The sequence below is a fragment of the Bactrocera tryoni genome, unplaced genomic scaffold, assembly GCF_016617805.1.
Source record: "Bactrocera tryoni isolate S06 unplaced genomic scaffold, CSIRO_BtryS06_freeze2 scaffold_11, whole genome shotgun sequence".
Classification (NCBI taxonomy): Eukaryota; Metazoa; Arthropoda; class Insecta; order Diptera; family Tephritidae; genus Bactrocera; species Bactrocera tryoni.
The window spans coordinates 7628110-7700198 of NW_024395824.1; the positions used below are offsets into that span (position 1 = coordinate 7628110).

Consider the following 72089-nt stretch of genomic DNA (forward strand, 5'->3'; position numbering starts at 1 on the left):
CATTCCTTATTATCAGATATTGATTTCTAAATATATTTAAGGCTAGCTCTGTCATATTGATAATTTTTACTTTAACACAAATTTTGAAGAGTCAACCTGTAAATGTTAACGGGACATCTCGCCAGGCGAAAGTTTATGGTATACTAACTATTGCCTATGGAGACTCCATATTGCATACGGAATGCAATATATGGCATACACCCTGGAAAACGGAGGTAACAGATTGCACAAACACATTGAAACATTTTCAGCTGTTCACTAACACTGTTACATTTTCTGGAATTTTCAATTGAATGGGAAAATACGTAAGTAAGATAGAGAAAAACTATCGACATTCTAAACATATTGTAATATTAACTTGCTAGAGTAAGGTTGGTATGCAGCTCGCAAGTAATTGCTCGAAAAAAAATACATTATTTCTCAAGTAATGTGACAGCTGGTTACGCATTGTGAATGATCTACATTATAAGAGCAAGAGAGAATAAACAAAGAAAACAAACTTTGTGACTTTGTGCGTAATATGTATGTGTGTATGTGTATGGTAACATAAATATTTTCATTGAGATTTAAGAAATGTTGTTGATGATTGGTAGGTTTTATACAACATTTCAAAATGGAATATACTTCATAATAATGATTTCAACTAATTTAGGATGAATTTGACGATTACTTCGATTTTCCTTCAAGAAACAATTGTTGATTTGATGTTTCTTCTCAAAACCATGTTTGCCATATTCACATTTTACTGAAAAAAAGTATTAAAAATTAGTACTAGATTTCTTGAGAGCTGCGTACTAGCACAAGTAAATTTATCGCAGGAAAGCTTCTTGACCGTTTCTTAAGCGTTTTTTTATATGAAGTTTTTACGTTTCTTGAGAGCTCCGTACTAAGCTGTAGGAGAGACGAATGCCAAATTTTTCAAGAAGAAGAAAACGAAAAGCGCAGTTTATTTTGGTTTTTAAAGAGGTAAGTTCGTTATTTCATTATTTGATATTTTATAATTAATTTCTTATATACATTTATACTATATATGTTATTAATTTCTTTTATATAGAGTAAACGAAAAAGATTAACAACGAGAAAAAGGTAAGCATTGTGAATTGAATGTTGTGTGTATAATTAAAACTTTTAATATTACAGAAATCATTTGGAGCGTTTGGATGCGTATAACAAAGACGCACCATTCAATTAGCCGCATCACCGGTGACTTGGAGGACGAGCATTACGTGGAGCTCGGTATTAGTTTAAGTAAATATTTGATTATTGTGATGTTATTATTAAATAAAGCGAAATAATAAAAAAAACTGAATTTTATTTAAAAGAATTGAATTTGATAGAAGTAACAAATGGGTAACAGATAATCTTGTTTCTGCTTGTTCTTGCTAACATGCTTCTATGTTATAGGTAACAAACTGATGACGAAAATAATAACACTAACAGATATTCGGGTAACAAATACTTTTTGTTATCCATAACACATAGGTAAGCAATGCGCTAACAAAAGAATTTGTTACCCGTAACATACTGTGAAGAGATTTGCTAACAAATGCATGTATTCTGTTAGAACAAGGCAGCATGCGATATTTGACATTGGTTAGAGCGAGATAACCATTGAACATCAAATAGCTATTTGTTACTTTTTTCCCACTCTCTGAACAAAAGTAACAAATATTTTAACGAATGCAAAAGTGAACAATAACAAGCCGCTTACACGTTTGCTAACAACTACCCGTCTTGCAGGGCAAATTTGCATGCTTACTATTGCATGGAATGAATTCTCATTTTAGCAGTGTGACAGATCAGTTTTCATTTCTATGAAAATTCCGAAGTAGCAACAGAGTTCAATCAGAGAACGTGTATCATGGATAGTGGGATGCCCAACTTATTCCAGCGTGAGAGAGCCTCAAAATAAGCGTTTTTTTATTACATTTTCCATAATGGCCAGATCGAACAAAATAAGAATATTTGGCATTTAAATTAAAACACTCAACATTTATTACTGTTGAATTGTAATTCTTTTGTTCACCCTGATGTCGGTGATATACTCACTTGCACTTGCCCTTGCACCTGGAATGTTAAATGGGTCGGCTTTATTATACCATCCCACGATTTCAGGGTTAAAAGTGGTATGGTTGGATAGGGCTGATGCTCCAGATTAAGAAAATATGTAATTATAGCCGCCGCAAAGTTATAGTTTTCGAGATATATGCATTTAAAGTTGAAAATTTCGCAAATTTATTTTTGCAATTTCTCGATTTATAGTAACTTTTTTTTTATATTATGCTCTTCCTATACACTTACACTTCACTACAATATTTCTACATATTTATTTTTTATTAATATTTTAGATATTTGCTTAAAATAAGCATTTTATATTTTACATAAATATTATTACATGCACAATAACAATAAGTGTTCCTTCTTGTCAAATAATAAGTATTGCCATATCAACACATTTATCAAAGTAATAAAAAATTGGTTTATACCCCAAATAAATAAATCATTATCCCTTTTCTTGCTATATCATGAATAAAAAGCAAAAAAAAGTTTTACTCGAAAAAATCTTGACACTCCCTGGTGTTGGCACACCCCGGTGTTGGATCGGCCAGGGTTATTTTTTTGAAGCGCGGCCGAAGGCCGCCAACGCAAAAAGGAGTTTTACTCGAAGAAAAATCTGACACACCCTGGTGTTGGCACACCCCGGTGTGGGATCGGGAAGGGTTATTTTTTTGAAGCGCGTCCGAAGGGTTTCAATCGTAAAAACCTGACGAATACAGGTGGTGGATCGCCCAGGATAATTTTGAGTTTATTTTATTTATTTTTATTGTTTTCAATCATTTGGGACATGGTAACACTTATTATTTGACAACACGGAACACTTATTGTTATTGTGCGTGTAATAATATTTATGTAAAATATAAAATGCTTATTTTAAGCAAATATATAAAATATTAATAAGAAATAAATATGTAGAAATATTGTTGTGAAGTGTAAGTGTATAAAAAGTGCATAATATGAAAGAAAAACTTACCATAATTCGAGAAATTGCAAAATTAAATTAGCGAAATTTTTAACTTTAAATGCAAATATCTCGAAAACTAGAAGTTTACGGCGGCTATAATTATATATTTTCTTAATCTGGAGCATCAGCCCTATCCAACCATACCAGTTTTAGCCCTGAAATCGTGGGTTGGTTTACTAAAGTTTCCCCTGTTAAATTCCCAAATTTTTGAAATACAGGAAATGAGTATTTAATTTCAAATTAATAACTTTCTTTTTTTTCCCCTTTTTTTATATTCACACAATTCACTTAATTTGTTTACAAAATGTTATATGATTTCACTTAACAACTTTTTTAACTTTTGTATAGCGGTGCGTTGACGAAAGTATCGATGGCGAAAACCTTAGAGATCACGGGTAAAACGAAAAAAGGCGCGCATACCGATCTGAGCAATCCTTTTGTATCGGTTGTGGGTGGTGAAAAAAGCGAAGTGTTGGTATGTAGTGTGGTTGGTATGATGTGTAGCTGTGGTTGTGTGGATGACATGTTGTGTTGCATTGGGTTGTGTGACCTTTTGGTATGTTGTGTGTGGGTTTTGTGCGATGAGTGCTGCGAGGATGATATGTGCGGCGCAGCACATTATCGCACGACCAGATGTCGCATAAACAATTCTTCTTCTTAATTGGCGTAGAAACCGCTTACGCGATTATAGCCGAGTTAACAACAGCGCGCCCGTCGTTTCTTCTTTTCGCTACGCGGCGCCCATTGGATATTCCAAGCGAAGCCAGGTCCTTCTCCACTTGGTTCTTCCAACGGAGTGGAGGTCTTCCCCTTCCTCTGCTTCCCCCGGCGGGTACTGTGTCGAATACTTTCAGAGCTGAAGTGTTTTCATCCATCCGGACAACATGACCTAGCCAGCGTAGCCGCTGTCTTTTAATTCGCTGAAATATGTCAAGGTCGTCGTATATCTCGTACAGCTCATCGTTGCATCGAATGCGATATTCGCCGTGGCTAATGCGCAAAGGACCATAAATCTTTCGCAAAATTTTACTCTCGAAAACTCGTAACGTCGACTCATCGGTTGCTGTCATCGCCCAAGCCTCTGCACCATAAAGCAGGACGGGAATTATGAGCGACTTATAGAGTTTAGCTTTTGTTCGTCGAGAGAGGACTTTACTTTTCAATTGCCTACTCAGTCCGAAGTAGCACCTGTTCGCAAGAGCAATCCTGCGTTGGATTTCCAGGCTGACATTGTTGGTGGTGTTAACACTGGTGATATCAATATCATCGGCATACGCCAGCAGCTGTACACTCTTACAGAAGATGGTACCTTCTCTATTTAGTTCTGCAGCTCGAACTATTTTCTCCACAAGCAGGTTGAAAAAGTCGCCCGATAGGGAATCGCCTTGTCTGAAACCTCGTTTGGTATCGAACGGCTCGGAGAGGTCCTTCCCGATCCTGACGGAGCTTTTCGTGTTGCTCAACATCAATTTACACAGCCGTATTAGTTTTGCGGGGATACCAAATTCAGACATCGCGGCATAAAGGCAGCTCCTTTTCGTGCTGTCGAAAGCAGCTTTGAAATCGACGAAAAGGTGGTGTGTGTCGATTCTACTTTCACGGGTCTTTTCCAAGATTTGGCGCATGGTGAATATCTGGTCGGTTGTTGATTTTCCAGGTCTGAAGCCACACTGATAAGGTCCAATCAGTTTGTTGACGCTGGGCTTTAATCTTTCACACAATACGCTCGATAGAACCTTATATGCGATGTTGAGGAGGCTAATCCCACAGTAGTTGGCGCAGATTGTGGGGTCTCCTTTTTTATGGATTGGGCATAGCACACTTAAATTCCAATCGTTGGGCATGCTTTCGTCCGACCATATTTTACAAAGAAGCTGATGCATGCTCCCTATCAATTCTTCGCCGCCGTGTTTGAATAGCTCGGCAGGCAATCCGTCGGCCCCTGCCACTTTGTTGTTCTTCAGGCGGGCGATTGCTATTCGAACTTCTTCACGGTCGGGCAATGGAACGTCTGCTCCAGTTATTCGAGTCGATGTTAGGACCTCGGAGCACACGCACATCTAAAACACTGGAGACGTGTCTTCCGTCTATCACAACATGATCGATCTGGTTGGCAGTTTTTCGATCCGGAGACAGCCAGGTAGCTTGATGAATTTGTTTATGCTGGAATATAGTACTACAGATAACCATATTTCGGGCCCCGGCGAGGTCGATCAGCCTCAACCTGATGATGATGTCCTCACGAAAATAAAGGCTGACATCACCGCCGTCCAAGAAATGCAATGGACGGGACAAGGACTGAGACGAGTAGGTCCTTGGGGAATTTACTACAGTGATCATATAAAGGAGCGCAAGTTTGGTGTGGGATTCGTGGTGGGAGAGAGACTATATCGCCGAGTACTATCATTCACTCCGGTGAATGAACGTCTAGCCACAATCCGCATCAAAGCGAGGTTCTTCAACATATCGCTGATTTGCGCCCACGCCCTGACGGAAGAAAACGGCGATGTGACCAAAGGTGCCTTCTATGACGCTTGAAGCACACCTATGAGCGCTGCCCCCACCACGATGTCAAAATCGTGCTTGGCGGCTTTAACGCCAAGGTGGTCAAAGAAGGTATATTTGGCACGACGGTTGGTAAGTTCGGCCTCCACGAGGAAACATTTCCAAATGGGTTGAGGCTGATCGACTTCGCCGCGGCCCGAAATATGGTTACCTGTAGTACTAGATTCCAGCATAGGAAGATTCATCAAGCCACCTGGCTGTCCCCGGATCAAAAAACCACCAACCAGATCGATCATGTTGTGATACACGGAAGACACGTCTCCAGTGTTTTAGATGTGCGTGTGCTCCGAGGTCCTAACATCGATTCGGTCCACTATCTTGTTGCAGCCAAGATTCGCACCCGACTCTGTACAGCAAAAAACGCATGTCAACAAACACAAGGAAGATTCGACGTCGAGAAGCTGCTATCACAAGGGACAGCCGAACGATTTTCTACTCGACTTGCACTAGTGCTCTCTGAGAGCACTCGCCAACAATTCGGTATAAGGGAACTGTGGGACGGGTTTTCAAACTTCTTACGTACAGCTGCAACCGCAACCATTGGTTTTCGGAAAGTGCAAAAGAAAAGTTGGTACGATGAGGAGTGCCGTGCTGCAGCGGAGAGAAAGCTGAGTGCCTACCTCGCAACGTTATGATCGACAACAACACGTGCGGGATGTGATAGTTGAAGAGGGAAACAAGACGCAGACCATCCAGATAAGAAGGTTAGCTGCGAATTACCAATATGCAGTCCCCGACCAAAACAGCAGGGATGGAGGGTATAGCTTAAAAGGCTATATCTACCCGACGAAGTTTCTGTGATGGTGTGAACCGACACCGCCCAAAACTGCGTGTCAAACAAAGAAAAATCCCGGGAGCGTCGGTCTCAGGTTGAGCGGCTCACTGTGCAGCGTCTGTCTCCATGTCAGAAGCGGCTGAACCAACCACCAACAAACGGAAATTGGAATAACTCTTACAAAACGGATACCAGATTCTAAGCCCAGTAAGACTCTAGTGAAAATCTACTGGAAACAGTTCTCAAAATTTTTACATTGGAGCTGACAGACGTACCATTCGGCGACAGCAGAGTGAAATCTTGCCGAAATGACTTGCCGGCTAATGTTACGACTGCCTTCCGTCCCCACTAAAATCCCGGCAAGGCCTCAAGGTACGTTCGATGCTTGCCGTCATGCAGCGTTGCAATTTCGGTAGAGCCTTGCTCCCGATTAACGCTGATCTGGCACTGAACGTAGGTACCCATAAGAACCTAGGTCAACTCTTGCGTGACCTCCCGGCATTGCAACGATAACCACGGGATCATCACAGCGATTGCACATAGCGAGCAGAAATAGCGGCATCGAGGGAGGACCCAATTAAATGAACACCACAAACAATACTATCAATATCAATGGAGCTGAATTCGAAAATGTAAACGAGCACATGGTCTTTAAGCGAAGCTCATATGTAATGCGAACACCGCCATTACGCACCAACCACGAAAGCGGCACAGCAGCGAGTGCTGAACTAGACAAGCAGCAAAATGTAACTCCTATGGCAAGGAAACCCATTACTGGAGGAAATATGCCAGCCTTCTATCAACTCGGCGAACCGATTGGCAATCTGGTTACTATGCTTGAGGATGGAAAGAGACGGTCTATCCAACAGGCCATGAGGGACACCATTGGACGGATAACCTCACTACATGAGCTAGCTGCCTATGAGCAAGCTACCAATTCAAACCAATACGAACGGAGGGAAAACATGTCCCAAACTTCGCCGTGGTTTGTGATTGCGATGCAAGCGAAGAGGAAGCTTGAAAACGAGAAGGAAACGTCAAAGAGTAAGAGACGAAATGACTGTGGTAAAAGGCAACAAACGCAAATACCAGACAGTGTAGCCCCTCCTCCAGAAGATCAGGCACCTGGATGGCAATTGGTGAAAAACAAGCGTTATAAACCGGAATTGAAAACAGCAGAATCAAAGATCCCAAAACGGAAACTGAAGCGCACAGAAGCCGTGGTGATTTCGAAGATCAGTGAGATGTCTTACGCAGAAATGCTAAAAAAACCCCAGACTTCAAGACGTCGGTGACAGCTTGAGCAAAGCAAGGAGAACAGCGAAAGGCGAACTTCTGCTAAAACTCATAGCAAAAACGAAGGATCCCTCTAAAATACTCAAGGAACGCGCAATAGAGGTCCTAAAAGATATTGCAGAAGCTAAAATTCTAGGACAAGCAGTTACGCTTGAAATTAGAGACTTAAACGAGGCAACGACAGTCGAGGAAATATGTATGTCCATTGACGACAAGTTCCCTGACGAAGAGAATGTAGAACGTAGTGCTATCAAATCTATGCGACGGCTTAAAGATGAAACGCAAATTGCCATCATAAGCGTCCCTTTGGCAATATCAAAAAAAACTCCTATACGCAAATAATATATAAATAGGCTGGGTTAATTGTAGGGTTCGGGAAGTTACAAAATCCGTCCGATGCTTCAAATGCTTTGAATTTGGCCATGTATCGCGCAGCTGTAAAAGCAGCACAGATCTCACCGGCTCTTACTATATAGGTGGAGAAAAGGGGCATGCCTCAAAAGGATGCAGTAAGAAACCATTATGTCTCCTATGCCCACAAGGGGCGAATAAGCATCCGACTGGTAGCTTTAGCTGCCTAGCTTATAAAAAGGCCTCTGGAAAACCCCATTGATGAGGTGTCTTCACTTAAATTTAAACCATTGTTCGGCGGCCCGAGCACTGCTGACAAAAACTGCCTCGGACCTTAACACAGACGTACTATTATTTAGTGAACCGTACAAGACCCCAAAAACTGACAATAACTGGATCGATGACAAGGACTCTAAATCTGCGATATGGACCTTTAACAATATTCCTTTTAAAAATACGCAAACCATTAAAAAAAGGGCTTCGTGTGCGCAAAAATAAAGGGCATACATTTTTACAGTTACTACGCCGCTTCTATCCTATCCCTTATAGAATTTCAGGACATGCTCTTTAGGCTCACATCGCGCGTAAGAGGAAAGAGAAATATGCGGAAGGAGACGCCGGGTTAAATCCAATGCAATTCGGTTTCAGGAAAGGACGAAGCATAGTGGATGCGATAAATGCGGTTACCAAAATAACGGGAAAAGCATTGGAAGGGAGTAGATGGCGCTGTAGGTGGAAACAATTGAGATATGTATTGATGGGCATACAATAAAGTCAAGGCCACATCTAAAATATCTTGGAGTAATCCTGGATCATAGACTTTCGTTTAAGCAGCACCTAATAGCCACATACACCAAAGCGGCGAGGTCCGTGTCGGCAATAGCAAGAATAATGCCCAATATGCGAGGCCCCAGACAACTAGTCAGAAAGCTGCTGACAAGTGTCAGTAGCTCCATCATTTGCGGCACCAATTTGGATATTTGGATATACAAACTGGCGTCATTGAGAACTTGCTGTGCATTCAGAACAGTGTCGGATCATGCAATCCATGTTATATCGGGAAGACGCCCCATAGACATAGCAGCAGAACGTTGCCGATCAGTCCGAGACATGAGGGCTAACATGTCACCTAGCCAATATAAACAATAACTGGCAAAAATCGACAAAAAATTCCTACGAAAATGGCAGGAGAAATGGAATATCTCAATGAAAGGAAGGTGGACCAACTCTCTGACACCCAATATTAGAGAATGGGTTACGCGGGATCATGGGGAGGTGAAATACTACCTCACCCAGTTTCTATCTGGCCACGGCTGCTTCAGAAGCTATTTGTACAAATTCAAGCATGTGGAATCTCCTCTGTGCATGCACTGCGAAAATTATATTGAAACAGCAGATCACGTACTAGTGGAATGTGTCCGCTTCCAAAAGGAAAAGCAAATACTTTCCGATAAAGTAGGAAAGCCTTTACCCATACGTTCAAGGGACGTAGTAAATTTTATGCTAACTTCCCACCTAGCATGGGATGCAAAGGCTGCGAGAAGATGAAATCGCTGTAAGACCGAGAGGGCAGTCCCGAGAAGCTCCAAACCTATGACAAAGCACGAACTTATATATAAAAGAGCTGTTACATAATTAAACAATACCTGCCCTGCAAAGGAAAGCCTATAGGTAGTACCGCAGGGAAACACAGGTCTTTGGGCAAGGGGGTGCTTTAGCACGTATACGCCTTATGCGAATCGGGCATAATTGTTGGTAGGGGCCAACAATATCTTTGCAGATTTACACCTACCTTGGGCGTATCCATAAAAAAAATGTATGCACATATAGAACAGTGCGCGCACATTATATCACTGATAAAGGATAATACAATGATTTGTATTTGAATTGTACTTACATACATATGTACATACATATGTGCTGATGTGTTGATGCGTATGAAAATTAAAATGAAATATTGTTGTAATATATTAAGTTTTTTAGGATATTATGATAGTATGTCATATACATACATATATGTACTAGAGGACCCGTCCACGCTTCACTATGGCTGAAAATACTACAACTACCATCTATGTATATGATTTCTATTAGTTGGATTATAACTATTAGTTAAGGAGATTTTGAATTTTTGTGAAGCAGCTTGTGTTAGTTTACAAAAAATGGATCATAATACATTTCGTGTGTCAATGAAGCATTGCTTTTTTTGTGAAAATACTGTTGTATTTTGGCTCATGGAAATCCCCCCTTGAAAAGATATTTGCTAAGCTTAAAGAGGCGAAAGCTCTGGGCAAAGTGTGTGCCTCGCAAGTTCATAATCCAACAAACACAGCGAATAACTGATTCTGAGAAGTGTTTGAGTACTCTTTAATCGTAATAAAACCGAATTTTTGCGTCGGTGTTTGACAATAGAAACATAGCTCCATCATTTCCCACTGAAGTCTAATCGACAGTTATTCTAGTGGACTGCACATGATGAACCGGTTCTCAGGCGTGGAAAGACGAAAAAGTCCGTTGGAAAGGTTATGACATCAGTTTTACTGAGCCAGTTATAATCTATTTCACTGCGTATTTGGTTGCAGTTCTTTTCTACTATTCCAAATACTTAGCAATTGTATTATTTTTGAGGAAGAATATGTTTAAAATTGTACGCATATATTCAAATGATTCCTACAAACATGAATTTTGAACAAATGCTTATGATTTGAAATATAAATTTTGTATTTATGAGTTTTATTAAATTTTGGTATAAAGAGGTAAAAGGTATCCTATGTCCTTACGCCGGTTCTAGGCTACCTCTCCACCAATTTTCAACCAAATCGGTTCAGCTGTTCTTGAGTTATAAATGATGTAACTAACACAACTTTCTTTTATTTAATATATAATAAAACAGGAAAATAGTGTTTTACAGTTCATACTTAGGTTATGCTTAGGCACTGAAAATGGGAGTGTTTGAATTATAAAATCAAACTGTTTGATTTGTAAGATCAAACTTTTGAACTCAAAAAATATTATTTATTCCTTACCTCTGGTGGGGGGAAATAAAATGACCTTCATTGAGTGAGAAATCTTTCATTCTGATTTTATTTAGAATTTTCACTTATTTATATACAATTTTAAGAACTATCTTAACTATCTTAATATATGTATATGTGTGTATGTTCATATGTACTATATGTAGCATATTGTTTATGCTACATGGTATGGTATTGTTTTCAAGTGCACATGTTGTGTGACCTTGGATTTGTTTTAATGTGAGTACATTTACAGACAGTTGCTACAATGTATTCTAAGAACCCATGGGTTATCATATGTAAACATCTTATCCTTTGTAATGTTTGTGTTATTGTCTGTTGAATGCTATTGTTTTGCATGACAATGCATTTTTAGTATGTGTTTATGTTTATGTGCATATATGTTCAATATATTTGAACATAGATATCTAATAATAGTAGACTGTATCAATAGTAAGATTTAATAATATATAAACGTTTTTAAATATAATGTTGTTGTCCGTCCTTTGGCAGCAACGAACATGTTCAATTTTGAACATTCTCCCGGGCGGCAAAAGTAACATTCAGTTTGTGATCGTGTCATGTTCGCCAACTAAGTGACGTTCACGATGACTATGCTCCTTTCTATGTTGAATTAATTTGCTCATCACTATTTCTGCAACTTCGTTACAACAGTATCCTGCTGACTTTTCTTTATCGCGTTGCTTATCCTTCTCCACTTCAGGTTTCTTTGATGCATTGTCTTTTGTATCAATAGTTTTACATTTGTCGTCTCTCGTCTTAGAAGTTGTGTATCGTATCTTCTTGTCTTCATATTTTTTTGTTGTATCCACATGTCTTCTGGCGACACTTCGACTGGCATCCGATGATGATGACATTGTTACGTAGCTATAACAACGTGTACCCGGAGTTCGGGTGTTGGTGACCACCTTGGCTCCGATAATTTTTCCATATTTAAAAAATATACCTTTCAGATCACTGGCTCTCGTTAATGAAGATAACCCGGATACCCAAAGATTACGTGAAGACGTTGTCAGCTTTCCAGTGGACGACGATTTACCTTTAATGTGTCGCTTCTTTTTTTGTACCTTGGTATTCTCCTCTTCACTGCATTTCTCTTTCGGTAATTGTTCTATGTGTTTGATTGGTAGACATGCCATCGGTTTCTTCTTCTTGGCCTTTGGATTTAGTACTGCATCTTCCACTGTCATACTTCTATCGTCAGCGTCTTTAATTGCCATTTCTACATTTTGCCTTTCATCAGGCGGTTCCAGATTCATTGTTGCATCTGTAACAAAACAACCATCTACCCTACTTCCTCCGAAGTGAGGACTCTCCCGGGGAATAAAGTACCTCTTAAAGTCTTCTCTTCCCGTGGTTGTTATAATCGCTTGTTCAAAATCATTATCCAAACCCTCAATTGCTTCTTTACTGATTGTACCCTCGTTCATTGAGGAGGTGCCCGCTTTAACCTCCTCTTTAGCTCTCTTCGTTTCTTCCAGGATCCATGGTCCTTGATTAGCTGTCGACCTGTTGCCAGCCACCACCAAGTCATGCTCCTCCGTTGTGTCAACAATTTCAACATCTCTTTCTTCTTTCGATATGTTATCAACGCAATAGTTCTCGAAGCGGATATCTTCTACGCACATCTTGCCAAAGGTAATGTCTTCTACGCGTAGCCTCTCATATGCAATTTCTTCGCGCAGTTTGCGAATGTCATCAACGCATTGCTTTTCGAAACGTATGTCTTCCGATATGTCATCAAGGAAATGAGTTTGAAAACGTATATCTTCTACGCGTAGCTCATATTTACTATTTTCCAAATTATCTTTTTGTGTCTTTAATTTTTTCAAAATGTAAGTGACACAAAAGAAAGATCTTCTATTTCAACAATAATATCAGGATTGTAGTAATAGGGTTGCAATTCGTGGAAATTTCGTTCCATATTGCTCCATAAATTCTTGAGACGTTTTTCGAAATGTTCGATGTCATGTACGACTCTAGAATTTATATTTATTTTTGCCTCTGCAATTGTAGATCGAATTCTTTCCGATCTTTTTTCAATTATACGCTCTATGAGGTCTATCATTTTATCCTCCTGGACTCGATTTGTATAATCTTCAGCTCTCCTTTGTAACATGTCCGCAGTGTTCGACATTTCAACTATTTTTTTAATGAACGGTTTTTATTCTTTAAAAAAATCGTTGGAGGTAATTGTTTTGGTCGCCTGGTTGACCTTGCTGTGCCTCGATTCACAGCCGCAGAATATTTTTTTAAATAACAGTTTATACACAGCGTTTAGTTTCGTACTAAAACGGCTTATGTGATTTTATAAATACGCGGGAATATGGACCCGTCTTACAATTTCTTTATTTATTTGCCTGTTTAAATAACAGGGCTTTTATATTGCCTATACATACATATATAATAGGACTTTTACATATAATATATTGCCTGTATTTTATTTATACAGGTCTTACAATTTTGGCTCGAGCTACAATCCGGCTCGAAGGACCAAATATTTAAATCTCAACAAAGCCTTTTTGTAAACCTTACCTCTGGTGGGGGGAATTCAAAACAATGTTTTGTTGAGTGAGAAATCTTTCATTCTGATTTTATTTAGAATTTTCACTTATTTATATACAATTTTAAGAACTATCTTAACTATCTTAATATATGTGTATGTGTGTATGTTCATATGTACTATATGTAGCATATTGTTTATGCTACATACATGGTATGGTATTGTTTTCAAGTGCACATGTTGTGTGACCTTGGATTTGTTTTAATGTGAGTACATTTACAGACAGTTGCTACAATGTATTCTAAGAACCCATGGGTTATCATATGTAAACATCTTATCCTTTGTAATGTTTGTGTTATTGTCTGTTGAATGCTATTGTTTTGCATGACAATGCATTTTTAGTATGTGTTTATGTTTATGTGCATGTATGTTCAATATATTTGAACATAGATATCTAATAATAGTGGACTGTATCAATAGTAAGATTTAATAATATATAAACGTTTTTAAATATAATGTTGTTGTCCGTCCTTTGGCAGCAACGAACATGTTCAATTTTGAACAGGGAGGCTTAAGCAATGCTTAAATAACAGCTGATTTTTGTTTTGAATTTGCTTTGAATTTTATTTATTTATTTATTTATTTAGTAAAGTTTATGAACAATGATTCTTACAGACTAATGAAAAACTAGGATGCATATTAGAATTCTAAAATAATTAAATTACAATAACATGAGTAGATAACTTAAACTAAAAAACAGAATTGAGGGTGTTAATGAAGGATACCCTAGAGTGAGAAAAATCAAGTAGAACTTTCTCGGAAATCGAGTTAAACTCCCGCATAGCCCTCTTGAGGGGAGCATATTCAGCAAAATGAGTACTTTCCTTTTTGTAATAAAATGGCAAACTGGATCTGAGACAACGCTGGGGAGTATTGAAGTTAAGTTTCCCTAATAAGTAGGGACAGTCAATTTCTCCGTAAATTATATTGTAGACAAATGAAAGGGAGAGAACGGACCTTCGATTTTCCAGTGATTTAAGATGTATAAGCAATAAACGCGATGTATACGATGGTGTTGGATCAACAAACTTTAAGGAGCGGAGAGCATATTTAAGAAAGATCTTTTGAACACGCTCGATCCTGTTAATTGACGATATGCAATATGGTCTCCAAATAAACACTGCATACTCCAAAATGGACCGCACAAAACATGTGTACAGTAATTTTAACGTGTAGGGGTCGGAAAAATTTGTAGAATTTCGACGGACAAAGCCAAGTACAGAAAAAGATTTTGAAGTTATATAGTTGATGTGATTACTGAAAGAAAATCTGTGGTCAAAGATTACCCCAAGATCTTTGATTTCAGTAACGCATTTTAGGACGCAATTAGAAATACTGTAGCTAGAAGATAAGATGTTGCGTCCCCTACCATAGGAGATCTGTGAGCATTTATCTACATTCAGAAAAAGTTTCGATTTCAGGCACCAATTATGAAAAGTATCAATATCACATTGAAGTTTGAGTACATCTTGTGTGTTATTGATTAATGCAAAAATTTTTAAGTCATCTGCATATAACAGAAAGTTGGCGAAAGAGAAGCAACAGGAGATGTCATTGATAAACAGCACAAAGAGAAGTGGACCCAAGACGCTTCCTTGTGGGACTCCCGAAGACGCAATGAATGAATCAGATGACACTCCATCGACAGTGACTACGCATCGTCTGTTTTGCAGATATGATCTAATCCACTTCAAGAAGGCCGAGTGAAATCCTAGAGATGATAATTTTTAATTAGAATATTGTGTGATACTTTATCAAAGGCTTTAGAGAAATCTGTGTAGACACAATCTACCTGAAATCCAGCGGAGAATGCAGACATACAATAATCGCTAAAAACTGCTAAGTTTGACACAGTGGAGCGCCCAGGGACAAACCCATGCTGATTGACATTAATTATTGATTTTACTGCAAAAAATAATTTATTTTTAACAGAACACTCAAAAATTTTCGAAATAGTAGAAAGTTTAGAAATAGGCCTGTAATTGGAGACATCATCCTTTCTACCACCTTTATGAATAGGGGTAATGCGTGTCAATTTCCAGTCAGAAATAAAATCCCCGGTGGCGAGAGACTTATTGAAGATAAGCATGAGAGGATATAATAAGGCAGTACAATTTTTATAAATACGGGCGGAAGCCCGTCCAAATCCATTTGGACGAAGACTTAATGTCACAAATAGCCTTGGCAATATCGTCCTGTGAAAGACACAGTGAGCCAAAATTTATGGATGGGAAGTTATCAGCTGAAAAAGTGGAACTAGTACCAGGATCATCTTGAACATAGTTCGATTTGAAAAATTCAGCGAACAAATTGGAGATTTCGACCGGAGTGCATGCCGACTTATCACCCCAGCGTAAAGCAGAGGGAATGGCCGAACACGCTCTTTTAGATTTTACAAAGTTCCAAAAGAACTTAAGGTTCGACTTAATTGTAGTCTCCGTATTATTAATAAACCTTTTATAGAGGAACTTATCCAATTCTTTAAACAGTTTTGTGTAGTGCTGATATTGAACAAAGGAAACATGAGATTTAGTTGAAGAGAATTTTCTATAATATTTATTTCTAAGATTTTTTAGACGTTTAAGGTCCTTAGTGTACCAAGGCAACTTATATGGTTGTAAACGTTTGAGCGGGATATTATAATGACAAAATTCCTGGATAGATTTCTTAAAAATGGAGAAACTATTAGCTGTATCAAGTCCCGATAGTAAATCGTCCCATTTTATTTCAAAGAGCTGATTGTTGAGTCGTTCAAAGTCACAAAATGCAAAATTAAAACCAAGCCCATCAATTGGTTTAACAGGAGCGAAAAGATAAGTATCCACTTCAAACGCTAGCGGTGAATGATGGATGGTGGCTGGAGTAATTGAAGAGAATCCATCAAGAAACCTAAATTTTAAATTATCACTGAGAAAGACTAAGTCAAGAAACCGATCTAGACTATTTGAATATGAATTGATTTGAATCAGATTGAGACCAAGCAAGCTATCAATGAGAAATAACTCTTGTGAAGACGAAAAATTTGAAGGAATAAGAGCAGGACTATAGGAACAACCAGACCAGACGATATTGCTTAGATTGAAGTCACCCAAAACACAAATATTATTAGCTTTCACCTTGTTTAATACCAGCGAGGAAATATTATTTGCGTAGGACTTGTACAACTCTAGCGGACTATTAGGAGGGATGTATGAGACTGCAATGAACAGAGCATCATTGACACAGATACATAGTTGGTCCAGGATAGAATCTTCTCAAGCATAACTAAGCGAGGACGAAATTTGCGATGAACTGCTAAGAGAACTCCACCCCCCCTTAGACAGCCAGTTTTTTCGTGATCTCTGTCCTTGCGGAAGACATAATAGAGATTTGAGTCAAAGTATTCGCTATAAAAATAACTAGAATTCAGCAAAGTCTCAACAATAACGAGAATATCGAAATCCAACCGTGAAGAAAAATTGCGAATGATATTTGATGTACACCTAATACCCGATAAATTTTGGTAGTAGATCTTAAGACAGGAACCAGTTGAGGAGGGTGCAGAAAACGAATGAGTAGAATTGCGATTAACAGGCGCATCAACTAATCTGCAGCTCTGTTTTCCCCTCCCTTTGGAAAAAACTTAAAGGGACGCAGTTTAATGCCAGAAGGCCAGACTAAAGAGGAGAAAACAGCATTAAAAAAAGATGGGAACACACCTAGCTTAAAGATTATCCTCTTAAGATTATTAACATCGGTATCCTTCTTAATTAATTTATAACATAGAAGATGCTCTCTATCATTTCTTAGGTATGACGACATCGAGATCAACATTGGCATTAACACCAACAACAGTTGAAGTGGCTGGGGATTTTTTGTTCCTGGTACTCACTTTTAACTTCAAGTTTCTGTTAGCACTAATTGAAGTAGAAGCGTTGTTAACAGAATCATCAACGGCGACAGAGTGAGCAGCATTGACAGCGACAGGTTGGCGAACTGGTTTAGCAGCAACTGTTGGATTGTTATTGGTTTACGAGTGAGTGTTGATGTTCCTACCAACAGCGTCAGCATATGTATTGGCATTATTATTAACAGCAGCAATAGAGCGAGTGGAGCAAGCAGCGGACGGAGCAGCCGAGAGTGCTTTCGAAGTAGCGGTAGCAAGATGATCCATACCCACACTATCGGTGGGAGCAGAAACAACAACTTTCGGCGACGGAGCATTTGTACCCGCAATAGTCGTAGAAGTAGAGATAGAGTTAGCAGTAGTTGAAGCTTCAGTGTAGCGAGAGCGAGATAATTCTCACACACGTTATCAGCGGGAGCAGCGGTGTTAGACGGAGCAGCGATTGTAGAGTCACTTGTAAGAACAGCAGTTGCAGCAGTGAGAGTGGGGTTGGCAGCAGAGAAATTGCCATTATCCGACAATTTCTTATGCACAGTGCAGATCTCTGATTTGAGTTCGTTAAGCATAGCGATTAACGAATTACGATCATCACATAATTGCTGTATTAACGCGAGCGCCTTCGTTTGTTCACTTCTCAGTGAACTCACTTCTAATAAAAGAGAATTAAGCACTACATTTTCTTTATTATGCTTGTTATGCTCCAACAAAGCTGCAGCTATTTCACTGTTCGATTGTTCCGCATTTTGTTGTTGGGAACTTAAATTATAAGTGCACTGAGCATTGCGCACTGATGGCGACGCAGGCGGCGAGCGAATGGAATTTCTCCGAATTACCGCGCACACTTTGCAGTAAAAAGCGTTTTTAGATTTCACCAAGAAATCTACATCAGCCTGTGATAAGTTCACGCACGATAAGTGAAAAATTTGATTGCATTTATGGCAACTAATCTTGGGCTGAGCACGGTCAACTCTATGCCCGCAAACACACGGCATTAATAAAAATAAAATAAAAGAACACGGAGCAGAAAAAAATACGTCAGTACACGGCGACGACTCACTCTCAATGTCCATACTTAAGTTGTAGTTTTCAGCGACATCTTTCGTAGCGTAGGGCAAGTGTCCGTTCGTTTGCACTCAATAACAGCTTATACTTTTCCTTCAGTTCCCATAGGTGCTCCGACTCGCTAGTGATGAAATTTGGGGTTCTTTTGTTGTTTTCATCAATTTTTGATATAATTTTCCTCGCAAATTTATGTATTTTCTGTTATAATTTAAATATTTCAAACATATTTTTATGAATGACATTTAAAAACATATGTTGCACATAACGTTGCCATATATCAAAATAAAATTTTATAAAAATTAAGCATTGACTGTGAAACGCAAACGACTACTCAGTTTGCAACAATACTTAGCTAAGATTTTATTTAAGCACAACTTAAGTATGGACTGTGAAACCGGGCATTAGCCATACAAAATTCTATACCTAAATGCAACTAAATGAAATTTTTATTTGCATTTCGGAAATACATGCAGAAATCAACTCTGCGATTTCCTAAATTCCTCTGAAATCTCCCAAATTCGAGGAAGATTTACTGGAAAAGAGTGGCCGCATTGCTTATTTGTCTGACCATACACATGTACATAACTTTATTTATTTCACGGATTGTATGTGATTTTTTCTTAAATTTAGAATATTGGAAGTCATAGATTCGTATAGCTTTACCACAAATAATATAAACTTCAAACAACGCATTTTCATTTAATGTTTTTAGCAAGTGGCAGCTTTTGTTATGACAGCCTAAATCCATGAAAATTTAGAAAGAAATGTAGCGCCATCTACTGTAACATACCGCACTTACTCAATACCGCTGTTAGCGCCACCAACTGGTGGATAGCTCTTTGCTAATAATAAACAAATAATTTGCAATAAATAAATAATGCGACTATAAGGAGAGTTATAAACTATCCTATCTTTCAAGTTGGACCAAACTGCACACAGTGTCAAAGATTTCATTAAAATCGGTGCAGTAGTTTAGGAGTCCATCGAAAACAAACAACGTGACACGTGATTTTTATATATTAAGATATATAGCATATCTACATAAATATTTGTGAATTTATAATATACTAGCTGACCCCGCAGCTGCTGTCCTGCGTAAAATTATGTGTTTTGAAATGAAAAGAAAGTTAAATTTATCATCTAATTTTTTTTCTATGTAACGCAGCTTGATAAAAAACATATTTTGGTTTCTCTTCCGGTGTACAGAAAATATGGTTTTCCAACTCGTGAGCACGCCACGTATATCTGACCGTGTGAAAAACATAGCATTTCCAAATTTATGCCACACACTATGCGACTATCCTTGTGTCCTGTTGATTGTCATCTCTAATGCAATTTTCAAAGGAAACGGAATACGTTTGAACTGAAATGGCAAATCGTTAGAACTCAAAGAAATTCTTAGAATCAAGCATTCTGCGCCCATGTATTCTATAGTGCAGATTGCGGAACATAATAACGACAGATCCAACTTTGAGACACAAATGATGTGGTGGCATACCAAGCCTGTCCAAAGAATTTAGAAATTCCACTGGATAATTCACGGCGTCGTCTTCCATGTCAAGACAATCGTTCGATTTGTATGAGCGCATCGGTATTTTTGGCAGCTAATATTGCGCGGGCACTTAAGGAATCGTAGTTACGATAATTTGGCCAATGTCCAACCATTCGTGATGAGTTCATCTTTCGTGAATTGATAAAAGGAAGATGGAATTGATATCAAACCACCAGAAGTATCAACCGGAATTGTTCCATTTCCAATTTTTAGCGAAGACGATGTAAATTCACTATTATAAATTGAATGCTGAATGTTCTGCCATTGTCGTCTGGTGAGCGACGCCGATAGAATGGATATCCATCATTTCTAGTTTGTGTTACCGAAAGAAAAGCACGTGGATAGTGTTTGGTGCATTTGTTGTCAGACATACAAACCAAAGTGGGATTGTGGTGTCCGCAAGGCCCATGAACCATATTGGTTTTCATCACTTCGTATAATACTGGATCTTTCTCTGCATCAGGAATTTCAGCAGAAATGATTTCATTAATTTGATGTGGTGTAACCACCATCCAAAAAGGAATGTTTGCGTGCGGCAAACCTCTCTTTTGCCACTCAACAGAGTACATCAAGCATCTAACAGCACCACATATACGTTGCTTGAAGGTAAAGTCCATCTAACATCGTAACTGCTGTTTGAAAAGTCGTGCTGCGACATCGTGACGATCGCTTGGTGATTGACCGCGATCCATAATTCAGCACGTATGTCATCGCATCGTGGGAGTTCTTCTTGCTTTGCCTTGCCTTGGGCTACCATACGTTGATGGCAAAAAGAACGCCGACCGATGTATAACACACGTAAAGTTTTCAGTGAATAATTTTCAATAATTTTTCTTTTGAATAGCCGGAATAAAAAAGCAAGCGACCGAAATTGAACGGTTCAAATAATTTACAAATCAAAATATTGAAATACCAAACAAACAATAATTGAAAAAAACAGTTAATATTTGGAATTATCCAATTTTCCGACTTTTCCTCATGAAAAGTATAACGTATTTTTATTTCTAAACCTTCCCCGATCCACAACGAACCACCTCTGAAAATTTCATCAAGATTGGTGCAGCCATTCACTTAGCGTTACTAACAAACAAACATTCATTCGTTTGTATGAGAAAAATAAAAGGGCTGTTTTTAGGGGTTTTCCGGCATTATTCGAATTTTCGACACCCCCCCATCTATGAACGAGTCGGCATTTTCGGCCGTTTTAATATCATAACTAAAAATTTGAAAGTTCATTTCGGCAATTCCAGTAAGAGTTGCCAAGTACCCGGAAATTTGTTGTCAAAACTTATTGAATATTTTTAAGATTTTCATCAAAATATATTATTTCACATTAATTTTTACGTCATATCCATTGCGAATTCATTAGCCGGCATTTATGAAAATTCTAACTTCAGTAAAACGCAATAAATAGTTCTATAATTGCGGAAGCAAGCTTAAAAAGACACCTTTTCGTAATTTCCACGAGGATTATTAAAACACTACAATGTTCGAATAACAGTGGTTGAATATATTTTTTTTTTAAGTTCGAAGAATGAATTTACTATCGATCGTCATTCTTTCAAAAGTCGGTTATTTCCTAATTTACTTTTATATGTGCAATATTTATATTCACAAGAAACTTGTTCTGTTTAAATTGACGAAGGAGATTATGATTAGTTTATCATATCGTATCATATAGGTATACAGCAATGTTAAAAATTCAAATCAGCGACTGAATCGGCGTTCAAATGAACGAGTGTTCGAATAAACAAATGTTCTAATCAACGACTTTCTAGTGTAATAATCTGAAGTCGATAAAATATTCCTATATCTAGATAATGTTGAATTCATTATGAATATAATGCAAGTGTTTTGATTAAAGGATTCTTTAACGTTTTAGAAACACTGTACGTTTTTTTTTCTGGAAGTACGAAACGTTTTCTTAGTTTGCGAAAAGAATTAAATGATATTGAGAATGCATTGCAACTGAAAAACCTGTCAATAATACGATGGACTGCTCGGGCTGAAACGGTAAAAACTGTGTGGATTTCTTTCGAAGGTATTGTTAACGCTTTGGAAGTCATTCAAAAAGATTCAGAAAATTTTGATAACAATACGCGTACATTAGCTTCTGGTCTACTTAAAAAAATTCTGGATTTTGATTTTATTAGCTCGTTATTTTTTTGTAAAAATGTAATGTTTAAAGTAAAAAATTTGACAGAAAGTTTGGAAGCCGAGAAATTGAACGTCATTGACGCATTATTGCTGATTGAAAGTACATCAGCGTCATTCCAACAAATGAATGACGATTAACAAATTAACGCATTGCTAGCGAGTTCAGTTGCATTTGCTGAAAAGTCTCAGATCAACCCTGAAAATGACTTTTCGAAACACCACAGAACACGCCGTGCTCCGAAGAAATATGACGATAATCCAGCAACTGCTTGTAATTTTGATTTCCAGACATTTTATAGAAAAGAATTCAAAATTGTCCTCGAAAATTTCACAAATTGTATTCAAGATAATTTGCAAGAAACTTTGTCAACCTTCAAACCCATTCAAGAGATGGTCAATAGAATCTATACAATTTGTTGTGCAATTGGAACCTAAGTTCTTCAGTGAAGATCTAGATTGTAGTTTTGCTGAAACACAAATTCTTTTTGATTCATGTAAAGAGTGTAAATCTTTCGATGACATTTCTATAGTAGCGTACAAATTGAGAAAGTTCATTCCTTCTGCATACAAAATGCATGGACTGCTCCTGTCACGTCAGCTTCATGTGAACGTTCTTTTAGTAAATTGAAATTTGTTTTCAACGATTTGCGTACAACAATGGGGGATGAACGTTTGAATTATTTGATGCTGCTTTCTTCTTCAAAGGATAAAGTAGACGAAATCGAACTGCGCGATGTTGTTGGAAAATGGTCAATGTTGAAACATCGCAGAGTGAAAATATAACTCAGAAATTTATATTTTTTGCAATTCAATTTCTTAAGAAAATCTTGTTTTTTGCCGCGTAACACGTCGCTGAATAATATATGTATGTATTTTATATTAAGAGAAACATATTAAATGATGATTATACTAATATGTACAATACTTATTTGAGAATAAAATAATGAATTATGCTATTATGTTGTCAAACTTCTCCGTAATACCTTATCAGAAATGAAGATATCCTTATTTTTATATATATTTATAAACATATACATTAAATCGGCAAATTCTTGAAATGAGTCGGCATTTCAAAGGGACTCACCCCCCCATGATCTGGATCCTCGCGACGCCCCTGGACCTTCTCTATAATTTACGTTCTCTGGTTCAGTTACATATATACCGATGGCAGTTTTATTTCGGTTATTTTACTAGTGGTATTCTGTAATCAGTCTCTAATCACTATTTGAGACATTTTGAGATAAAGTCTCAAGTGGTGACTGGTTGCTATTCACTAAACAGTCTCTATCGTTAGTCTCAAAATATTAACTCAAATTTGAGACCTAATAGTTAACAGGTCACAAAACTAAAAAGAACTCTTGTTTGCCTTTTTGAATATACTGAATAGAGATCATCATAGATATTAATCGATTGTCGTTTTTTTTATATTTTGTAAGCAACTCATACACGAAAAGGTTAAAAATAAATCAATTTTACATGAATTTCGTAAATATTATGAAACAAAGTCAACATATATTTTTATTGGTAATCATGTTTTCTGACTATGTTACAGAAAATTGAAATAACGAAATGTAATAGATTTTGTGACTGTCGCAGAATAGCAAAATCGTCTCCAGTCACAAAAATTTTCTCTAACTTTAAATCTCAAATTTAGAGGCTTGGGACAGTATCACATTACAGAATCGCACGGTAAAGCTAGTGGCGCGAGTATTAAAACGGTTGTATTTAATAAAAAAATAAAATACCAAATAATAAGTAAGTACATTTTCAAAATTCAAAAAATTTATATTCAGTTTCCTTGTGTTATTTTGCAGACAATTTAAACCAAAAAACTTAAAAATTAAATAACGTCATCAAATTGGTCATTCTGCAAAATATGTTAAAATCCTGTCTTTCCATTTATAAATTTTAATTCGTAAAGCCTTTTAAAATTTTTAAGCGCTTCTATAGTTCGTACTTGTTGAACGTCATTTCGCATATAAACATGTTATGATAACAAATGCCCACATACAGATTGGCAACGGCTTTGGCAATAGATTTGACAGTTAGTATAATACCATGTTCAGACCAAAAATTTATAAGATTAGATTACATTTAAGCATTTTATAACCCAACAGTGTTCTTACTGCCGTTGAAAAGATTAAAAACAGCTGTTTTTGCCATTCAAGAATTTACATCGCTCAATATTTATCAAAAGAAAATATTTTCATTAAATATTTTGCAATAAAAGCCGTATTCTCTTAAATATTTTCCATATAATGGAAACAATGGTCGCATTTTTTCTTTTGAAAGGTCGATTTTCGGCAGAAATTAGATTCATTGCTCTAATAAAAATTTGCTCGTTTACATTTTTCCCCTTCGTAGTGTCTAAATCAGCTGTGATAATGTAATAGATTTGCAATGCTGACAAGTAGATGGCGCAAAATCAGAGTCGCACAGAAAGATTTAGCGTGGATCAGTTTCAAATAACTCCGATGAAGTGATTTTGAACTGTAATTTTTGTATGGCGAAATCTTGATAAATTTATAAGATAAGTGGGATAAACCACTCAACAACCGAAATCATTGATTAAGTGTCGGTCTGAACATGGTATAACATAAAATTTAGTCTCTATGAAAACTGGGTAACTCTGAATCTCCACAAGCAAAAGTTTATGGCATACTAAATGTCAAATCTATTGCCACTGCAGTTGCCCAATCTGTATGTGGGCATTTGTTATCATAATATAATAGGGGGATTCTCTTGCTCTTGCAAAATTGCAGATTGCAAAACTCCTATACCGAAATATACAAGGGCACGAGAGCACCCATTGCAGAATCTAGTGATATATGAACGGCTGATTCGGTCAATTTATTGTAAATGACTATTCTGCATGGCTATTGTGAATCTTCCGCATTCATTCTTAACAAAAAAATATGGAACAAATCTTCATAATTTAAATATAAATTATAAAATCTATTTAAAATTTACCTTCCTCAACAATTTAACGTCAAGATATGTAAGTAAAAGGACAGTTAGCACAGGGTTGCCATTATTTTTTTACGTGTCATTGCAAGAGAATAAACGTGGGTTTTGGTCTGACATATTTCACAGCCATTGCAAATAATTTTTTGCGTGTGTTTGTTGTTGTGCCGGTGCACCAAGAAGAAATATCTGCAATTCGTGCACCGTGCAAGGGTTTTGCAAGAGCAAAAGAATACACCTAATAATTTGCGAAATGGCGTCAGGTGAGTATGTTCGAGCTAATATAGCGCATGTTTGAGCTCTTTACCCGTTTAAATTTTGTAAGGATCAACACATTTATGTGGAAAATAGTAGAAATATACTTTTTTCTACAAATATATTTCTTGAAAAAAAAATTTCATATTTTAAAACTTAAATAATTTTAGCATAATTTTTATATACCATTTAAGTTAATAAATTTAATTTGAGCAATGATATTTTGATTTTATTAAATTTAAGACTTCGCTCATTCGCCAATCCGTTTGGTAGAATTATTCTGCAAATTAAAAATATTAAATAACATATACATTTTTTGGAAAAATGTGTTAAATTATTTTAAAAATATACTCATTATTTCAGACTTTATTTTTATAATTTAACACAGCCGTCTTAATACTCGCTACTTCATTTAAAAAAACTGTGAGTATATATGTAAATGAACTTTGTTGCCTCTTTGAAGTTTTCATAGAAATCAAAACAGAACTGTCACACTGCTGAAGTGACAGTTCATTGCATGCAATAGTTAACATACAAATTTGTTTGCCATAAGTGCCCTGGAGACGATCAAATAATTGCGTCAAACGCTTTAACTGTATTGGTGTCATCGGCTATACGTGCGCTACACCGATATGTTGACGGCTCTGTATTTTACGTTTTATTGAAAACTTCTGTAACTCAAAGTCTATCTAACTCGAAGTTTTTTTGGGGATTAGGTAAAATAAATTGTGTATTAACAGTAGAAATAATAACTATTCAGAAGCAAAAAAATTTTAATTTGAGCATTGGAAAGATCAATTTATAAAATTTGATGACTAACAAAAAGGGGGAGTTGATTATGCATGGCTCGTATAGAGCTAGAAATCATTTCAGTGTAGCACATCCCGAAAACCAACATTGCGGACTTATTGTTATCTGCGTAAATAAAAATATTTCATGCTGTCGACACAATCGACCAACCCACGTACAGTTTTCCTGGGGAGAAGCAAGGGGTGCCCAGGTGAATGCAGCCTACCCTTAGAGTTTTCTCTTGACTTTTATTTATTGTGATAGAGAAAACCACTTTTAAAGGAAATTGTAGGCGTTTGTACTTGAAAGGTGAGAGTGTAGGTATTATTACGATTCAGGGTATTAATACCGTCTCTGCTTTGGTCCCTTTAGTAAAAACGGTGACTTGACGATGTACCGTCTCAGCTCTTTGATACGTATCCTAGCGCCGTTGCACAGTCTGTGCGCGTCTAGGTCACGCATCAGTATGGCAGACGCACCAATTTTTCTTTAACTTATGTGAGGATACCACAAACAGGTCGAGAGAATTTAAGAACTCTACATTGTATATAGTTACGTCATCAGTTCACACAGCGATTGTCAGATTGTCTTCATAAACAGATTTTAGGTTGAGAGGTGGACCGGACGTAGGAAATTAAAAAAAAATATATATAGAATTCCCTTTGGTTTTCCTCAGAAATTCTTTTTAATAAAATTCATAATTTTTTTTTTTTATTTCAAAAAATTTATGTTCAAAGAAATTATTTACACGAAATTCTTATCATTTTTCTTAATAGTTCTGTAAAAATGTAAGAAAAAAGAGAATTCTCCTTATTTTTAGAAGATATCTTTTTACAAATATTAATAAGAAATATCTTATTAATCACATTTTTAAAACGCAATTATGCAAATCGCGCAACAAATAAAATAAATCGTTAAGAAATCATATTATTATATAAAGACATCTCTTTCCTAAAATATTTTTTTGTAACTTTCATATTGATGGACGGTCACTTTCGTTTTTTTTTTTCTTTAGGCGAGGGACTTGAACAGACTTGATAGTACATACGAATCTATCGTTTTCTTCTTTTCTCTCTCTTACATATGCAATTATAATTGAATTTAATATTTCAGTAGTCGCCAATTATAGCGGTATTTTGCTTTTCTTACTCCTATTCGAGCAGAAAATTAGAAGCTGGTTATTTTTTCAATTCATATAGTTCTAGATTCAATTCAACAAGCAGCGAGTGTGGTTGAAAGTGAAAATTATTTGTATTTATTATTTGATCGATATTTAGTGGTTTTAAACAATAATGGGCCAGACAAATATGGATATGGTTCTTCCAGAAACATTATCTTTATTTAAAAAGTGAGAATTATGTGACGATGGTGCACTCTATAAAAAATGCATGGAATCACCACATTCCAGATATTAAAAAAAATGGTATTTGAAGATGTGTTTACGCTCTTCAATAGATTTGAAAATAAGTTCTTTGGTGAAATAATAAAATTCAAGGCAGGACTCCGAAAATGGCGAAATATTATGGTAAGTTAATACTCATATTAATAATATAGTATTTTATTTTGATATAAGTAACATAAACTATTACATATGTGTTACGCGTTGTAGTTTTACGTAAGGGCAGAATATGCCATTGCTCGCTGACATTTCATCAAACTTGAGTGTTTCCAGAGAATCTACACCCTCTGCTCAGTTGCCACCTGTCGCTTCAATACACAAAAATAGACTTATTAACCTATTAAAAAGCACATTAAAAAGGCAGATGGTGTTAACGTCCAGCGAAAAATATGGTTATTTGGACGAAAAGAAGCAAAGTACATTAACTGATTGTATTGTGGACAGTTATGCTGCTAATGCTGTGAAAACGACATACTCCGAAATGCAGAAATGGGCTAATAATGGGCGGTAAATGTAATAAATTTATAATGCTTTTTATAATTATAGACATCGACATAGTTTTGACATTTCATTATTAATTTTTAGTTCTCTTTAATTTGACAAAATCATCTATGTAAGTTGAAGTTTGAAACTTTGAACAAAAGTTTTAATATTTTAATTATTTTTTTCAAAGTTTCAAAATTGAAATAGTTTTGTAAGGAATGAACTCTGTTCTACTTCTATGTTATATAAATAAAATAAAATAAAATAATAAAACTTGTGATTAGAGAGAGATCTAAAAATGTAATAATCACTATATTTTGTCAAAACGATATCCTACAGGCAAATTATTTTCACGATGGACAAACGCAAATACAGCTGGTTTCACATCAAAACCTGTTTTGGAAGAGTTGGAGCCCATTTCAGAGAATGTAAAGTATAGAGAAGGTGCAAATCGAAATCTGTATGACGGTTCGATTGCGCGGCTAACAGAGCTGATAGAATCAGATGAAGGAATTCGCCGAGCTCTGGCTATTTAGCAGAATTGAGCACGTGCAGTGGCAGAAATATATGTAAAACGACTGAATTCATGTGAGAATGAATAAAGAGAAATGCTTTGAAGAAAAATATGCAAAGTCACACAAAGAATGTAAAGAAGCATTCTCTGAGGCACATCCATATGCGTGATCTTGTATCATATGAACCATTTTTTTCAGAAAAATTGTAAAAATTTTAGTTTTTTACAAAATCGTAAAAAATTAGATAAAAAATAATTAATTTTATTTTTTAATTTTTTAATTATTTCAAAAAAGTTACATATATGTATTTATTTCGTCTATTACAAGGCGAAGATGTGTCAAATGAACTTCATTTCTTAAAAAAAATTAATGACCTTCATGAAATATGCATATTCGTATTATTTCGTTATCATTTCCATATTTGTACCAATAGAATTTCTATGACACATGCATATGTGCATATGTACATACATATATTATTTCTTTGGCACATTTGTCTGTATGTTTACGAAAGCAAATGCGAGCCATATACATATGTACATATGTCCATACATTCATAGCAACAAGTGTCGCACGCTTCTTTCGCATCTCCATTGTCACGGTCAACCAATGGCCGAAACTTGCGTTTTGTCAAAGAGTCAAGTGCTGAACAAATTGAGCACGACAGACTGCAAGCGACATCTGTCAAATATTAAAATACACACGTTCTTATGGACACAGTTATGTAGTTGTGCAGCTGGCTTAATAACTGTGTCCCTAAGAACGTGTGTATTCTAATATTTGTCGCGCTCATTGGTTCAGCACTTATGTGATGATAGAAAATCCGAGCTGTGCAGAAAAAAATAAACGAATGGCCGCCTATTGACCGCTTCTCTTGCCGCTGTAACAGCTTCGCCTTCAAACTAGCGTAAATATGTATGCATATGTATGAGCGTGAATACATATCGACGTAGATTTTTGCGAGTCACGGAAAAATATTTTAGACAAATATTGTAAATCGACAACGGCTATGTTGCCACTTTTGTCACTTCTTTCTGTGAAGAAGCATCAGAAAGTTGTTCAATTTATGATTTTTAGCTTTTGCCATCGACGCGAAAAGACGCTTGTAGGCAAAGGCATGCTCGGGGAGATGTTACGGCGTCTGTTTTTATGAATGAAGCGAGGTCGCTTGTGGCATATGCGCCTGCGTTTATGAATGAAATCGTTTTTGTTGTAAAATTTACTACACTTGGGCTTCGCCAATTCGGCTGCCATATTGACTTGTGATGCTTCTGCTATTTAGACAATTGTTGTTTTTGTAGAGCAATGCTTCAATTTTTTGTTGGTGACATATTCACATGTGTACGCATATGTATGTTTGTGCATTATTTGTTCGGCAATGTATGCAAATATATGTACATATAAGTATATATGAATGTATGAACATGCAGCTCAATGCGCGCACATGAATTTCTGAATGCGCACATGCGTATACATCCAATCATATGGGCAGATAATAAGATTAATATGATAGACGATATATTTATGTACATATTTTTGTGGTAAATCAAATTTCTATTAGTAAGAAACATAATACAAAAATATTTATTAGTATAGTATATTATGTAAAAATCAAATTAAATTATTAAATATACATATGTACAAGTCTAAATTGACTGTAAATAGTACTATGCATGCATTCATACAAAATTATACTCATATCATAATTATTACATGCCAATATGTAAATGCCGACGGCAAAACGCAAAACCATACATATTTGCATACATTGCGAAAGCAAAAATTGAACCATGAAAATATCACATTGCTGTTGTTGGGAGCAGCATAAGGAGCAGGCATACATATATTTATGTCTCTTCATATTCTTGGGCATGTGAGACAAGAACATAAGAAATTTGTTTATGTTCTCTGTGTGAGAGGTGTGTTTTTTACACATTTTTCGCTCTTCAAAATGAAATAAAATATAAACAAGCAAAACGAAAATCGTCATGGGCATGTTTTTTACACATTTTTCGCTCTTCAAAATGAAATAAAATATAAACAAGCAAAACGAAAATCGTCATGGGCATGCTTCGGCATATATGCCTTGTCATCATATGCCGTAAATACATACATATATTTCTGTCTCTTCATATTCTCGGTTAAAATATGTGAGAGAATTGTAAAAAATGTTAAAATTGCGAGGCGAATTCCGACCTACAATGTTAACAAATGCGGCGAATTCCTCCATCTGAATCTATCAAATGTTCGCAGTCGAACCTGCACCTTCTCTATACTTTACATTCTCTGCCCATTTCATCAATTTCTTCTGGTATGTACTTTAGCCAATTTTTTAAAATCATATACTTAATTAACTTGGAAAATTTTAAGATGAATATTGCGAAAGAAAGTGTTGGCTACATCACAACTGCCGTCCATGGGAACAAGTAACAATGTATTGGAAACAGACATCGCAGACGAGCATTTCGGAAATTAGGGAAATCGCTTCCTTTAAGGGTTTTTTTTTTGGAATGGCCACTGTACAATGACTACAGTGGATGTGATCTCGTAAGTATTTATTACTACTCTTTTAATTTGAGTGTTTCGTTTTTTTCATTTTAGTTAAACTTTTAACCTCTGCAAAATATATTTTTCCTTCATTCATATTAGATCGAAATAGACTTTGAAAGCTTATACCCAGTCAAAGGGAACTTTTTATTCTTAAAATTGGAAGATCTCTATCAAAAATATTGGATATATTTGAAAAAGAAATATAAAAAAGAGAATTGTACTTAAAACATTTATACAACAAAGAAATTTCAAATGGTAAGTATTTGGTCAAACTGCTGTAGTGACAGCTTATTGCTTTCAATATATGGCATACTAACAGCCCTCTTCTGAAAATTTGAGAGATTTCTTGTGAGGCATATTTTTTGAGGCTATTCTTGCTCAAACCTCATAAGAAAAAAGGTTAAAAAAGTCACCACGTGAGGTAAAAAGCTTTTTTCTGTCAAACAGCTGTTTTAGTAAAAATAAACAAACAAAAACACAAATGGATAATAAAGATATGTATGCGTCTGTGCTTGAGGGTTAAGCAATCCCAAAGTGGGTACAATCGATTGCGCCGATTGTGCCCTTGATCCCAAATTTCGTGTAAAATCTATAAGAGAAAATTTATTTATTTATATTTATTTGTATTTATTTATCTTACCCCTTCTTTGTATCTGAAACATCCTGCACGCTTGAAGGGAAATAAATTTCACTGCCCTTAACATTCACAATTTATTGCGAAATAAAGTGCAGAGCTCTAGACACACAGGGCTAGCTCATAGAGAGCATATACATAACTATTTCCAACGCATTTTTGGTAAGAGCAATGCCCGTAAAAATACAAACACGCCAGGAAACGCAGATCAAAAGAAATACTCGACTTCTGCACATCATGCGGCACCAATTCACCTATAAGTACTTTACATAGCGATTTTGGGAATCGAAATGTATTTATACATGTTGTGTCTTGCATGGTAAAAGGATCGCTTTTGTCTCGTAAACTCTTCAAAATTTTCCTCCTACCCCCCGATTCCTCCTCCACAACAATTGCCGCATACACAAAGCACAGTACCTCCATGCTAGTTATAACACTCAAATATTTTTAAAAAAATGCCAAATATTGATGTAAAACAAAACAAACACAGATGTTTTGTATTGTGATGGCTGCTTTCACACGTCACAGATATTTGTGATAATAGTGAGCATTTGAGCTTTTGAATTTTCGCCAGAATAAGGTAACCCTCACTATAGCGAGAAACATCACTGTAGTGAGGTTGGTGACTTTTGTGAGGGCAGGAGAATAGGGCTGTAAATAGTCCATATATTGCTTTCCATAAGCAATATGGAGTCTCCACAGGCAATAGGTACAGGTATGGAAAAAATTAATTGTTTTGCTAAAAGAAAAGAAAAATGTCAACCACGAATTATCGCCGTTGGAACGGACATTACACGTATTTCCGAATTTTATATTCTCTGCGATGGCGTTGAATGGAAGTGCTGCTTCTAGATGAAGTGCGTTGATATTATTATAAAATTATCGTATGTTTTTAATACTAAATACTCACAAAGAAGCAAACAAGTACGGACATTATTGGAGCAATTTTTTTTGCATTAAAATTAGAGCATTTTTCATCCGTGGCAAACCTTTTAAGCAAACTAGTAGTTATAATAAGTTTTACTTACATCCCTACAAGAACGATGATAATCCTATGACCAATCATATGACAATCACTAGTGACACAATTTTCTCTCACTGGCTCAGTGCAAGTTTCTATCACATTTTTAAGGGCAATATGAAAAAGTTGACAAAAACTTTTGTATACATGTGATATTGCATTTCTTTCTTACTTACTGGGTTTAACAACCTGAACAACATATAGTTACACTGCTCACTCCAACGGTGTTTAGAATAAAAATTTGTGTCATTAATGATATAAATCTCTGTCATGAATGCCTGTTATGCTTGATGTCAACATCATGCATGTGTGTCTATCACATATGATGTAAAAATCATGCAGTTGTGACAGTCATATATGATGTGAGCACATGTAAAAAATATGCATTTATTAATTTATTGTAATTTCGTTTATTTCGAAAACATTAAATTCATTTTAATTCATGTAATATTCATTCATTCATTAATTCATATTATAAAAAAATTGTACAAAAATAAAAAAAAAATTTTAATGTAAAATTAAAGCTTCATTTTTTTGTATTAATTTGTTTAGTTTTTAAATTTAATTATTGTTTCCGTTTGTTTTTAAAATAAGTACGCTGCTTTAACCTGTGATGGCTGAGCAGTATTGACCGCTTTATATTTTGCTCGAAACTCCTACACCCCTGTTGTTGAAACACATCTAAATTAAAAGAAAAATATACTATATTAGTAAAAATTTTAACTAAACATTAAGTTGCAATTATGTATATGTATGTACTTCTTAAAATTTTACCAACCAGCGCCAACTTGCATAAGGATTTCTTGCTCCACCTGCCATCCCAATTATATCCTTCCAAGAGCTCATCTGAGAAAACCTTAGGTATTACGTCAGCCACATTATCACTGGCGCCTTTAAGTTTGTGGAGGAATGTAATCTTAAAAGAAGTAAAAGTATTGTAACTAGTAGTAAACTTATTATAATTTATTTTTTAGGTTACCATTGTTTGGGCATAGTCTTGGCTTTGCAGTCTATCTTCCACTTCCGCAACTGTCGCTTGCGACTCCATCGGAAAAGTGCTAGCGACGTCGTCCAGCTCTTTGTCATTCACTTCGCCGGTCATGCGGCACACTGACTGCTCCACTCGTTTTAAGAGAACTTTGCATTCTCTGATTGACTTATTTTGCGCCAAAACCTCAGCCTTTTCGACAATCTAAGAAATAAATTTAGACGAAAAGATATAAATAAAGTCTTAAATTTACTTTTATTACTGAGTGTACATACAAGATTGTAAAACACTTACTTTCGACTCCATCTCATTAAGTTTTTTAAATATAGCGGTTTAGTTGTGAACCAGTGACGATTGGCCTTCACTAAGGGTTTTTTGGTTCTGCAAAGTTATAAATACGTTTTCCTCCAATTTGTCTAGCCTTTCTTGTATATTCTTTTGGCCCGCAATGTTCCTTTTTAACGCTTCAAGACTATCTTAAATTTAAAAAGTTAATATATAGTATATTTTATTAGAAGCTTTATGTTAAAAATGACCTGAGTTTTGTTGTGTTCTTTATATTCCCACTGGATATTGGCGCCGCTCAATCCTCTCAACGATTGGAATCTCTACTAAAAAATTAATAATTTTTAAAATATTTATACTTATTTCGATGAGTATTTTCCTTTTAATTTACCACCTTCTTCTTGCGTCTCGAATATGTTACTCATTTGTATATATAATAATTATATTATTATTATATTATATTATATTAATTATATTAGGTTAACATCATAAAAATATGCAGTATTGTTAAAATGTCGTTCAACATATTGCATTTGGAGTTTGTTGCTTAACATATGAACAATACTGTATATTTTTTATGATGTTTTATATTTGTTATCAAGAATGATAGAATACAAGATTACGACACTAGTTCACAGTTAGTTTTTTTCGGTTTAGCTCTTGACAATTCTTACAAAAACAAATACATTGTTCAACAATTTCGTGACGTCACACTTATGCGTTGAGACGAACAAGCATAGAAATGCATACAAATTGTAAACAGAAAAGTAAACACTTTTTGAAATTCCCAAAATAATATTAATTCATTCGTCTTTGCAGGAAAAATTTCAGTGGAATGTTTAGAATATTGTTGCGACAAAATATGTACATAATTAGTTTTAGGCACATCCACAATAAATAGAGTAGCATGTGTGGAAATTGTTCAAATGAAGAAATCCAGTGTAAGTGTACTGTTGTATTTATTTAAATATCTAAGCATAAATATATTAATTTTTTAAAATGAAATGTGAAGTGGCTTGTTGTAATAATTATTATGCAATTAAAGGATCAAAATCGAGTTTTTCAGTTTTCCGGCCGATTTAAAAGTTGCCAAAAAATGGGTGTTATTTTGCAAAAGAAATTATATATTTAATACTAAATTAATAATTTCACAATTCTTTTATCATAATTTCATACATCTGATACATCTGAACTTATAATATATGTATATATTTATATACAACACAAGAAACGTCTTCTCCATTTGAATCACAACTTAATAGACAATTTTATTATCAATAGGCCGATATATTTCTTTAGAAATGATTCAAATCTTTTCACTCAACAATATTCAATCGCTTCACTAAAACTTTTCATTAAAATCGAGAAAAGAATTAATAATATTTTGCGAATTTACAAAAGTGTTTACTTTTCTGTTTACAATTTGCAAGCCATTTGACAGTTTTTCACTCTTCTTCTTCTCAACACGTAACTATGACGTTTCATAATGGCGGTTGTCGTAATCTTGTATTCTATCATTCTTGATTTGTTATTATGTTTTTTATTATATTGCATTTATATCATACATGGGCGTTTTGACTCACATGAGCAGTTACTCTCAGCACACGTATTCTTACGCTCTTATTTCAGTCGCTATTGAGAGCGAAAAAACTAGTTTTGCACTGTGGGATAATGAATTGATTTTCCTGCCAGTTGCGCTGCAGACAGCAACGAGGTAACATAGGAGGTCGGTATGTTGATGTTTTTTATGCCCTAGTATATTTTTGCTCCATTTGAAATGTATAACACAAATAAAATGCTATAATTTCAGATACCTTTGGTGGGGTAAAGGTTTGTGGAAAACTTGAATAATCTTCGTCTTTGATCTCAGAAAGTAATAAAAATAAAATAGTTTGAAAAAGAGTGACTTCTTTGAATAAATCGTTTTCAACTTGGAAACCCCAATCCTTATACTTCTGCAAAAGGGTATTTTTTTTTCAAAAAACATATTATCTCTCTCAATACCCTCATATTTCTCAAAGTATTTATGGAAGGTATTATAGTGCCTCCTAAAATTATATCCCCGGGTCCCCTTTACACACATATTACACAATAGACATTGCATATTACCAAAGGCATCGGAAATCATAGAGCAATATCTGTCATTCATTTTGAACAAACACATATAGGTACGCGCATAAATAGTATCATAAAACAATCAAGCGGCGCACGATGCTGCTTCGCTGTTGTTTGTTAATCAACTGACTGCAAATGTTCTTTGTCCCATGGTAGCCACTTTACGCTCGCGGTTACCAATACATCCATACATTTCATTTGCCCATCTCTGATTTATATACAGTTTTGGTTATATTAGTAAAACCAAAATTGTATATTAAATTTGAAAGCTGTGGAATTGAAAGTGGGTTGTGCAAATCAGTGTAAAAGTGGTATTAGCAAATATTTCTCTTCGATAGGAATACAAAAGTATTTGAAATCAATGTCTTCGATAGGAACTGTTACCATTTCTTCATCTAACTCACTTGCGACTATAATCCCTAGGTCACTTGACGATTCTACAGGTTCATTAAGGAGCTATACCAGTGTGACGCATGAAAAATTAGGCGATTTTCGTGAATTTTTTTTAAAAGAAAGTACTAGATTGAATGTTTCGACGTTCTATGGACGTAATAAAGTATATTTTTAGCTATATGAAAAAAAAAAATTTACAAAAATATTGAAAAATAACGGAGTTATGTGCTGTCTGCGGAAGTGCCGAAAAAAAAGTGCCTCAACTGCTGGCATGATTCCGGTCAAATGAGTAGCTGAATCAAAAAAAATCAAAATGTTTATTAAACTTAAATATATTTTCTAAACAATGAACAACGATCTTTGAAAAATATCAAAAATTAAGAAAATGGCGTAATTTAAAAAAAAAATCGTTTTTTTATGAAAAAATGGTGGCTTTTTTAATGCCAAATTGACAATTTTCAACCAATCAAAAAGATCGTAGTCTATTGTATAGCAAATGTATTCAACTATATCCAGTTTTAATTTGAAGTCGCTCGGTCAACTTCCCGTTGAGTTATAATGTCATCAATTTTGAAAAATGTCGTTTCGAGAAAAACGCGTTTAAAGTTTCACTTATATATATGTTTGCACCTCTGAGCGGTCGCTACTTAGAACGCTGCCATTCAAAAATTATTGAAGATACGACCTCGCCGATTTCACAGGATATTTCTGAATACATAAACTATCGAAAAATCAAAAAAAAAAAAATTTTTTGAAAGTGTCACACTGGTATAGCCCCTAAAAGTAGTTTTCAGTCTTTCTGAAAACTTTGCAGACAATTTCATACGACTGTTGAGACTTTATGACATTAAATACCTTCATTGGTCCTGTCAACTCACTAAAACAAAAACTATCTTTCTGCTTGTTGGTATTTAAATCAAATGATGCAAATTTTGGCACATTCTCTGAATTTGATTCAATACCCTGTTTTTCGTCAAGTCTAAGATATATTTGCTGTAGAATTTTATTGGGTTTATTTTCAATTTTTTTTTTATATTCTGCATATAGTTTTCGAAACGATACGCTGAAAAAGAATCTAATGGTCCAAACTGTTTTACACAATCTGCCAAGTGAAGTAGTCCATGAATATTAAAGTTAACCAATTCATCACCATATAAAATTCCAAAAATATTGACGAAATCTGTTAGCATTTGTTGGGCAACATCGGCTTCGATTCGGTGCGATTTTTCATTTGACAAAAGTCGAATACTACTATGTAGCAGCAGGAAGTGATAGTATTGATCGGTACTGATACAATCTTTAAGAACGAATACACCAGAATAAAGCAAAAACTCAGTCGATTTCCAATAATGAATCTCATCTAAACTTCTAGATATGCGGCCAAACTCTGATGGGATAAATTTAGAGGCATAGTCAAGCTTTTCGTTAATAATAGTATGATTGCCCTTTTTTGTTGCAAGTTTAAGCAATTTCTTTGTTACTCCTAAGTCGACTAAGTGCATACTATCAAGGGGAAACTGAGAAACCATCCCAAAATCTGATTCTTCCAAAACGCTCTTTTTGAATTTGAAATCTTCCAAATGATGCGCAGGATTTGAACGTAACATAAACGTTGTATCCGATTTTAAAGAACCGACGTTTTTTTGAAAACTTACTCTATTTTTTTGGTAAGTACCTTCCTGGCAGCATTTTGGACAACCATTTTTCCCGTTGTGTGATATAACACCTGTTACAAAAGCCCTTGCTGGGGAGTCACAAACAAAAAGACGAATGTTAAGTTTTAAAACGTTTGACTTAATTCAAACTTTAATGCCGGTTGCCCTTAGCGACACGACCTCGGCACAAAATTCGGACATGAATTGATCTATATTACTTGGCTTCTTGAACCCGGAATAGCATGCTCTCATAAACGGGCTTATATTAGGGAAAGCTACAACTGAACCCAAGATAGGCCATAATACCCTGTTTGAACTTTTGTACAATTTTAACCCATCAACTCCTTTATCTAAATAAACCTCATTTTTCCCTTCCAAGTAATTAAACGGACTTGAAACAAAATAGTTTTGAATTCCTAGGTACAAAAATTCCCCTTCTTGCATTTTAGTGATATTTATTTTTTCTTTACTAGTATTTAGGAGTGTTTTTGCAGATAGTGGCATACCATCAACACCTATTTTGCGCAATGTTTTTAGACGATTTTCTTAAGCGATTTGCGATATGTTGTTTCTGATAGCCCACGATTTAATTTCATTACATTTATTTATTTCGTCATTATTTTCTGAAACGACACTAAACCCTATAGAGGTGGACGCTTCGGGCTCAGAATCAGTACCTACATCGCTAGAAAAGTTCAAAGTATCACCAGCATCACTTTCATAATTTCCTACTACTGAACCTACCACTGAAGGATCAGGTTCCCTATTATTTACAAGAATCCTTTCAAAAAACGCACTAGAACTTACACTTCCACTTTCATTTTAACTTTCCCCTTTCAAATATTTTTTTATAACTTTTATGTTGGACTGGAAAGTCCTTTTTTCTTTTGAAAGACAATTAGCAAACTATCTTCTTTTCATTTCACTTACTTTTTTAATGTTTTAAAATATATTCCACTTCGAAATTTTTAAATTTAAAAATTTTATTTCACTTGCTTGCACTTGTTTGCGCTTGTTTTCTTCTTCTTCCACTATATTTTCGCGTTTAATAAGAATAAATAACGGCTGATATATGTACATACAGTGTATGTCCAGAGAACATATGTTTTTAGTTTCTCTGACTCTACACTGTGTGTACATCAGCTATTTCAGTTTTGCATGTATAATCATAGCCCGAAAGAAAATAGTCTGAATCGTCTCTTTCTTACTTGTGGATAGGTATACAATAATTTCTGAAGTCTATGCATTGGTGTTAGTGAGAAAATTGCTATTGTGTTAGTTTCTATCATTCAATTCTTGTAGGGATACCTACACCTTTCTACTTTTTACAAAAAATGCGCCTACTGCTTTGCTTCATTTGTACAAAAACTAATCGAACACCGAATGACCTGATAAAACATTTGAAATAAGATCATTGGTACCAAAAATTTATGAATTTATTTGTAAGGATGAATATTGATTTTTATAAATAAACTCCAAAATAGCCTGATCCCACTTCAAATAAAAATACACTTATCTTATTATTATTAATATTTTTATTGTTGATACAACTACACGTAAGTAATTGTTCAAAAATGAACATGGACATTCAGTACGCATTATTATTCTTTGTAATCGGCGTACTAGTAGCAGTCTTCATTTACTATCGATTGAAGGCCAGGCGACGACTACAAGCTGCAATCAACTTCCCAGAAGTCACTTTTGCCGCCCGGGAGAATGTTCAAAATTGAACAGGCTTATCTTCGCCAATGCTTCATACACATACATATATTTATTTTTTTATTTTTTTTTTTTATTTTATTTTATAAAAGCTTACATAATAATACAATTATTATACAAACTTAAGAAAATACGCAGCACTAGCATCATGGGCTATCGGCCGACTGGTTATGTTATATGCGTCGAAGAAGGTCGCTGTCTTTCAAAAAGTTGTAGATTTTCGAAATGTTGTTGCTTGAGGGATCCATCAATAAAATTATTGGATCAGTATTATTGAAGTTTGACAGTCTATGAGTTTGAAGTGCTGGACAATGTTGCAGAAGATGCAATAGATTTAAATCTGAATCACAAAATGGGCATTGGTTGATCTGAGTGCCATTTAGTATGTGAGCGTGTGTGATAATGGAGTGGCCAATGCGAAGTCTGATATATGGAATGATATAATTAGATGAAAGCGATGACGGAAAGGATGGTTTGATACGATTTGAATTTATTTTAGAGTAGTGGTGTCTGTAATTCATCCAATCAAGCGCCAATTTAGTGGATCTTTGTTGAATAATAAGCCGTTTTATATCACTCTTAACAAACAAAGGCAGATGTAGTTGTTGGAGTGATGCACACCTCCATAGCCACCGAGTCCGCAAAAGTATTTCCAATGATTCCAGAGTGACCGGGTATCCACATTATTTTTAGTCTATGTGCTAACGAAAACAACAGCGATCTAATGCCAATAATGACGTCATTGTAGTTACTGCGGTTTTTTAAAGCTTGAAAACACGATAGACTATCTGTACAGATGATGAATTTACCAAGGTTTTGTTGGGCATACTGGACAGCTTTGAGAATACCCGTAGCTTCAGCGGTAAAAATTGAACAAAATGGAAATAATAAACCATACGATATTCTTTGTTGGTTATCATCAACTACAGCAAAAGATGTATGCGACGATTTGGAGCCATCAGTATATATAAACTGCCAACCAAAAGATTTGAAGTGCGCAGATAATTCCAAAAATCGAGATTTATACACAGTGCTTGGAGTGATGGATTTGCGAAGAAAAAGTAAGATCACTAATGAAAGAAGATTCATTTACTTTCCACGGTGGAATATATTTACTGCAAGGCAGCAATATTTTAAGCTTGGCAACTCATTGGTTTTAATGAAACAAAGCACTTTTAAAATAGAAGACAGTATTTTAGGAGACCTCTTTCTGCAAAGTGATGATTGAAAGTCCTTTTATAGTAAAGTTCGTGCTGAGTATGAGTTTTGAATAAAGCTTATTTAAGCTATCTTCCACTGCATCTTTTAAGAGAAGGTAGGCCAGCTTCCGTCAGTATGTTTTAATTGGCGATGTTGGAAACACTCGAAAGAGAACAACGAACTGAAGAATGATAGGGCGCAGCAAGCATCTTTAGATGATTCTTAGAATGATGTCCATAAATTTCCAAGCCATAATTAATTACAGATGAGATGAGGGCTTTAGTGACGTTGACCAGTAAAGCCGAGCCGATGAGTGAGCGCTTACATGAGAGGTATTTAATAATATTTAAATTAACAAAAAGTCTTTTTCTTATATACTGACAATGTTTCTTAAATGTATACTTAGAGTCTAATACAATACCAAGGAACTTAATACTATCTGTACACAAAATGTTTGTATTATCAAATGTGAGCGTTGGGATAGTACATTGATGTTTTTACAAATATAGAAAAAGTTTCGATTTAGGAAAAGATGTTGATGTGCCTGAAGTAGAGGACCAACGAGAAAGACGCAATAAAATTTCAGAGAAAGTAATTGTTACTGAAGTCAAATTTGAAGTTTTTGAGAATAAAATTAAATCATCAGCATAAATCTGATGCCGGATAGTAACAAAATCTGATAGAATGGTACTGATTTCATCAAATGCAATAGTAAATAGGATCACCGAGGCGGTGACCCTTGTGGGGTACCATTATCTAATGGTAGAACAGAGGATGAAACATTGGATATGATAACACTTAATTTACGGTTGGATAGGAAAGATTTGACAAAGTTAAAAAATACGAGAACCCACTCTCCACCTACTAAGCTGTCTTAACACTACATGAGATCCCAATCCTGTCAAATGCTTTTAGGAAATCTAAAGAAAGAATAGAAACATGATTTTTGTGGGACAGAGTATCAGAGATAAAGTGATCAAGGTGCAGGAGAGCATCCAACGTACCCTGCCCCCTCTTGAACGCAACTTGGTTGTGCGAAATGAGATTATTAGATTGAGCATACCAGGCGAGTCTAGTAGCAATAATCTTTTCAATCAATTTACCAAGGCAAGGAAGAAGGGAAATGGGACGATAACTGCTGACCACACCAGGAGGTTTACCAGGTTTTAAAATAGGAATAATCGCGCTAGTCTTCCAGAGGACAGGGTAGTTGCCACTGAGAAAAATACTATTGTAAAGTTTGACTAGACGGGATATAAGGAATGGAGGAAGGTGCTTGATGATAAGGTAAGAGATTTTATCAATGCCAGGAGTTTGCCCTTGACTGACAGAGAGGGCTAAATTAAAATCAAGTTCAGATATATCGGCATCTAAATATTCAGCTGATTGAGATAAGGTGGAAGGAGGAAGGTAAGGAGAGCAAAGAGAAGAAAGTTTACTAGAGGAAAAATCAGAAGAGAAATTGGAGTCCAAAGAAATATTGGAAAAGTGGGTGGCAAACTCTAAGGCTATATCTTTGGGATATAGTAGAGTGCCCGAGGAGTATTTAAATAAGTGATAGGAGAAGAAGGTGATAAACCAGCCAGTCTTTTTCATATCAGTCCAGATTTTCTAGAATCCGAAGAAGAAGTGATATTATTCGTAAATTCTTGGAAACAATGAACCTTAGCTGCCTTAGCTTTATGGCGAAAAAGTGCATTGGATTTTTTGTAAGCTATTAAGTTTGCACTAGAACGTAAACGTTTAAATTGATGCCATGCGTTCTGTTTCAGATTTCTTAGTGCAGAAAGCTCATTATTCCACCAAAGAGGAGCAAGCTTGACTGGTTTAGAAGAAGAAAGGGGAAAAGAATAGTTAGAAAGCAGAACGTATAATTTTTTGGATTCTAGAAGCCTCTTGATTTATATTGGAAGAAAAGGGGAAATAACGTGAATGCGAAAAACAGGCTTCTTCAAACCTATCCCAATCAGCCGAATCAGTTTTAAACCGAATCCTGGGCTTAAAAAATGAATGAGGGCGAGAAGTAGATATTTTGGAAAGGATGGGAAAATGATCACTGCCATGGAGATCATCAATACAACACCAAGATATTTTTGAGGAGAGGGAGGCAGAACATATGGAAAGATCAATATTAGTGAAGGTAGAGTGAGTGGAAAAATGGGTGGGGGAACCATCATTTAAAACAATGCAGTTGGATCTTAGTAAGGCATCCTCAATGCTACGTCCCTTGGAGTTAGCCGAAGCAGAGCCCCAAAGGGGACTCCAAGCATAGAAGTCACCACACAAGATAAAAGGATTTGAACCGGAAGGAATAAGATTTAAAAATTCAGTAGTAGAAAATGATTCATCAGGAGGGGAATAAGCACAGATGATTGAAATTTTATAGGGGGCGAGGATCTCAATAGCTACAGAAGAAAAAATTGAAAGGGGTATGGGAAGTAATACGTGAGGTAGATTTCTTTTAACTAGGATGGCAACTCCCTGCTTGTTGGTGGTGTTATGTGGGAGATTAATAAAATATCCCACATAAGCCCTAGGAGTAAAAGCTGAGGCATTATAAGATAGGTGAGTTTCATTCAACAGGATAATAGATGGATTGTACGATCCCATAAGTAACTCTAAGTTAATATAATTATTAACATAACCGTTAATGTTCCATTGAAGAAGTGTAATCATATCATATGTAAACTTATAAAAGAAAAAAGTTAAGCTACGAATATTTTATTTAAACTAAATGTCTTCATTGTAAGAAGGAAAATTGGGTAATGCAAGAGGATCTTGCGAGCAGGAGAGGGTGGGGGAGGGTGTGATAGGACTGGGAGGAGGAAAGGATATTGAGAGGAGAGTCAGAGATGGATAAAGGGGAAAAGAGAGGGGAAGGAGAAGTGGCAGAAGAGGAGGTAGGATGGGTTGGAAGGGATTGTTTAGATGAATTGATGTCTGTAGTTGTTGTTAGATTAGTTTTTGGTAGGATTGTTGGATTTGTTATTAGGTGTTGTTTCATTATTGATTTGATTAGTATTGTTAGAAATTTTAGCTATAGAGGCAAAAGAGTTTGCATTAGAAGTTGTATGAGAAAATTGAATTTTATACTTGGTAACAGCTTCACGCATACTACATTTATAAATAGTTTTAATTTTTAATATTTCTTTGGATTGTTGATATTTAGGGACAAGTATTAGATGATGCCGGGTGGTCGCCCGAGCAATTTGCACACATTATTCTCTTACATTCAGTAGGTGAGGTATGATCGGAAGGAGGTTGCATGATGAGACACAAGAAGGTGAATTACGGCAGTATTTTGCTGTGTGGCCAATTAATTGACATTGCTTACAACGCATAGGATTAGGGTAATACGGACGGACAGTGAGGTTCCTCCAGGCAACATCAATTCTTTCAGGAAGTTTGTATTTATCAAAAGTTAATAAAACTACACCCGTAGGATTACGGGAGCCGTCAGCAATTCGTGAAAACTTATGTACAGCAGAAACACCCTGCTCCTTTAGACCATCAACAATATCTTCTTCTGATAAGTTATTCAGGAATGGGGCGTATATGGTGCCTTTAACCGTATTCAAAGTATTATGAAGCTTGACATTGATATGACCTCCGCCAGGTAAAATTTTTGCAGAAAGAAATTTGCTAGCTGTTTTGTTGTTATTTACAAAGAGCAGTAGGCTACCATCACGTAGCTCAGTAACTTTACTTACTTCCTTACTGATTGCTTGAATACCTTTATACGTAGCGAAGCATGATGACGAATTAAGTGGCTTGTTATCGTCCAGCGATGACATGACCAAAAATTTTGGATCATCCGTGTTTGAGACTGGTAATTCTGGAAATTGGTCTAACGGGATCGGATTTGGTTTTTTTCTTTTCTTTTTCATTATTGGAGATAATAGGGAAAACCTATTATCCCCTAATTTGGTGGCCCCAGGGGCCATAGTAAACGCGAATTTTAGTTTAACAAATTAAGAAATTAAGTGATTGAAAAGATATAAAACGATAAAAAATTAATTCACAAACAAAGCACGAGCGTAATATAAACGCAGAACAAACCGTTATACCGTTTTAACAAACTCAATAAGCACAGAGCGAAAAGCAACCGGTTACGATGACAGTTCGACGGTGAATGAACATATATTTAATTAGATAAGATAGTCTTAAAATTATATATAAATACGTGAAAACACCAAATAAAATTAGAATGAAATATTTCTCACTCAATGAAGGTCGTTTTATTTCCCCTCACCAGAGGTAAGGAATAAATAATCTTTTTTGAGTTCAAAAGTTTGATCTTACAAATCAAACAGTTTGATTTTATAATTCAAACATTTGGTCCTTCGAGCCGGATTGTGGTCTCAGCCAAAGAAAAAGACCTGTATGAAGGAAAATACAGGCAATATATGTAAAAGTCCTATTACTTGTATATATGAATGTATATCGGCAGAAGAATAAGAAATTGTAAGACGGGTCCATATTCCCGCATATTCATTTGATCACATAAGCCGTTTTAGTACGAAACTAAACGCTGTGTATAAACTGTTATTTAAAAAAATATTCAGCGGCTGTGAATCGAGGTACAGCAAGGTCAACCATTCGACCAAAACAATTACCTCCAACGATTTTTTTTTAAGAATAAAAACAGTTCATTAAAAAATAGTTGAAATGTCGAACACTGCGGACATGTTACAAAGGAGAGCCGAAGATTGTACGAAGCGAGTCCAGGAGGATAAAATGATAGACCCCATAGAGCAGATAATTGAAAAAAGATCGGAAAGAATTCGATCTACAATTGCAGAGGCAAAAATAAATATAAATTCTAGAGTCGTACAAGACATCGAACATTTCGAAAAACGTCTCAAGAATTTATGGAGCAATATGGAACGAAATTTCCACGAATTGCAACTCTATTATAACAATTCTTATATTAATGTTGAAATAGAAGATCTTTCTTTTTGTGTCACTTACATTTTGAAAATATTAGAGAAACATAAAGATAATTTAAAAAATAGTAAATATGAGCTACGCGTAGAAGATATACGTTTTCAAACTCATTTCCTTGATGACATATCGGAAGATATACGTTTCGAAAAGCAATGCGTTGATGACATTCGCAAGCTGCGCGAAGAAATTACATTTGAGAGGCTACGCGTAGAAGATATTACCTTTGGCAAGCTGCGCGTAGAAGATATCCGCTTCGAGAACTGTTGCGTTGATAACATATCGAAAGAAGGAAGAGATGTTGAAAATGTTGACACAACAGAGGAGCACGACTTGGTGGTGGCTGGCAACAGGTCGACAGCTAATCAAGGACCATGGATCCTGGAAGAAACGGAGAGAGCAAAAGAGGAGGTTAAAGCGGGCACCTCCTCAATGAACGAGGGTACAATCAGTGAAGAAGCAATTGAGGGTTTGGATAATGATTTTGAAGAAGCGATTATAACAACCACGGGAAGAGAAGACTTTAAGAGGTACTTTATTCCCCGGGAGAGTCCTCACCTCGCCTGATGAAAAGCAAAATGTAGAAATGGCAATCAAAGACGCTGACGATAGAGGTATGACAGTGGAAGATGCAGTACTAAATCCAAAGGCCAAGAAGAAGAAACCAATGGTATGTCTACCAATCAAACACATAGAACAATTACTGAAAGAGAAATGCAGTGAAGAGGAAAATGCCAAGGTGGTCACCAACTCCCGAACTCCGGGTACACGTTGTTATGGCTACGCAACAATGTCATCATCGTCGGAAGCCGGAAGTGTTGCCAAAAGACGTGTGGATACAACAAAAAAAGATGAAGACAAGAAGATACGAGACACAACTTCTAAGACGAGAGACGACAAACAAACTATTGATACAAAGGACGATGCATCAAAGAAACCTGAACCTTGAACCGCCTGATGAAAAGCAAAATGTAGAAATGGCAATTAAAGACGCTGACGATAGAGGTATGACAGTGGAAGATGCAGTACTAAATCCAAAGGCCAAGAAGAAGAAACCGATGGTATGTCTACCAATCAAACACATAGAACAATTACCGAAAGAGAAATGCAGTGAAGAGGAAAATGCCAAGGTGGTCACCAACTCCCGAACTCCGGGTACACGTTGTTATGGCTACGCAACAATGTCATCATCGTCGGATGCCAATCGAAGTGTTGCCAAAAGACGTGTGGATACAACAAAAAAAGATGAAGACAAGAAGATACGAGACACAACTTCTAAGACGAGAGACGACAAACAAACTATTGATACAAAGGGCGATGCATCAAAGAAACCTGAATTGGAGAAGGATAAGCAACGCGATAAAGAAATCCTTTTCCAGGACCATAATAAAAAAGACGTAAGTAAAACTACCGAAATAGCCGAAATAGATCCAGTTGGAAAAGCGGATGTAGTAACAACCATTTGGGAGTTATTAATACCATGGTAGCTTGCGTTAACAAACGAAACGTCGATTACAATCTGCGGTTAGAAGTCACCTTTGTCGCCCGGGAGAATGTTAAAAAATGAACATGGACATTCAGTACGCATTGTTATTCTTTATAATCGGCGTACTAGTAGCAGTCTTCATTTACTATCGATTGAAGGCCAGGCGACGACTACAAGCTGCAATCAACTTCCCAGAAGTCACTTTTGCCGCCCGGGAGAATGTTCAAAATTGAACAGGCTTATCTTCGCCAATGCCGAGGCAATACAATACATACATAAATAAACACATAAATATACATGCATATATATGCAACATATATATGTACATACATACATGAGGCACGTATGCACTTAAATGCAATACGCATGTGCTCAAGATATGTTATATAAACATATTTATATAGGTTTGGCAATTGATTACAAATGCACTTGCGCACTTGAAAACAGCCCAAACCATACAACATAAATTATATGACCACACACACACACAAATGTATTAAATTGCCCTGCCGGCAACTCAGCTAACTTTTAATGCACTTTAATCTAACTATTTCGAACCTAGAGGCGGTTGATACTTGGACTATTTTTCATGGAGCCAACTGACTATTTTAATGTTGCGATGTCCTAGGCAGTAGTCAATTATCCGACACTGCATGACTTTTCAACTAACTTAAAGTTAGCTACTTAGTAGTTGGCTATATATTAGCTATTAGCTATTTATTTAAGTTAACTACAAGTTGGTTACTTAGCAGTTAGTTAAAAATTAGTTATTTAGTAGGAAGCTATCAGTTGACTTTTTTAAAATTAGCTACAAATCAATTACACAAGTTAAAAAAGGCCGAAAAATAAAGTATTAATTTTCTGTTTTATTCTTCTTATTTTTAATACATTCTGCATGGAAATGCCGCTTTTTAATGATTTTCAAGGCATTCCTTATCTCCTTTTCGTTGTCTTCAAAACCAAGCGAACGACAAGCATCTGTTTAAAATATTTAAAATATATTTGAGCTATGTTATTTGAAATTTGTATACACATATGCTTTCAGTATATCGGTTACCCATTAAAGTTTGGTAAAAAGCTTTAAAATCTTTCAAACGCTTCTTGCCGTGAACTCCATCCAAATTGATTTCTATGCACACACTTTGGGAAATAACATCTGTCAATGTTTTCGCCAGGCGCCCTTTTAACAAAGCCTTCATCCTGTTAACCTGTTAAGTAAGTTATAAAAACTTTTAGCATAGTAATGCATTTTAGCAAGATATTAAATTCATGGAACACAATTTTTAAGACTTACGTAGAGGTCACGATTGTCCTCACTAATAATAGTGTTGAAGTCGTGTAAGTCGTTGACACTTTTTATGGGGAAAACTGCACATGCATTATTGTTGGTTACCTCTTGGTGAAGAACCCTTTCCGTCAACACTTTCTGCTCAGCCAAGGACTTCATAATTATGTCATATGCAAATTTTTGCTCGAAAGTATTGCCAATATCACTACTTTCCATATGGCCTTCGTCATGACACTGAGCATTAACAGAGGAGCACGTGGCTTCTAATTGAGCTACACTATTAGACAAAAGTTTACTAGAAAACACATCTTTTTCCTTTTTGATTAACCGTCTCAAATGCCTTTTGCTTACACCCCTCATTTTACTTTTTACAAGTACACAATAATTAAAATTTAAAGCAATCAGATTGAGAATTTGTACTCTTTTTAATTTAATTAACAACTTTATCTTTTTAAATTTTGTGTCACTTTTGCTTGCACACGATTCATCAACTGATTCACGGACATTTGACTACAGCCTACTAATAACGAAAAGAGAGATTACAAAGAACTAACAGTAAAGATGAGAAAAAAATCAAAAACAGAAACACCTGCATTCTCTATGCTCGCTCTGATGTGGGGCATTTATGCATTACATTGTAGTTAGCTTTTAGTTAGTTCATAAAAGTTAACTAGAAATGTGTTTTTTGCGTAGTTGACTACCGAATTGCTGGCAGGGTGTATACTGGAAACAACCCCAAGTGGTGTGCTGTAACATACATACACATACATATTAAAGGGCTGCATGAATACGCAAAAAACAAACTTTGAGTCACTGTCCAAAAATTTCAACTTGCACTCACTCACACAACGTAAAAATGAATTCTGATGTTTGGGTAAAATAAGGACCGAGTCTCATTAGTGAGAACAACAACGAGTTCGCTCAACTCATAGCACTCTCACAAGTAACGATCCACTCTCTGCAGAATTGGTCTACCAAAGCATTTCATTGTGTTGGTGTGAATTAATTCTGTGCAAGAAGGATGTTGGCTGAGTGAATGATGTTCGTGTGAATTACAACTGTTAGTTCGAGTTATTCTAGTTGCACGACTAGAAAGAAGTATGTAAATACGCATAGATAATTACATACGAATGTGGATAAAAAAAATGTTTCTAATATTCAATTTTATTGCAGTTTTTCATGAAGTTTATTTAGGGATTAATAGATTTAACAAAATATTTTAAAAAATAAAAATATTTTAGAACCAAAACCTGTCCTTTGGAACAATTGAAAAAAACTCTTTTTAAATCACAAAATACATACAACTTTTAGTTTCAAAGTATCACATTTTTATTAGTTACATTCGCGTTCATTTCCAGTCCAATTAACTCATGTGTAAATATAGCTATGTATTATGCTGATAAACTGTCGATAAATCGTAAAAAAAAACATTAGGGAAAACCAAAAAACATACGTACGTGCGACGTACGAGTCTCTTTATATCGAATAACGAGAAACTTATACACGTCATGAAATGAAATTGTAATGAAAAGCATCAAATACCATACATCGATACATATGTATGTATTTTTTATTTTTATATATTCTAAACTATAAAATAAAAAAGAAATTCACTTATACAACAAAAAAATACACACATAATTTTTGTATTAAAAAATTAAATGTATCTAAAGCTCTTCAGTCTCATATAACTTAAAAAAATTGCGCTATTAAAAACTTAAACAAAAAATAAGCAATTCATTTATCTAACAAAAATATACAATATATACATAATTCATTTATTTAAAAAAAATGTGTAAAACACTCACCAGTCTTTTTGAACTTAAAAATAATTTATTTAAAAAATTAATGACTTCATAAATTTAGAAAAGATAATTATCAAATTCGTTTTCAATGTTGCACATGTACTTCCTATTAGTTTAAACTCTAGAAATAATTAATTAATTTACATATTCGTATGTAAAAACATGATTTTTCCTACAGTAACAGGGTTAGACCCAATAACACAACGCTTTTCAGAAAGTAAATTTTTGGCATTTGAGAATATTCTCTCAGACGAGGCACTACTAGCCGGTGTTGCTAAGAATTTTAAACTCAATTTAAAAAGTAACGGAAATTTAAGTTTATTTAATTCCCACCATTTTAAAACATCAAAATTGTCGTGCATTACTTCGTTAACATTTTCGTATAATAGTAATTCATTTTGAACTCGATCAAGATTATTTGTTGGATTTGAAGGCTGAAGAAATCCTGAGAAAAGTTGTTCCTTATTATTTGAGAGATAATTTAATTGACTACTTTCGTTATTGCTTTGATCTTGCTCAATAATCAATGCTTCTAGCATGTTTTTGCAATGTATGTAGCTTTATATAATTTTTTTCTTCATTTGTAAACTGTAACAATTTATTAGTCGGTGGAAACAAAAACAAAGCAATTTTGTGAAAAATTGTTAATTACGACATCATTTATCAATGTGCTGAGTTTAATTTTTAACGATTTTATGCATTCTGAATCATCATCGCTATTTGTTTCACATATTCGTTTTAAAAAGTAAACATGCACAATAACTAAATATAAAGTAGGGTTATCTCCTTCTAATTCTTTTGGTGTTTCTTCGAACTTTTTCAAAATATTTATTATATCTGTTAAAGTATTTAAGCTGATGTTACTTATTCTATGGGTTTGACTTTTTATCTGTAAAATGTTTATAATATCGATCCAATTGCTTTGAACAGATTGTAATAAATAATAGATTGAGTTCCATCTAGTTACAGAAAAACTTTTTAGTGTGGTTTTTAGTTGTGCATTAGCTCCAGACTTTTTAAAATATGTTACAAGTTTGATGCACTTTTTACATATTTTCCTTATATCTGAACACTCCTCAATAGATTTTTGAACTATGTTGTGCAGCATATGACTGACGCAGAATATGTGATCGTTACATACGATGCAGCTTTCATATTGGATCCCCTATCTGTAACAATTATCCCCTTATCAAGACTACAATCAAACTCCTTCAATGCCGCCTTTACTTTTTGTATAATTCTTTCACCTATATTAAATAAAGTTACACTTCGTTTTTAAATATGAAACTTTCGCAAGTATAATGAAAAACTAAAAATTAAAAAAAATATATACATGGTATCAAGGCATATTGAACAGGTAGCCTCATGTGAAAATCCCATGTATTTTGTTGTTGCCTGAAACCTCGAATGCATCAACCTACGAAATATCAAGTTTGATTTGAAAATACGTATGTACAGCTGCGAGCACTGAAATATTAGTGTGCAATTGTGGTAAACATTTCTTGAAATTACAACAAATTGTTGTACTTGATACCACATATACATAGTACGTACACATACATATCTGCAAATATATACCGTTTCAACAAATACTTACTGCTACAAGATTCAAAATCCATTGATCGGAAAGCAATAAGCTTCATTCCAATTTTTCCGCTTTTTATAAAGTGAATAGTCATAGACAAAAACGATTGTTTTAAATAATTATCGGTCCATATATCTGAGGTAAGTCCAAAGGTACTAAGTTCACTTAGTTCTAATTTTAAGGAATCGTGGGCTATATTGTATAAATTGTCTATGTTTCTGGATATCGTTGTTGGATGAGGTAATAGTTGATCAGCATCTACGTTCGACCCATACTTAGCTCCAATTGAAAGTATTAGATCCTTATATTTTTTCAGACCTGCATCTTCGATCATCTTGAATGGTCTGCAATTTTTAGTGACCCATTCAGTGAACGTATCAGCAACATTTTTTTTTGTGTCGTTGTCCACTAATATCTTTGGGTTATCCGAACGGTTTTTTAAATTTTTATAGCATTTATGTTTCACAAGGTTAGACGTGCTATTCATAAATTTAAAAACGCTGTTACAATTTTTGCATGCAACAACATCTCTTACCAAACTGCCACTATTTTCAACCTTGCCAAAAATTTCCCAATCCTTGCTTTTCCCAGCTTCAATAACCACTGTATATTTTCCTTTCACTATATTATCCTTAATTTCATTAAGCTGCTGCCTTAGTACAGGCGACGACTGGGTTGACGATGCAGATTCATCTAATGTTACCTATTTTTGTAAAACAGAGACACAGATGTAAATTGCACTGAATTTCGCGGTCAATTACTTACATCCATTATTTTTGGTGAAAAATATGAAATATTAAAATAAAAATCTGCCAAAACTATTTTACTCCCTTTTATCTCCGTATACACAAAACAAATGACGAATTTAAATATTTAATAAACTGTCTCGGTTAAGCGTCTACGGCCAGTACAATGCAGGCAAACATGTTGTGGGGAAAACCCTTCCGTTTATCTTCTCTATTTGCTTGCTTAGCTGAACACTATGGGTGCACCCTGTTCTGTTAAAAGAATGAGAGAAACAATGAATTCACATAAAAATAAGTGACGATCACACACTATTCCACTACTAAGTGAACGCTAACGCCTTGCATTCACTGCTGGTTGATGATATGAGTGTGAGTTGGGTTTGTTTATGAGAAGAATGAGCTGACTCTACCTGCTAGCGATAAACAACAAGTCACAATGTCTTCTCTGTATCTGCATTCACATAATTCCAACTCAGCGTCGGCGATCAACTCGAGTTATGAGATGAATTCATAAATTCTCTGTTGCATTCATAGCGTGAATTAATTCTTGCAACCCTTTAATACATATATTTAATTAGATAACATAGTCTTAAAATTATATATAAATACGTGAAAATACCAAATAAAATTAGAATGAAATATTTCTCACTCAATGAAGGTCGTTTTATTTCCCCCCACCAGAGGTAAGGAATACAATTCAAACAGTTTGATTTTATAATTCAAACAGTAATTTTGAACAATTTTGTCAGAATCGTGTATTTAATTTTGTCAGAGGGAGAGAGAGAACAAAGAGAGAGAGCTTTTTTTCCTTCCAAGATCTTCCTGGTTCTATCCCTCTCCCATACACAAAACTCTATATTGAATATGTGTATCCATGTGACTTTTGTATTTTCAACACGTCACCTTAAAAGTTACACTGATACAAATTAATGAAAAAAAAAAATTAATTTGCAGACGAGTGTGTGCATATTCAAATAGTTGTAATTTCTCTGGGGCCTTCTTTTGGATCCAGCATTGGCTATATTAATACAATCTTGATTGTCTTCAAAAATATATATTGGACCATTTAATTTTAATTTAATTTAATGTATTAATGACTTTAGCCACAATGCTTCTCTTACATCTTCGAATAATGCCATGTATTCGGTTCGTTAGTTGAAGCAGCAACTGATTTTTGTTTCATAGTACTCCAGGAAATTGAACAATTTCCAAACATTTTAAATATATATCCTGTAGTACTCCTTCTATCAGTCTCATTTCCAGCTCAGTAGGAATCGACATACCCCATAAGAATATTATTTTCTTTAAAATTCCTTTTGGATGATAACTTCAAATCGACAGTTACTTTTAGGTATCTTAAAACTCTTTTAAGACATTGCCATAATTCTTTGTTATTATTATTAGTATACCGGCTTAAGATTCTTATGGATGTACTTTAATCCGGTCGTGTAGTCAACATTATGTACATTAAACAGCCAATCAAATTCCTACATGGTGCTTCATATGATCCTTCCGCTTGCAAGGCCTCATAATTTAATTTACTGGGAAGAGGGGTACTAACTGGATTGCAATCTTCCATATTGATTTTGTTTAAGACATATATATGCAGATTGACTGAGACAAATTTGATCATTTTTTCTATCAATTTTTATACCAATGAAATATCGTATTTTATGTAAGTCGGCCATTCGGAATGTATTTAAAAGATAAGCTTTAAATTTAGACATTGTTTCGGAATTACTGGTGGATATTATTACATCACCAACATATAATAGTATATATATATTTTCATATACATCTCCTTTATCTAAAACATATATACTTTAGTGCACTTTCGAATACCTCAAACCAACATCTTGTAGCTTGCTTAAGGAAATAAATAGCTTTATTTAGTTTATATACTTTATTTCCATCGTACTAGGTTAAACCTTTTGGACTCTTCATATAAATTTCATATTTTAAAGCTCCATTTAAAAATGCAGTTTTGACATCTATATGATGGATCAGTAAATTACATATATTGAGTTAAAAATGCTAAAAGAAATCTAAAACTAGAAATTCGTGCAACTGGTGCAAAGGTCTCATCATAATCCATCATATATTCTTGGGTGAAGCCCCTTGCCACCAGTCTTGCTTTACAGGGTCCTCGAAGTGCAACTAATTAAAAAAGCCATAGATTCGGTTTGGAAAATAATTTTTATTTATTTTAAAGTACAAAATGTTGCAATGTAAATGTGATTACTGTATTATGTTGTATCGTTACCTTATTTTGATGTTACTTGAATAAGCAATCTTGTTGTATTTTTGAATTCGTATTATGCTTTATTTTAATATTACTCGAATAAGCAACCCTGAAGTAATTTTGAATTTGTATCATAACTTATTTTAATGTTATCCGAATAAGCAACCCTGATGTAATTTTGAATTTGTATCATACCTTATTTTAATGTTACTCGAATAAGCAACCCTGATGTAATTTTTAAAACTTGTAACTGGCGACCAGGGGCGTCGCGAGGATCCAGATCATGGGGGGGGTGAGTCCCTTTGATATGCCGACTCATTTCAAGAATTTGCCGATTTAATGTACATATATGTTTATAAATATATATAAAATAAGGATATCTTCATTTCTGATAAGGTATTACGGAGAAGTTTGACAACATAATAGCATACTTCATTATTTTATTCTCAAATAAGTATTGTACATATTAGTATAATCATCATTTAATATGTTTCTCTTAATATAAAATACATATGTATATTTTTCAGCGACGTGTTACGCGGGAAAAAACAAGATTTTCTTAAGAAATTGAATTGCAAAAAATATAAATTTCTGAGTTATATTCTCACACTGCGATGTTTCAACATTGACCATTTTCCAACAACATCGCGCAGATCGATTTCGTCTACTTTATCATTTGAAGAAGAACGCAGCATCAAAGAATTCAAACGTTCATTCCCCATTGCTGTACGCAAATCGTTGAAAACAAATTTCAATTTACTAAAAGAACGTTCACATGAAGCTGACGTGACAGGAGTAGTCATTATGTAATGAACAATTTTGTAGGCAGAAGGAATGACCTTTCTCAATTTGTACGCTACTATAGAAATGTCATCGAAAGACTTACACTCTTTACATGAATCAAAAAGAATTAGTGTTTCAGCAAAAATACAATCTAGATCTTCACTGAAGAACTTAGGTTCCAATTGCACAACAAATTGTATAGATTCTATTGTAATATTACTTCTGTTAGCTGGAATCCTGAACATCTCTTGAATGGGTTTGAAGGTTGACATAGTTTCTTGCAAATTATCTTGAATACAATTTGTGAAATTTTCGAGGACAATTTTGAATTCTTTTCTATAAAATGTCTGGAAATCAAAATTACAAGCAGTTGCTGGATTGTCGTCATATTTCTTCGGAGCACGGCGTGTTCTGTGATGTTTCGAAAAGTCATTTTCAGGGTTGATCTGACACTTTAAAATTTTTAGTTATGATGTTAAAACGGCCGAAAATGCCGACTCGTTCATAGATGGGAGGTTGGGGCTCCCGACTCATGGCAACAAAAGTGCCCTGGCAATAAGGTTGGGCGATGTGCCTGCAATTGAGCGTGGCGATTGTCCTAGTTTCGCTGGCAAGGAGGTTGAATCGGTGGGCATTGATGAATCACCTTTGGAGGAGGCAGCGGAACGTGATTTAAAGACGCAGAATGAGCTCCTGACCAAAGAAGTCGAGCAGTTAAAGCTAATGATCGTGCAACTTAAATCAAGCAATGTAGTAGGCGGCGCCACTGATGTGGCAGAAAAAGACGATTCATCGAATCGCAGAGCTTCGAGTATTTTAAATAACGAAGCAACGAATGTCAGCGCGACATACAACAAACAAATAAACATACAACATGCAACAAATAATAGCGGCGGCGCTTCGAACGACAGCGGCGCATTGAACAACGGCAGTGGCGCTTTGAATAATGGTAGCGCTATGAACTACGGCGGCGCATTGAACAACGACAGCGGCATATTGAACAACGGCAGCGGCGCTTTGAACGACGGCAGGGCTTCCAACGACAACAGCACTTTAAACGACAATGACGCTTTGAAGAGCAACAGCCTGTAGGTACAGTAACAAACGAACGTGATAAAGATAGCGCTATGGTAAGGAATGTCAGTGCTATACCTTTGGAGATGTTAAAAGATCTGTTACCAGAATACGAAGGTGGGCCGAATTTTAACGTTTGGATTCAACAATTAAGAAGTGTTGGGAAAGTTTTTAATTTCGATCATGGCGCGCTGCGCGCTATAATGATAAGCAAAATAAAGGTAGTGCAAGAGTTTGGCTGCATGCGAGGCCTCTGTTTATCACAGAAAATATAGACAGCCTTGTTGCAGAAATGCAAGCGGTGTTTGCACCAACACACAACAAGTTGTTGCTGCGAAAACAGTTTGAAGCGCGCAAGTGATCGGTTGGCGAAGGCTTCCAAAAGTACTACTATGAAAAGGTTTTACTGTCAGGTCCGTTGAATATGGATGAATGCGAGTTGATTGACCATATTATCGAGGATATGCCGGACGAGCAGTTACGGACTCAGGCATATATCCAATGCTACACTACAAAAGTGCAGCTTCTGCAGGCGTTCGGGAGAGTTGAATTGAAACATGACTCGATGCAGATGCCTCGCACTAGTGTCAGATGTTTCAACTGCAACTCATTTGGACACATGGCCGTGGCATGTCGGAAACCGAAGCGAGAGGTTGGAGCGTGTTATGGGTGTGGCAGCATGGAGCATAAAGTCGCTAGGTGTCCAACGAGGATTCAAAACAACCGAGAGCCCATACGTAAGATATTTAAAGTTTATTGTGAGTAATAGTACTGAATGTATGTTATCTTTAGAATGCCTCATAGACCCAGGGAGTCCAATAAGTTTTGCAAAACGATCATCCTTACCAGATAATATTGAATTTAATGATAATTTTTCAGTTTCTGTTCCATATTTTGGGTTAAATAAAAGTAAATTAGAAATGTTTGGTGAATTTAATTGTAATGTTTGTTTTGAAAATAAATTTGTCAATATAAATTTGATCGTAGTGGCCGATGAGACTATGGGGTATGACGTAGTTTTGGGTAGAGACTTTTTCAAAACAAGTAATTTAATTTTGATATGCAAGGATGAGATCAAAGAGAATACAATAATTAAGTTGAAAAAGAGTGTTGATGATAACAGTGTTGAATATGAAAGTGTAAATGATGAAGGTAAACATAAAGTGGGCGGATTCAAAAAAGATTGTAATAAGAATTGTAAAGTAGAAAAGTGTATAGTTACGTTAAATGAAACAAACAACAAGAGTGGGTGATATAAATAAAACTGAGTGTATTGTTGACGAAACAAATGATAGGAAAATGATAGATGCAAATAAAAATAAAACGTTAACTGATGTGAATAAAAGAAAAGAGATAATTGATCGGAAAAATAATCTGAGTGATAATCGTTGTAAAACAAATATGGTTACAAATTGTATTGTTGATGAAATTAAAAAATTGGGTGATAAGGAATTAGATCAAATTAATGAAATGAAAAGTAATAATGAAAATAATAAAAATTCTAGAATTATAAAATGGTTAATGCTTATTGATTTTGATAAGGGGAAAGAACTAAGTTTGAATGTGGGAAAAACTATATCACATTCAATTTGTACAAAATTAAATAAAATATTTACAAAACTGTATGTACAGGCCGAACGTCCTGATGAACCATTGGTAAATTGTAATATGAGACTCGTATTAGGAAACATAAAACCTTTTCATTATTCCATGCTGCGATTATCGTATGCAGAAAAAGGGGAGTTGCAAAAGTTGATAGATGAGTATTTGGCAAGGGGATATATCACACCAAGTGAGTCCGAATATGCGTCGCCGATTGTATTAGTAAAAAAAAACGGGAGATCTTAGAATGTGTGTAGATTACCGGACGCTGAATAAAGTAACCGCGAAAGATATTTATCCGATTCCATGAATTGATGACTTGTTAGATTGATTAGCGAAAAAGAAAATATTCACAAAGCTTGATCTTAAGAATGGTTTTTTTCATGTTTATATGCATCCAGAGTCACAGAGATATACGTCTTTTGTTAATCCCTTTGGCCAGTTTGAATTCGCGAGAATGCCTTTTGGACTTAAAAATGCACCATCGATGTTTCAAAGGTTTATACACAAAATATTTGGCAGAAATGATAAAAGAAGGAGAAGTTATAGTGTATTTAGACGATATCATGATTGCAACAGAAAACTTAGAGAACCATTTCCAAATTCTAGAAAAAGTATTAAATAGGATAACTCAAAATAAACTTGAATTAAGGTTAGACAAGTGTGAATTTCTGCAAACAAGCGTGAATTATTTGGGTTATATTTTTGACGGTGAAGGAAAAAGGGCGGATGACAAAGGACTAGAAGCGATAAAAAATTTTCCGGTACCAAAAAACGTTCATACAGTACAAAGTTTCATTGGTTTGTGTTCGTATTTCAGGAGGTTTGTGAAGGATTTTTCTGTTCTAGCAAAGCCTCTGTTCGACTTGAAAAAAAGGAAAAGATATTTTCGTTTGGGGCAAAAAAATGAGAATGCTTTGAGCTTTTGAAATCTAAACTGCTAGGCGCCCCGGTGCTTGCGTTGTATGACCCGAATGATTACACCGAGTTACATTGTGATGCAAGTTCGATAGGATTAGGGGCTATTTTATTGCAAAGGAAAGAAGATGGAAAGATGCACCCAATTTTTTATTTTTCGAAAAGAACTACAGAAGCAGAGTCACGATATCACAACTTCGAGTTGGAAGCTTTAGCAATAGTTAGCGCTTTGAAACGATTTCGTGTGTACCTTCAAGGAAAACCCTTCAAGATCATAACAGATTGTAATTCACTTGCACTTACATTGAATAAAAAAGAACTTAACCCTAGAATAGCACGATGGGCTTTAGAGTTACAAAACTTCAATTATACGTTGGAGCATCGAGCGGGAAAACACATGCAGCATGTTGATGGTCTAAGTCGGTCCAGTAATATTCTAGTAGTAGAAACAAATACCTTTGAGGAAATTTTGATTATATGCCAAGGAAGAGACGAGAATTTAAAAAAGTGGAAAAAGCTATTAGAAGAAAAAGAACACAAATTATTTGAGATGAGAAATGGGGCTTTGTATAGAAAAAAAAAAATTGATGGCAGAGTTTCATTTTGTGTTCCACAAGATATGGAGGGTAATGTAAATTACAAATATCATGACGAGGTTGGCCATGTTGGAAAAGATAAAGTGGTAGAATTAATATCGAAAAGCTATTGGTTCCCTAAGTTGAGAGAAAAGGTTGATAGACACATAAAAAAATGCTTGAAATGTATTGTATTCTCTTCCAAAAGTGGGGCGCAGGAGGGTTTTTTACACAGCATTCCAAAAGGAAGAATTCCCTTTGAAGTTGTTCACATTGACCACTTCGATCCGATATATAACTCATTAAAAACGAAACACATTTTTGTCGTCATTGATGCATTTACAAAGTTTGTCAGACTTTACCCTACCAAAACAACAAATACTAGAGAAGCGATTCAAGCATTGCAAAGTTATTTCCGGATTTATAGTCGTCCCAAATGCATTGTGTCTGATAGAGGAAGTTTTTTTACATCTGGTGAATTTAAAGAATTTTTAGAACAAAACTCGGTTCAGCATATTAAGATCGCTGCAGGTTCTCCACAGGCAAATGGTCAGGTAGAGCGGGTAAATAGGAGATTGGGACCAATGATATCAAAAATCTTAAATACAGATAAACGATACAACTTGAATGCGGTAATAGAAAGTATAGAGCATGCTTTTAATAACACATTACATAGGACAACCGGGGAGCACCCGAGCGTAATGTTGTTCGGTGTAAATCAAAGAGATGAAATTGTTGATTCGCTAAAAGAAAACTTAAGAGAAGTTGAAAAGTCATGTGAAAATCGAACTTTGCAGGATATTCGTGAGAAGGCAAGTGTAAAACAAGAACAGTTGCAACAGTATAATACAAACTTTGTTAATAAAAAAAGGCGAGCGCCAAGAAAATATGTAAAGGGAGATTATGTGGTTATAAAAAATTTCGATTCTCACATAGGGGTGTCTAAAAAACTGATTCCTAAATTTAAGGGACCGTATTGTATTGAAAAAGTTTTACGAAACGATCGTTACTTACTTAGAGATGTCGACGGGTTTCAACAGTCTCGAGTCCCATACCACAGGGTATGGGCAGTTGGAAATATAAAACCATGGTTCAAAGGACGCGAAGTCTAGTCAGTCACTTGAGATCAGGTGATCTCATGGTCAGGACGGCCGAATTGTAGCAATGTAAATGTGATTACTGTATTATGTTGTATCGTTACCTTATTTTGATGTTACTTGAACAAGCAATAATGTTGTATTTTTGAATTTGTATTATGCTTTATTTTAATATTACTCGAATAAGCAACCCTGATGTAATTTTGAATTTGTATCATAATTTATTTTAATGTTATCCGAATAAGCAATCCTGATGTAATTTTGAATTTGTATCATACCTTATTCTAATGTTACTCGAATAAGCAACCCTGATGTAATTTTTAAAACTTGTAACTGGCGACATGAAAGTGAGAAAAATAAAGAAGAGTCAGTTCGGACGCAACCACGAAACGAATCGGTCTTCCTACAAAAATGTGTGAAAATAATCATAAATTCAGGACCAATTCACTTTTGTTCGACATGATCACCTTTTGCCTTAACTATGGCCTTGAGACGGTCAAAAAATGAATCGCAAGCTGCCCGAAAGTAACTTGTTGGTATTTTGGCCCACTCACGGACAATGGCTCTCTTCAGAATCTCGAGACTGCGGTATTTTTTACTTCGGACCTTGCTCTCCAAAATGGCCCAGAGAGAATAATCCATTGGAATCGCATCTGGTGAATTCGAGAGCCATTGTGTGGTCGTAATGAAGTTCAGAACGTTGTTTTTCAGCCATTTATGGTTCACTCGCGCTTTGTGAGACGGTGCTGAGTCTTGTTGAAGCGTCCATGGTTTGCGACCGAAATAGTTGTTTGCCCACGGCTTCAAAGAAGTCTCCAGAACACTTTCCCGATAATATGTCGCATTTACTTTGACACCAGGCTCGATGAAAACAATTGGAGAGCGCCCATCTGCGGTGATAGCGGCCCAAACCATTATTTGTGCGGGTGCTGCCTCCTGGTGGCCAACCGATGACTTAAATTCTCGTATGAACGGTCAGTCAAGTAAACCCTATTGTTTTGAGAGTTGGAAAAATTTTTTCGTCAGAAAACACAGTGTTCGAATTTGACAACTTTCGGCAAAGCGAAGCAACTGCTTCGCTCTCTCAAGTCTTACTTTTGCTGCTTCGGTGTGAGATCATGGGCCTTTTGGAACTTGTAAGGCTTGACCTTGGGCTCAGTTTTCAATATGCGTCGGATGCTGCGGTATATGATAATTTTACTTTATTTTTTATCCTCTCACTGCGTCTAACTTGTTCTTGATTTTCAGTTTCTATTATATTATCACCAGTTTCAACCACTGGATCGGTATTCTCGAGACAAGTGAAATTTTTATTTAAGTTTTCACCAGACTTCTAACCCATTGATTCACTAATTTCCTGCAATGGAAAATCCGACTCTTCATTCTCTTCAATTGGAGAATCATTGCTTTGGTTAAAATCATCTTGTTTTACCGCAGAGTCATTTTCATTAACGTCATAGATTTTATGTTTATTTTATCCACCACTACATCTCTAGCTATAAATTTTCTCGATTTCTCATTCCACAATTTATAGCCATTTGGCTCATACCCGACAAGTATAGTTTTGATCGATTTCTCGTCAAATTTTCGCTTTTGCACTTTATTTAATGCATATATGGACTGTCGACCCAAATATCTTTAGATATTTTAATATTGACTTCTTTTTATGCCACATCTCATATGGTGTTTTTCTTATATTTTTTAAAGCTCTACTTGGGGACCTATTAACTAAGAACGTTGTTGTTAAAATAGCTTCACCCCAAAAACTTTTATTAAGTTTAGTACAGTTAATCACAGAGCGAGCTTTTTCTGTGATTGTTCTAATTATCCGCTCTGCACCACCTACTAATTGTGGGTTATGAGGAACCGTTAAATGATAACTGATACCTTTTTCGACACAAAATTCACGCATTTCATTAGAAAGGTATTCCCTGCCATTATCAACATATAGATTTAGCGTTTTTAAGTTGAAATGAGCCTCACTTTTCGGCACAAAGTCTTTAAATAAAAAAAAAACTCCTCTTATTTATAAGTTATTAAATATGCTACACAGCAATGTGTATACTGATCAATAACTACTACATAGTAGATTTTATTAACAATAGTTGAGGGCCTAATCGGACCACATACATTAGAATGAACAATGAATAGTGGGCATTTAATACTTTCTTTGTTTTTATATTTTTCAAATTTTAACCTAGATTGCTTTCCATTAATACACACCTCACATAATTCATTTCTATCAACCTCTACGTTTTTTATAAGTTCAACGTCTTCAAACAAGTCATCTCGTTTAATTTCTAAACATTTTCACACTAATATGACCTAACCTGCATGATTTGAAATTTTAAATGCATATACTTTACTATTTAAATTAAATTTTACAATCGGTACATTATACTCACATATCCCTTCAAATGTCAAGTTACCATATTTGTTTACTTTAATCCCATCCGGATTAAATTCATTTAATTCAATAACTTTAAATATTTACAATATATTGTTTATATACGAAAGTGCTTTTCACGAAGATCGGCTGGAAGGAGAGAACGTAACTTATAGAGAAGGTCTCACAACGGACAAGCGTGTGAGCTGTCAAAAGCTAACAAAATGCGATGAGCGTGTTTCACCACAGCTAGCTAAGAAGGAGAAATTTTAACAGTGACGCGTGAACAGAGCTGATCATTCGATGAAAATTACGCTCAGAAACATACATTGCTATTACAGACGTATTTTGGCCTTTTGCTTATATTTTTATACGTTTACATGCAATCATATTAATTGATACTAGTAATAACCCCCGATAATCGGGGGACTCCGTTATTTAAAATGAAAAAAGTAAACAATTTTTTTTATAAAAACTCAATTTATTCAAGTACTTTATGGAAAACTACATTCGTAGTGGTTTTATTTTGGTCGTAAGTCTTAACTTTGATATCTTGAGAAGATCGTACTCTACTCAATGCGACATACAGCTGGCCATTCGTAAAACAATCCTCCTTGAGGAAAACACCAACTCTTGCTAGAGTCTGCCCTTGAGATTTGTTTATTGTTATTGCGAATGCTACAATTATTGGAAATTGGCGACGCTTTAAAATAAAAGAAAGTGTTGATTCGCTGGGCTGTAAATTTATACGGGACAATAAAATTTGTTTCCCTTGTGATTCACCGGTTAAAATTTCGACCTCCAAACAATTGCAATGTATTGCTTTTACTATCAAGCGAGTCCCATTGACCAACCCTTCATATGTATTAAGATTGCGGATTAACACTGTTCCAACCTTAAGCCTTAACTCATGAGGCGCTACTCCACTGAAATTAAGGGAGTTTAGAAATTCTGTAGGGAATCTGACATGCTCTTGAGGATCTTCAGAAACGACAGTATCCACGCTATAATATACCCTTTCTTCACCGGGCAACATATTAACTATTTCACTATTTATTATCGTACAGCGATCATTTTTTGGACACAAAATTGCCCGATCCCTCAAATGGTTTTGACTAATAACACCAGACTGAGGCTGAAATACCCAATCCTCAAAATTTTCATTTAGCAAAATTATCTCTTCTGGTATATTGATTTTCGACTCTGGAGAGAGCTCTCGACCTTCTCCAACACGCAAAAGAAAACTGTTATATACGGATTCTTTAGAACGCATATTCGTTGAGAGTTTGAGACACCTAAAAAATTTCCAAAGTGAGTACCGTTTCAAACAATTACCAACTATAGCGGAGCGTGAGCTATTGGGCCACAGGAAGAACTTGCCTGAAATCACCACCTAACAAAATAACCTTTCCACCAAAAGGCATTTCATTTTGGTGAATATCACGTAATAATCGATCTAAGCATAGTAATGCAGTCCCAGGAACCATGCTAGCTTCGTCCCATATTATTGCTGTAGAACATTTGATTGCTTTTCCGAGGGTGGTATCTGGCTTAATTAGAGAAAGAGAAGATTCAGTCAAAGGTATTAGAAATTTGAATATATTATGTGCCGTTTTTCCGCAGGAAGCAAAATAGAGGCAATCCCTCTCCAAGCCACGGATATCACCTTCTGTCTGAGGCTACGAATATGGTGAATAATCTAATATATAAAATTCTCGTGTCCCGGTGTACGTTATTGAACTCCTCTGAAACCGCTCGACCGATTTTCGTGAATCTTAGCGTGCATATCGGCTAGGGTGGAGAATCGGACAACATCTATTTTTCATCCTCCTAAATGTTAAAGGGAAATTGGAAATTGGAAAATTCCCAAAAAGTAACATTTTTCCATAAAAATTTAAAATTTTTGTTTGTTTTGTTTTTCAAAATTTTTGTTTGTCAAATATTTGAATCATTCAATTTCGGTCGCATGCTTTTTTTATTCCGGCTGTTCAAAAGAAAAATTATTGAAAATTATTCAGTGAAAACGTTATGTTTCACATAAAGTTATCAATTACAGATTGAAATTTCTTACGAAGCCACGAAGAGGTCGCGCTAATATCGGTCGGCGTTCCGTTTGCCATCAACGTATGGCAGCCCAAGACACATGAACGACTACTCCCAGGAATTATGGAACGAGGTCAATCAGGAAGCGATCGTCACGATGTCACAGCACGACTTTTCAAACAACAGCAGCGATGTTTGATGGACTTTATCTTGAAGCAACATATGGTACATATATATGGTGCTGTTAGATGCTGGATGTATTCTGTTGAGTAGCAAAGAAAAGTTACCCGCACGCACACATTCTTCTTTGGATGGTGGATGGTGGTTACACCAGATCAAACTGATGAACTCATTTCTGCGGAAATTCCTGATGCAGAGAAAGATACAGTATTATACCAAATGATGAAAACCAATATGGTTCATGGACCTTGCGGAAGCGCTTTGTAGGATATTTACTTTTGCAATTCTTGAACGTTTTCCGACTGTTGTGCGTCTCGCAGTTAATTTGGAGAGTGTATTTCAACCCAGAGAATACAGTACAGCCAGTGGAAAAGCAACAAAATTAACATTGACGAGTTTTTTCTCAACTTTCGTCAGTGACCCCTTTTGCGAGAACCTTGCTCTATTCGGAAATACCTTGATATTATACCTGGAATGCATCGTCAAAGAAATAGTTGCGCAGAAAGCAATTCCGCAATTCCAACCAGTAGATTAACATCCAGGTGTTTTATCAACTAATTTACATAATCCACCCGATAAACGACGATTGTTTCTACCTTAGGTTGCTATTGATTAATGTACGCGGTTCAACTTTATTTGAGTCATTGCGTACTGTGAATGGTACGGTGTGTGCAAATTTTGGAGAAGTAAGCCAGCAATTACAATTTCTGGAACATGTTAATCACTGGAATGAAAATGAAGTACGCACACTTTTCGCTATAAACATTTAGACAAATCAGCCTTCAAATCCGCGTCTAAAAATTGGAAATGGATCAATTCCGGTGGTTCGATATTAATTCCATCTGTCGTTTATCAATTCACGAAAGATGAACTGATCACGAATGTTCGGACATTGGCCAAATTATCGTAAGTACGATTCCTTAAGTGCACGCGTAATGTTAGCTGCCAAAAATACCGATGTTGTTGACTTAAACTGGAAGATTTAAAGTCAAATTCCGGGAGACTTGCGCTCATACAAATCGATCGATCGTCTTGACAATGAGACGAAGCCGCGAATTATCAAGTCGAATTTCTAAGTGCTTTGGAGAGGCTTGGTATGACACCGCAATATTTGCGTCTCAAAGTTGGATCCGTCGTTATTATGTTTCGCAATCTTCAAGCACCGAAACTGTGTAATGCAACCCGACTGATTGTAACGTAGCATCTTATAGAATGGGGCAGAATGCTTGACTCTACGAATTCCTCTGAGCTCCAACGATTTGCTTTTTCAATTCAAAGAGTTCTGCAATTTTCCATATCAGTTCCAACGCATTCCGTTTCAAGTGCAAATTGCATTTGAGATGAGAATCAATAGGACACAAGGATAGTCGCTAGAAGTGTGTGGCATAAATTTGGAAGCGCTATGTTTTTAACAAGGACGGATATACGTGGCGTGCTCACGAGTTGGAAAACCATCTGCTCTGTAGATTTACGCACCGAAACAGAAACCAAAAAATTTTGTTTATCAAGCTTCGTTAAAATTGAAAATATTTGGAATAATCGAAAATAAAAGATTTTCAACACAATATAAATTCAACTTTCTTTTCATTTCAAAACACATAATTTCAGGCAGGACAACGGCTGCCGGGTCAGCTAGTACTCTTATAAAAAATGTTTTGCCAGAGCTGCTAGGACCATCAACAAAGAATGCCTTTACGACATCGTTGCTACTGTAAATTGCATGGGTTATTTGGTCGAATATAATCTTTTGCTCATGCTTAAGCTGTTCCTTTCGTGTTTGCGCGTATAATACTTAATCATCTTAATTATAATTCTCAATTCCTGTGTCTTCAGTGGTAAGATCATCTGCAGGTAACCCGAAGTCTTTTAAAGATGTGTTATGTGATTGGAAAATGTGACTAATATTTCTTAATGCTAAAAGCTCGCTGGTGTTTTCTGAATTATTTCTTAAAAAATCTTCACAAAGATGCAATTTAAATTTTCTCCAGAGCTCTATTGGTGAGGTTGGTTCTCCAAATATGCAAATCATTGCAAACATACGTCTCAGTTGCACAGGCATTTTAAAGACAGATGCTTCTTCAAGTGCAGCGGTCCACTCTGTGTCATCCGCTAGCAACTTTCTCTTTACTGATGATTCCCAATAAGAAAAGAGATGTTCCCTGTTCACGGTTAATATATCTGAATATGACCTGGGTCCCTTTAACGAAGTAAGTAATAAACGTAAAGCAAAGAGTTCCCGATTTTTTTTGGATCGACCGTATACATTCTACCAATTGCATTACTCGGACGTTTTTTTCTTTGCCATGAGCGCGACGCACCTTGCCAAGTATAGTACTCAGGAATTTGATAATACAACAAAGTATTCGCAAATGGATCTATCGCATTCAATTTAAAATATGCGGTTAAAGTGGTATCGCGGCATCGAGCAAGGGTATCAGAAATCGCAGCATTATCATCACGAAAATAAATATTTTGTGAGTCTGGAAGGTGAACGGCTAGAGCTTTTACCATGTGCGACTTTTCTTGCATTAAAAATTCCAAAAGCCTCCAACAGGCTTCAGGGGCGCTAACATATCGAGCGTCTATAAATGTAGATATTTCATCATGATTATCCACGCGATCAATTGGGTGTTCAATAATTTGAACTGTTGTGCAATCATATCCTTTGTAAATATATTTGTGGAGGTATTTAACGCTTTTTATCAATGAATATATTTCGACATTACTATGGGCACTGCATTTTTTGGTCAGATATTTGTTGTATGGGACTATCCATCGGTTGTCTATTTCAATTAAATTTTTATTGGCACGAACAACTATTTTATTTCCGTCATTGCGGCGGCGATTTTGAGGATAGCCGTTAACGTTTGAAAGCGTATTAGCATGAAAAGTTTTCGGATAGTTTTTGGAGCAAATTCCCGTATCAGTCATGCAGAGCGATGATGGATTAAGTACTCCACATGGGCCATGAATCATACATTTTGAGACTATTTCATACAACTCAGACTCTGCCTCCTTATTAGGAATCTCAGCGCAAACAACCAGGTCAATTTCAGAAGGCTCGCGAATAACATCTTCTTCGTGAAGTGCTACTAAGATGTGGGCATGTGGTAGACCCCGTTTTTGAAACTCAATGACATTTAGGTAGTATTTCACCTTTCCAAACACATTCCTCTGGGAAATATCTTTCATAAGCTCATTGAGCTTCTGCTTAAAAACTCGGGCTATCAGTTCTGGACGCATTTCTGTTCCCTGGTATCTCTCAATATTCTGAATGACTTCAGGCCATTTTGGGTTGCATGTAAAAGTTATGAAAAGCGACGGTTTTCCATATTTTCTAACCATAGCCATAGCATACTGGAAATGCATGTTCATATTTCGAGGAGAGCCAACAAAACTTGAAGGAAGTACAACTATACGACCAGGACGAACACTTTCTATATTTGCACCACGCATTAAGTAGTCATGCAAACCAGCTTATGTTTCAACACGTAGCTCTTTCTGATGAGTTCGCAGAAATGCCAGACGTGCTCCTTCAATTCTGACGCATGAAGCAAGCTGAAACCTTCTCTTATCGCCATACGGCAAGCAACAAACTGCAATTGGGTTAATTTAAATCTACAATCCGTTCGATGACCCTGTTCATGCAGAAAAGTTTCATCATATCCTGACTCGCCATAAGGAAACAAATGTGGATATACTAATGGATCACACAACCTATGTAGCGTTGAGACAAATAATAAATTCTGCATATCAAATTTCCGTGAAAATATTCGCAAATTTCGATTTCCAGGTGGTTCACCATCCTCTGTTGTGAAAACGGCCGCAATTTCTGGGCAATTATAACGTCGATCAGTGCTGTTAAAAAGTAGCATGCTAATTCGGCGAGCATTGCGTTTTTCTTCTCTGGCCCTCTGTTTCTCTTCGCGTTCAACCTGCGCCATGTGCTTATACTCATTTGCCAAGGGGTTAATATTTGAAAGCATTTCGTGGATTTCTCTCAGCAAATACCTATCGCAGTTTGAATTATGTTGTGCCCTTATATCAGTTGCTTGATCCGTGTCAAGAATAAACAGCTGGGCGTAGGAGGATTCTGAAGGATGATCTGCATGCAATGGACCTACCCTATGATATATTGATCCATGTATTCGGAAGCAATATGGTCCGCGCCCTGTAGGCTCCGCAATTTTCGCTTCGAATGATGCAAAAGCAAACGAACTATTTAGCTGCCGAATATTCTCCAAATAGTGTCCCTGCCAAGAGCTCAAATCATTTTCTAAGACAGCTTTCAAAAACTCAGGTACACATAATTCTTGAAGTTTAACTTTTCCGCCATGACAACATGTCGTAAGGCCATTTCTTACCTAGTAACAATTTCAACCAAATATTAAGACAATAAGTAGGTATATACATTAGAGTGCGTCATTCTGAGACAACCTTTTTTTTTCAACTGAAAAACAGGCTAAAAACTTTCGAAAATGTGAAAAAGAAAGTCACTCAAAAGATGAGCTCTTAATATTAATATTTAGAGGAGCCTATTTCAAATTTTCTGTTTTCCATATAAATTACATGGAAAAAAAATCATTTCTTTTGTGGTGGTTTTTGTGAGGAGGTTATTATATGTGCACGCGATGGCTGCCAGTAGGGATGGTAAACTCGATTCCGATTCTACTCGAGAATCGAGTTTTCTCTTAAAATAATCGCCTTAGCGCATGCATATGTATGTTTGTACCATATGTATGTACAATTCATAAAACTACGCAGTGCACATGCCAAAGCAAACATTTGTAATATTCGTCATTCTCTTATTGTCATTTTGCTACCGAGCAGGCAACATTGTGGTCAGGGATAATGGGATGCCCAACTTATTCCAGTGTGAGAGCGCCTCAAAATAAGGGTTTCTTATAACATTTTCCGTTGTGGCCACATCGAACAAAATAAGAATTTTTGGGCATTTAAATTAAAAAACCAACATTTATTACTATTGCAAATTATTATATATTGGACTTTTAATATATGGCGAAACTGCTTAAATCCTTTTTTATGACTTTATGATATACATATTAAAAAAAAACTGACCTTTGATATTTCACTACCTAATAAGGTGAATTAAGCCTGTTAGTTCTCAATTAATAAATGTTTTTAATCATTTGTAATTGAAAACCATTTATTCTATGAATCAAATTGCAAAACTTTTCATGAAATATATTTAAATTTCGCATTTTCTTTAATTTTCATTGTTTTAAATATTTATTAGTGATCTTGAGCGGCGGCAACAAATTCCTCCGTTTACATATATTTTTGGTATAATTTTAATCTGGCCGTTCCAGTCATTCCAATTGCAAAACGTCAAAACCTACCCAATCCAGTCAACTGTCAAAGCTCGGTAGGTGAGCGGTTCTCACATTTCCAATGACAGGAGAGTTGGGGATCTCTTTATCTCTGATTGTGATTGTTAGATTTCGCACTTGCGCCTTCGCGTATGTGGGTATGTATGTAACGAAAGCAAATGACAGAAACATTTGTAATTATTCGTTCTCTTACATACATATATGCTCTTTTCTGTAGAAGCGCTGCTAAATTGAAGAACTTTAAACGCAAATATATCAAAAGTGGTTTAATGAATTTTAAATCTGTAAAATTTGTGCAAAGTTTCATATCGCACACTTTAATTTGATGTATTATTTGTCTCTGTACGTTTTGTAGATCTCTGGAAATAAGCGCCTTGTCTTAGAATAATATATAGATGATTATCATTTTGCGTATTTTTATGAATACATGCAAAACTGATAACATTCTAAATAAATTGTTATTTTCAAAACAATATTTGTAGTTAATGTGCAAATAAGAGTTATTTCTTAAATATTTCATTTGTTTGATAATACATATGTATACTTATCTTATATATAAAAATGAAACCGTTTTCGTTGTCACGGCATCACGCGTGAATGGCTGAACCGATTTGGCTGATTTTTTTGAAGTGAAACTTCTTTAAGCGCGTTTGGCTTGGGAAGTAAGCTGACGAACGCGTTACGAAAAGTGTGATCAGTCGAGGCGAACGGTAATTGGTGGGGGATATAGGCAAGCGTCAGCAGTGCGCGCGCAC

The 72089-nt window shown here is 35.6% G+C and overlaps 3 protein-coding genes across 3 annotated transcripts; all 3 read right to left on the bottom strand.

Moving 5' to 3' along the window:
- Window positions 1-11586: 11586 nt before the first annotated feature.
- On the bottom strand, window positions 11587-12968 carry LOC120779570 (scaffold attachment factor B1-like). Its single transcript, XM_040111912.1, has 2 exons — window positions 12915-12968; window positions 11587-12861 (listed from the first exon to the last, which is right to left on the bottom strand). Exons 1-2 carry the CDS (start codon window positions 12966-12968, stop codon window positions 11587-11589), a joined length of 1329 nt encoding a protein of 442 aa, XP_039967846.1.
- A 20542-nt stretch (window positions 12969-33510) lies between these two features.
- On the bottom strand, window positions 33511-34439 carry LOC120779571. The gene is made up of 5 exons (XM_040111913.1): window positions 34399-34439; window positions 34157-34338; window positions 33854-34066; window positions 33653-33790; window positions 33511-33555 (listed from the first exon to the last, which is right to left on the bottom strand). Exons 2-5 carry the CDS (start codon window positions 34166-34168, stop codon window positions 33511-33513), a joined length of 408 nt encoding a protein of 135 aa, XP_039967847.1. The 5' UTR covers window positions 34169-34338; window positions 34399-34439.
- Window positions 34440-48253: 13814 nt separating this feature from the next.
- LOC120779699 lies at window positions 48254-49654 on the bottom strand. The gene is made up of 3 exons (XM_040112065.1): window positions 48954-49654; window positions 48717-48867; window positions 48254-48637 (listed from the first exon to the last, which is right to left on the bottom strand). The coding sequence occupies exons 1-3, from the start codon at window positions 49305-49307 to the stop codon at window positions 48513-48515; spliced, it is 630 nt and encodes a 209-aa protein (XP_039967999.1). The 5' UTR covers window positions 49308-49654; the 3' UTR covers window positions 48254-48512.
- Window positions 49655-72089: the final 22435 nt, after the last annotated feature.

Bases quoted from the DNA above. Each gene is read 5' to 3' on its own strand.
- LOC120779570 (XM_040111912.1), bottom strand. From the start codon at position 12,968: ATGGAACGAAATTTCCACGAATTGCAACCCTATTACTACAATCCTGAT. The intron at 12,862-12,914 runs GTTGAAATAGAA...AAAAAATTAAAG, and splicing joins ACTACAATCCTGATATTATT to ACACAAAAAGATAATTTGGA.
- LOC120779571 (XM_040111913.1), bottom strand. The intron at 33,791-33,853 runs GTAACCTAAAAA...ACTTCTTTTAAG, and splicing joins AAGACTATGCCCAAACAATG to ATTACATTCCTCCACAAACT. The intron at 33,556-33,652 runs GTTGGTAAAATT...CTTTTAATTTAG, and splicing joins CCTTATGCAAGTTGGCGCTG to ATGTGTTTCAACAACAGGGG.
- LOC120779699 (XM_040112065.1), bottom strand. From the start codon at position 49,307: ATGAGGGGTGTAAGCAAAAGGCATTTGAGACGGTTAATCAAAAAGGAA. The intron at 48,868-48,953 runs GTAAGTCTTAAA...CTTACTTAACAG, and splicing joins AGGACAATCGTGACCTCTAC to GTTAACAGGATGAAGGCTTT. The intron at 48,638-48,716 runs GTAACCGATATA...TATTTTAAACAG, and splicing joins TTTTTACCAAACTTTAATGG to ATGCTTGTCGTTCGCTTGGT.